This window comes from Vigna unguiculata, chromosome 5, assembly GCF_037176805.1.
Source record: "Vigna unguiculata cultivar grain cowpea cultivar isolate G323 ecotype 2 chromosome 5, ASM3717680v1, whole genome shotgun sequence".
Taxonomy (NCBI): Eukaryota; Viridiplantae; Streptophyta; class Magnoliopsida; order Fabales; family Fabaceae; genus Vigna; species Vigna unguiculata.
This window is the reverse complement of record NC_140796.1, coordinates 16,911,190-16,983,278: the sequence shown is the minus strand read 5'-3', so window position 1 is coordinate 16,983,278 and position 72,089 is coordinate 16,911,190. Positions and strand designations below refer to the sequence as shown.

Sequence of the window (72,089 nt, the reverse complement as noted above, 5' to 3'; positions counted from 1 at the left end):
GCTTCAATGCTATTCGCACTATTCCCAACAGCTACCCTTGAATTATTGGATTTGAACCCAGGAGGAAACCCGTGTTTCCTGTAACAATTATCCACAGTATGACCTGTTCTTCCACAATGCACACACATCTTCTTGCCCTTATTTTTGTTTTCTTGACCAGGAAACCCATGTTTTCTATAGCATACAGCCTCTGCGTGTCCTGGACGCCCACAAAAATGACAAGCATTGGAATTGACAGAATTTATGGAGCTAACATTGTTAACTTTGGACTCATTCTGGACAGCGTCTCCATTGAGTTGCCTCTCCTGCTGCAACACGTAAGAGAAAATCTTGGCTATGGTAGGTATGGGCTCCATTAACAGAACATGAGACTTCACATTAGAGTATTGATCATTCAACCCGTTCAGAAACTGCATAGCCTGGTCCTCTCTCTTTCGTTGACAAATTAGGGAAAGAACTCCACATGGACACTTCTCCTTGCAGGAACACACAGGGTCGGGGCGAAAATTGTCCAACTCGTCCCACATGATACGTAGCTTGGTAAAGTACTCTGTGATAGTAAGGTCGCCCTGTTTAAGGGCAGCAGCGTTAGCCTTCAATTCAGAGATGCGAAACAAATTTCCTTGGAAGTATCTGGACCTTAAATCATTCCAGATGTCCTCCGCATTTTCCATCCACAACACACTTTGACGAATTTGTTCAGAAACCGAGTGAATAATCCAAGAAACCACCATCTTGTTGCATCTTCTCCAAGAAGCATAATCTTTATCTTCCCTTTTTGGTTCAGACAATGTCCCGTCCACAAACTCTAGCTTATTCTTTGCGCTTAACGCAGTCTCCATCGCTCTGCTCCAAGAATGGTAATTGTTACCATCAAGAACTGGAGAAACGAGACAAGTGGCTGGATTTTCGCTAGGGTGAATGTACAAGCAACTATCCACAGATGTGGCTTGAATCTTTTCTTCTGCCATCGATGAAAGAAGATAAAGGAGAAGCAAAGCTCTTCGACAAGAATCTAGGGCAAGAATCGAAGAAAAAGACGAAGAATCCAGAAGAGAAAGAATCAATCAGAGATGGCGCAGCAGAGCTCTTCCTACGAAGAGCTCTGATACCATATCAGAATTTCATCTTCATGGTAATGATCAACAATTGATGTCTCGGGAGAGGAAATGTGTGAATACAGAAGCAAAACAGAGAATAGGGAAAAAAAGGCAATGAGAAGCTGCGAGAAGAAAAACTTTACTAATTGTGTTACTGTTGCACAAAAGTAAAAAGAAAGTATTTATACATGGATAAAATACTTATAACTGACAGTAATCAAAACTTATTAAAGCTAAGACCTCTGACATTATTTGCTCATTCAGTGGTCGAATATTTTTCCAACAATACTTTGAACTTCATAATCTTCTTTTCAATAGAAGAGAGAAATAGAAGAAACAACAAAGTTTACATGAGTTTCACATAGACATAATCCACTTAAGATAAGTTGCAGATGAACAAAATTACATGAAGAAAAACATGAAATCAAAAAATTAAAAAATTTTCATCCTTAGAAGAATTTTGATTTAATTTGTCAACCCACACATTTTTATTAGTTTCCTCCTTTTTATCATTTTCCTCCTTTGGGGTTTCCTCTTCATTATTTTTTGCTTCCCCTTTTTTTGTTTTATCTTCCTCCTCTTTACTCTTGGGAAAAAATATTCCATGAACAAACGATTCAACATCCTTCTGTGAAAACCCTAATGAATCCTTTATCTCATTCTGAGGAATATACGGTGGACGTGAGATTTCCAAGATCGTATCCCACTGCACCCCTTTGAAGAAATCGTGCCTCTTGATCTCGTTCACCTGGATCCTACGGTTAGGATCCTTGTGAAGCAACTTTTTAATCAAGTCCCTCAAAGGCGTTGTTGCACCTGATAAATCGGGTTCCTTCGTTATGATACGATGAAACGTTTCTTTCCTATTGGCGCCCTTAAACGGCGTCGCTCCGTAGATCAACTCGTACAGAACAATGCCCAATGACCACCAATCAACGGCGAAGTCGTGTCCTTCTCCGGAGATGACTTCCGGTGCCACGTAATCTTCCGTTCCGACAAAGGAGTTCGACTTTTCCACTGAGTCCGACATGCTGCGACCCGTTGGGATGACGTTGAGTTGACTCGGGATATCTGAGTCGTATAGGGATATCCCTGAATGGCAGTAACAGCTGAATCGTGATAGTCGTCGCTTCCTCCGATCCTTCTCCTTCTCCGGTGGCGAGTCAGAACCCGGCGATGAGTTGCTACTCGACGGCGAAGTTAAGCGCAGGTATAACTTCTTGGAAAGGTCAAAATCCACTAACATTATGTGACCTGATTCTTGGATCATGATATTCTCTGGCTTTAAATCTCTATACACTACTCCAAAGCTGTGCAAATACTCCAACGCTAGAACCAATTCTACTGCATAAAACCTTTGCACAAGAACGTGTACCATCATGATATTTATAATTTTCATTGTAAAGAGGTAATAAAATATACTAAATGTGGATTTTTTTTAAATGGCTGTTTCTGCATCTAAAAATGATTAAAATAATTGGATTTTGTTTCAATGGCTGAGCGGTGGAAGAGGATTGAAGATGAAATTTAGAAATGGGAAAAAAAAAGATGTGGATTGTTTGTACCTTACGGTTTCTTCGGAGAAGGTCTTCTCCGGTTGCTTCTTCCGAAGCAAATGGAGGGTTCCGCCGTGGCAATAATCGATTGCGAAGCCGGTGAGTTGGTCGGTGTCGAGGGAGCCTCGGAACCTGGGCAATAGCGGGTGATCAAAACGACGTAGTATGTGCCTCTCGAACGACACCCTCTTGCACCTTCCCTCGTTCCTGTTCTTCTTCCTTAGCAGCTCCTTCGACACCACCTTCAGCGCCAACCAGTCTCCGCTTCCCCCCGCCTCCACCCGCGCCAGGAACACCACGCCCTTGGCACCGCGTCCCACCGCCGACACCACCTTCAGGTTCTGGAAGTCCAGCATCTCCCAGCGCCGGCTACGCTCTCCGCCGTCGCTGCTGCTGTCGCTGTCACCGCCGTACATGGTTGTCCGGGCACCGAGAGAACCCCCGCACGGACTCTCGGGTGAGATTTGGCTCTGGTTTGTGCTTAGGGAAGCCTTTTATAGTCTTCCTTTTTTGCGCGATGATGTGGGTGGTTTTTATTGGTGAATTTGGGTGTTAAACGGAGTTATTTTATAGGATGGACCCTACATCGGTCTAGAAGGGTCAATACGCGTGAATAATCTAAAAGCGAGGTTCCAAGCTCATGACACCATAAGACACCGTAGGAGGTTATTTTAAGAAAATCGATTACCCAAACAAGGAAAATGCAAAATGGAACACGCGTCATATTGCTTAAAATACATTTTTCAAATTCAATCTATTTTTTATTTTTATTCTTCTGCTTCAATTCAGCTGTCATTATTTAGAGAAACTAATAAAATTTTAATGATTTTTCATTATGTTTCAAGTATATAAATTTAAATATTTTTAATTCAATTTTTATTAAATTTTCTTAATCTTCTTACTATTTGAAAAGTTTTAACATAAGTCTGTTGTTTAATTTTCGTGTTAATCAAATAATATAGCTGATATTTTATTCTGATATCTTGTTTATTTATTTTTATACGTTAGATCATATGTTTAATATGAAGTGATATTGCAATTAAATGAATGTTACATGTCATTACATTAATAATATTTTCTTTTATTCAATATGTTTTTAACTAGAATAATAGTCATTCGTATTTTTATATTAACAATCAGATCATTTCAATCACAAAAATTTTATTAACAAAACAGAGATACATAGTAAAAAATAACACTCGTGTGTGACAAGTAAAAACTAAATGACAAAAATTCAATTAAAAAATATAAAAATTTTAAATGTTCAACATAAAAAATCTTTTAGTAAATTAAATAAACAAAACATACTCAAATTTATTAAGAATTTAAACTTAATTAAATCATTAACGAGCGACAAACATCATGTATGGTTGACGTAAATGTTGTAATTTTATTAACTTTTTAGAGTTTTTATATCGCAGTATATGTCTCAATTCCTGTGCACCCACTACATATAAACACGCGGTGACATTTTTGTAATTAAAGTCATCTTTTATGTCTCGGTTGTTATACTAACCGAGGCATATAGCTTAAAAAATTCTACAAATTCGCGATGTTCCTAGAATTTGAAAATTTTTACCTACTTTTATGCGTCGGTTCTTTTATAACCGAGGTAGTAGGGACCTTATGCTTCGGTTCTTCTGTCAACCGAGGTATATAAGAAGACAATATGCCTCGGTTTCGAATTAACTGAGGCAATATGGTTTCGTAGGGTTAAAAACAAAAACCAAATCTTTTCACAACAATGCAAACCTTCTGCGATTTTCTTCTTCTTCGAGCATCCCCCACACAACATCGCAAATATTTTCTTCTTCTTCTTCTTCCACTACACCCCAGTCGTTCGTTCTGGCTTCACCACCGTTGCATCGCCCTACACCATGGAGGAGGTTGTTCCGTGGCCGCCGTTGCATCTTCTTCTTCTTCGAGCAACTCCACTACGTTGCTGCATTTTTGTTCTGCTTGCACCGCTGCTGCACCGTCGTTGCACTGCCAATTCACCGTCGACGAGATTGTTTCGGCGTCGCTGCTTCTTCATCTTCTCCGAGCAACCATCACGAAGGTTCCACTGCACGTAGGGTCTTTTGGTAGAAGAGAAAATGGGTTTCTAGTGCAGATTTGGTGCAATCAGTTTTGGAAGTTTGGATTTGGTTTTTGATCTTGTTTCAAATCTGGAGTTTTGGATCTGGTTTTCGATCTCAGTTTGGACCTATGTGGCTGGTTCTGCTTATGCATTACTACAGTGTTGTGTTCGTAAGGGAGAAAAAGAAAACCAAAAGACCCCAAAAAACCCTTGAGGAATGCTGATAAAGGTGATATGTTCAAGAATGGTGGTGATGAACTTGTTCTCTCCCAAAGGGGTTTGAAGAGAGAGTGGGAAAAGGAGTTTAGGCCTCGGTTGGTGGAGACCAAGGCAGTAACTATTTTTTATGCCTCGGGTTGATAACCGAGGCATAAAAGAGTGTCTTTTTACCTTGGCAGTATATGCCTCGGGTGCGAACTCGAAGCCAAAAGTGGAAAATAACCGTTATCGTTTCCCTTTTCTACACTGGTGTTAGTTTACTATAAAAAAATTAATTATTTGGTAAACTATCTAAAAGGTATGATCTAAACGCCTCCGTGATTTAAACTTAGTTTATTATATATATATATATATATATATATATATATATATATATATATATATATATATATATATATATATATATATATATATATATATATATATATATATATATATATATATATATATCACTTAAAGGATTCCGAGGCTTTTAAAGTTTTTATTGAAGTTACGATTTTCTTGCAGTAATATATTTGTTGTTGCATTAATATATTTCTTGTTGCTAAATACAGGTAATACAAACACACTTTGATGGAGCTCAAATGTGTGGTGGCTAGTAGAAACTCCATATGTAACAAAAAATGGCATGGAGACAAGTGTTTAAGGCTCTTGAAGCAATGAGGTTTGGAGTGGTGAAAGGAGAACTAGATTAGAAACTAGGCTAGTGGAAGGTGGCTAGAGAAAATGTTGTAAACCTCTGGCTTAGGTGCTCTCAAAATAATAGAAGAGTGGAGTGATCTCAACACAAACATTCTATTAGAAATTTCAAGAGTAAGCTCTACAAAGTGCAATAAGACTCTCTTTTATAGAAGAGAAGGTCACTAATGCACATGCACATGAAATGTGTTTGGAAATGAAATGCAAGTCTTGCAGAAGAAGTCTCCCTCTCGACCCTTGGATGCTCATGATGGGTTGGATGTGTGACAAGTGGCATGACACTCCTTTGCAAGCTAGAAGCCGCACCTCCCTTGTGGTGAATGGGGTGTCTCGGCCAAAGCTCCTTATTGGGCTTGGATTAGTCCAATTAAAATCCAATGAACAAGTTTATTTAGCTTACTATTTATGAAAGCAAGGCCTAAACAATGGGTCCAATTTTAAAGGCTACTCTAATGCTCAATCATGCAATCTCTTCATATCTTTACATCTTCTTTGACTCATGAAAAGAGTAATTGAAGCTCATGAGAAGTGTGACCATTTTGAGGAAAGCCCATTTGGATCTCCTTTAGAATGCTCCTTGTTATTGGGCCTCTTGGTGGACTTTGGGCTTGAGATGCATGTGACCATGAGAACTGGGCCTAGGCGTTGACCCAAGCTATAAGCCTTGGGGTGGATGCATCACACTTACTCTCTATTCTTAGTAGAAATTAAATTTATATTAGGGTATATGAATGTAAGTTAACAAGGAGGATTAAGATAACTCTTCGATTGGATATATCATTTTAGAACTCCACGAAACACGACAAACGCTCCTAGTTTCCAATTTCAAATATGCTCGTCCTTTCCAAAGATGCTCATCCTTTCCTAGTTGAGTGGAGGTTGTGTCTACAGAAGCCACTCTAACATCCAAGTTAGTCAAGTGCATCAACAAGCAGTAAATATGATAATTAATGAAGACGTAATTGTAATTTCGTAAACTGTGCTATTTATACTTAGTGAAGTTGTCTATGCCGATTAGCAAGAACTTAACTTGACCTTTGCGGTTGTAAAAGGTCCAATGATGTCCATTTCTCATTTCACCAAAGGCCATGGGGAGAAGATATGATGCAACTTTTGCTTTTTATGATAATGTTGTCATGCTTTTGGCAAAGAATACATTTCTTAACATACTCGACACAATTTGCTTCTTTGGTCGACTAAAAGTAACCGACTCTTAGGACCCATGTTGTCATGGTTCTCGCCCTAGAGTGGTATCCATAGATACTTTCATGTATTTTGCGTATTATGTATTCGACTTGGTCTAAGGTAACACATTTAAGTAGAGGTTGACTATAACCTCTTTTAAACAACTCATCATTCAACAAATTAGTGATCTTTCCTGACCTATCTTCACCCTCAGGGATATCTTTGATCTTGAGATATCTGATGAAATGAGTCATTTAGGTTGCTTCCCCATTGCCAACTTGCATGCATTCGCCTATTCTATTTATGAATGGTGACGACAACACCCGTTGGAGCAACAACTTATATCTCCCACTCCTCTCTGTACTTGCTAGCTTAGAAAGCACATCGAATCTCATATTATCTCCTCTCAAGATGTGTTTGAGCTTAACATCAACAAAACTGTCGATCTTGTTCCAGACCAAATGGTAATACTGAAGTAGTAAGACATCTTGTACTTGGTAATATCCCGTTAGATGGCCTACTATGAGCCGGGAAACGATCTGACAAATTATCTTGTTTGCTCTGACTTCTTTGGCCAGGGTAAGGCCGACTATGATGGCCTAAAACTCGTCCTGATTGTTGGATATCTTGAAATTTAAGTGCAATGATTTGTCTATTAATACGTCATTTGGTCCTTCAAGGACTACACTAGCTCCTGCTCCTTTAGGGTTAGAAGAATATTATACGTATAAGATCTACCATTCTTCTTCCAAAATATGGTCACCTTGTAGCTCATTAGCAAAATCCGCTAAGCATACCCCTTGCCTTCTCGACCAGAGGACTCTCTCGATTTGGAACCTTCAATAGTAGACATATTTTTTTAGATGATCGATGTTCAAACTCTTTTCGCTTTCGGTCTCCAACCATGATTAAGGCTTGGGGGTTATGAACTTATGTACCAACTGGTACAACCGGACAAAGTTGGATATAATTGACTGACCGGTTGAGGAGAAAAGTGATTGGTCATCACTAAAGTTAGTTAAACACATAATTAGCCTATGCAAGCAACAGTAAACAAGCTTAAAGGAAATTGGGCCACAATTAGCCTATCCCCAATCAAAATACAGGGCAAAGGTATGGTTGTTGGCACATTCATTATATATTTACTACATCATTTCGATCAAACTTGAATTGACTTTAGTATCAGAGTACCTTTAGCAGGTACTTACCGATCGGTTGACGAATAGATCGCCAGAATGCATAAAGGAAAATATTGTAATTAACACACTTAAAAATTATTTAAGTGAATGTTCAACTCTACACCCGAAACAATAAATTTTCCTTCCCATACACAATAGTATTAAAATTCTAGGAATTTACTTTTACAATTATTCTTTCATCATAAATTTGTTAGAATTTAATTAATAAATATTTCAAATATCAACAAATCAGATCATACTCTGGATAACTCACATTAAACAAACATGGAATAGAATTATGTAAGAACCAAACAATAAATGTGGGACTTCACAATGGAAATTAAGAACTATATATCAGACACAACATTAACAACCTAATCAGAACAGAAACAGATTGCATTTACCCAAACTTTAATAATGATAGAGCTTAGAAGTGCGTTGGAAGTCATTGCTCCCGATAAGTATGGTTTCCAGTGCCACAAGCTTTTGTTTTTTAGCTCATACTCTTACCTCAGAAGAAAGCAATAATGTCATAAATAGATTAATCAGCATCTCATAAATCACATCTCAGCAGAAAAGATTAATTTACAGTATGGAAAAGGATTCTCTAAATAGTAAGGACTAAGACTACAACTATGTAAATACTTAAGACTAAATATTAGGGGCTGCGCGGACGCAAGCCCCCTCTGCAACAAATTGTGATGTAGGTTCCACCACTAAGGTAGACCTCAGAACAACACCCCTTCTTTGTGCAATGAAGGTCACTGCTCTAGGCCATGAGCCTTCTTGATCACTCATAAAACCCCATCCAGGTAAGTATGTTTTCCAATGCCACAAGTATTTCTTTTATAGTTCATACTCTTTAACACTCTACTGTATATATCGATGTGGAACTTCAAATATGTTTACATTGGCCTCATTATGCTACTGCAGGTTCTTTTAGAAGATGTTTTATTGTGAAACTAATTCAAATGTCTAGTAAGATGTTTGGAATACAAAAACTGCATCTTTCATAAAATCTGCATCAAACAGGTCAAAATATGTGAAGCTATAATGATTTGTATGGTCCAAAGTATGATCAAAATAAACATGCAGCTAATATAAACACTCTTTAAGTGAATTATGAAATGGAAATATAGTGATATCCATTTGTTGTTATTATATTTTGTATTCTTCCATGGTAAAACAGATATGCATAGACTTTGAAGAACAAAAAACTATCACAAATATGAATTTCAATAGAGATTAGTCTGTCTGCACATTGTAATATTTGCTATAAGATTTCTTGAAAGATGAGGGAAGTCAAGCCAAATTATCATAAGGGCTGCAACAATGTTTAACAAAATAGTATTTTATTCATACTTCACTAAGAACCTGATAAAGTATTGGAGGAGATCTTATGTTCATAAAATTGTTAAGCTAAACAAAACATCAAAATACTTCAAAAATATTGATACTCAGCAACATATAAAACTGCAAACTTTCATAATTCCCTGTTTGGACATTTTAATTGTTGTTCACTATTAGTTTTGTTCACTATTAGTTCACAATTAACCAATTTTAAAATTTACAGAACATATTATCTTTTGCATTAAACTCTAAAAAATTCTCAAAAGTGGATTCCATGACAAAAACACCCAACGTTAACTTAGTGAAATAATGTTTATATGTTTTGTTGGCAACCATGTGAGCAGTCACAGATAATTAACACGACCTGGTCTAATGACCTCTGAAAAATCTCGAAAGAAGTGCACATGCATGCATGTTATTTATAATTCTCACCGTTTACTTGTCATCAAAACTTATTTCATTCCTTCCGAAACTTCTTCATTCTCGTCCCAATACTTGTTTTTGTCATTCTTATTTATTCTCATTTTAAATTATTAAAGCATTCATGCTTTATTATGGAATCTCATAGATGAGACCTTATTAAATTATTAAGTACCGCGAATTAAACTTGGAGTTAAAATAAAAATTTAATATTTGTGTGTAATTTTTTTTTTTATCTTATCGGGTTTTGTAAATGTTTTTTTATTTGTTTATATTATATCTTGTATATGTTTTTATTTTTCTTGTAATCAAATACTTTATAGATTCTAATTTTCAGAGGCTTGTTGGATGACCCTTCATAGTTTTTGGGTCCATGAGTACAATGTCCTGTATGTCTTTTTGTAAACTCTTGTATTCAAAATTTGCATATTTTGGAATTTGAATCACTTTTTTAAGTGAGAATTTTATCTAAGTTCTTCATTAGAACTTTTGGTCTTTATTTGATTTCCATTTCAAAATGAGAAATCTTTCTTTACTCATCAATTTCTCTTTATTTTCATATCAATCAAGATTGATAGGAAATTCTTCATTTATGATCCCGTTTATGTTTTTTGCTTTTTTTAATTCTTTAGTTCTAAAATGTCTCAACATTCCTACACGAGGTTAATTTTTCATCACTTGATTTTTGTAATCTTTCTTTTTTCTTTTGCTACAACTTTTTTTTTTTTATTTTCTCTCAATTGCTAGATTTGTTTAAAATTCACTAAATTCTTTCAGATTTGCTAGGCACTTTTCTCTTTATCCCGATGTTGATTACACATTTTTTTTCTTTTGTATGGTTTCTTTCAAATTATATATTTTTATTTAGTTAAGAGTGATAACATTCCAAACAATGTTCTACCACAAGTCACATCAATTATATTGTGATGGAGGTAGGTCAAGTCAAAATTTCATGATGTTTGGTTTGCTACTCTTTTTATAAAGAGTTGAATCTTGATTGTCAAATATAATTTTTTGCTTAGAAATAAGTGTTGGATCCAACATAATAAGTCTAATTATGAGTTGTCGCACTTCAAATAATATTTCGGTCATGTAACCTAGAGTGATTGTTAGCACGAAACGCTAGATGCATCGGTCATAATGTAGCAAGTGAGAAATATTGTTCTCTACTGAGGAACTTATGTAACATCTCTTGTAATCTAGAACTTAAAATGAAAGAGAATGGAGAGAAGTCCTTTAACCCTCGCAAAAAACATGTTTAAATACCCAATTTCGCATACTAGGCCCGCCATTCTTGCCCAACAAGTGATTAATGCCTCGTTTCGAATTAGGATTTGAATTTAGGTCTTGGAACGAAATGGGAGAGAACGCTGGAATGAAAATCGAATGAAAGAAAGCTACGTCACTAAGAGAAGATTCCAAGATAAGTAAGAAAGATCTGTTACTTTGAATCATGAAATTCAATAATAATGATGAATGGTTTGAAAAAGAAACTCAAGAATTGAGACAAAACCTCAATTTTTCATTTACTACAAAAGAGTCTCAGTTTCAAATATGTTTATTCAAATATTACTAAAGGCATGATAAAAGCTTAAACAGAAATTACAAAATTTCTTATTCTATAATCCAAAACTAATCTAAAACACTTACAAAGGTTCTAACAATGCTTTTATCGACTGCTTCGTGACTCCTATGGGAGTCCTAGCCATGTTTCCATCATTGCCTCCGACTTGAACAAAACATTTTATTACCTGCAAACAAACACGTAAACATAAGTGTTGAAAGCACCTTAGACCAGAATAGTCTAAAAACAAAAACTACTCCACCGCACGATTTATAACTCATAATCACGTGCTATGCTTCCAAATAACCAGCCCAAAACAAACGCAGCACAAAATTAGAGAAAACTCTCCATGCCAATGAGTCCAAATAGCACATGCACGTACAAATTTCATTGCACCACAATTCCAGCCCTGCATTCTGCAATGTTGGTCTCGTAGGCACCGTTTAAACCAATTGAATGAACCAGAGCTTTGGATAAGGAGAAGTGGAATGATCAATTTATTGGCCAATCACCGAACCAAACGTCCACGTTCACCACTCCACAAGGACCTCCACTGCCACAAAAATTAGATTAGCTACTGGGATGTAAAATTGTTGCTCATATAAAACACAGAAAGATTAGTTTACGGGACTATAAGCAGTTAATAAATGTACGGAACGAAACAATTTTGTATATTGAAGCACATACAATGAAATAAGACTACAACTAATTCAGATGGATCTAAATCAAAACTCCTATAACAAAGACTAAAACTACGTAAATTAAAACTAAATAATAGGGGCTGCGCGAACGCAAGCCCCTCTACCACAAATTATGATGTAGGCTCCACCACTAGGGTAGACCTTAGAACAACACCCCTTCTTTGTGCAATAAAGGTCACTGCCCTAGGCCATGAGCCTTCATGATCGCTCATTGACCCCATCCAGGTAAGTATGATCTTCAATGCCACAACTATTTCTTTTATAGCTCATACTCTTTAATACTCTGCTGGATATATCCATGTGGGACTTCAAATATGTTTACATTGGCCTATTTATGCCACTGCAGGTTCTTTTACGAATATGTTTTATTGTGAAACTAATTCAAATGATTAGCTTACAAAAACTGCATCTTTCATCAAATCTGCACCAAACAGTTCAAAATATGTGAAGCTATGATAAAAAAAAAAATGCAGCTAATACAACCACTCTTAAGTGAATTATGAAATGAAAAAATAGAGTGGTATCCATTTGTTGTTAATTATCATATTGTGTGTGTTCTTCCATTGTAAAACAGATATTTTTCCCAAATCAGTTACAAAATAAGAATGGTTTAATCAATTAGGGTAACTCATTACTGACGTAACTAGGTGTAAGACGGCTAGCTTTTCACCTTAATGAATTAGTGATGCTAACAAAACAATATCATAAAAATCTATATGCCTATACTTTGAAGAACAAAAAGCTATCATAAATGTGAATTTGAATAGAGATTAATCTGCATGCACATTGTGATATATTACTACAATATTTCTTGAAAGATGAGAGAACTTCAGCCAAATTATCATAATATCTAGGAGTCAATCTTGGTTAACATGCTACAACAATTTTTAACAAAATAGTATTCTATTCATACTTCACTATTTGTTGAACCTACTTCAGGAATATTGATACTCTGCAACATATAAAAACTGGGTTTTAAGCAAGTAAGGTAGGTCACAACTGACACTCACCTAAGTTGGTGTTGCTAACGTTATATCTTTATGTTGGCAATGCTTACAGAAGAATCTCACAAATATTTTAGTCTTTGGCACTGGTTTTCATTATAAAAGTGGTAACAGTGCTTGTATACTCATTTTAAATTACTAAAAATGGTAACAGTGCTAGTATACTAACACTTGTTCTTGTCTTTCGTACTTATATACTCATTTTAAATTACTAAAACACTCTGGTTTATTATAGAACCTGAACACTTATATTTGTTTTCTTTGGTTCTTAGTGATAGCATTATAGATATGACCTTATTAAGTACCGCGGAGTAGACTTCGAGTTAAAATAAAAATTTTATATTTGTGTGCAATTTTTTGTTTTGGATCTTTGTTGGGTTTTGTAGTTGTTTTTTTTTTGTCTATTTGTTTCTATTAGGTCTTGAATTTGTCTTAATTTTTCTTGTAATCAAATACTTTATAGATTTCAATTTTTAAGAGGCTTGTTGGATAACCCTTTATAGTGTTTGGGCTCATGAGGAGAAGGTCTTGTATGTCTTTTTGTAGACTCTTGCATTCAAAATTTGCTCATTTTGGAATTTGAATATTATTTTTAATAAATCACAATGAGAATAAAAAATTAACAAAGAAATTCATTTTATCTAATCTTTGAATCCAATTAAAAAAATACAACAGAATCAAATCTAAAGGCTTAATATTCCATTGAATATAAAAAATATAGAAATAACATAAAAATAGGAGAATAAAGGGCGAAAAATGTAAAAGATGAGAGAGGACCCTCTAGAAGGTCCATAAACTCTCTTTACTACTTTTCCTAGGTCTATTTATATAGAATATGAATTGAGTTTTTCTGTTGTTGAAATCTTTGAAATCTTTTATCTGGTAATGTAATATCTGTAAAATAATAAAAAATATCTGATCAGTTTTAAAAATATTTGTAAATATTCTTTTTTGATATTTTCTTATATAATTAAATTAATTATTTAAAATAGTTAATAAATTATCAACAACCGAATTTTGTCCAATTCTCCAATTCAATTCTTGCAATCATACAATCCAAATTTGTAGAGAAATCCAAAGATATCAATATTTGCATTCTAATCCCTCTTGCTTTGTCCATTTGACCAAACTTGGAATATTTGATTAATTGATTGTCCAATAAAAGATTGTCACGTGACGGTTCCCCTCATCCTTTCAAATGAGACTTTTCATCCTCTGGTAGGGATGTTGCTGCGTGATGGGTGATGGCATTTTTTCGACGAGGTAGGTGGATCTGCAATGGCTGCCTGAGTTGTTGGTGCATCAACAAACAATAGAATATTGAAAAATATTTTATACAACTAAAAAATAATTTTTAATTCATTTTCATTACAGGAGCTCAAAATATCTAATTATAAAAATCCCAATTAAATTTCAAAATATCTAATTATAAAAATCCCAATTAAATTAATATTTTAAGCATAAAAAATCAATTAAGAAGTTAAGATTAGAATGTAAATGAGAACATAAATATGATTCATCACTTAGTTTTATACTAAACCTAATACTTCATTTAGAGTTAGAGTCATGGGAAGATATCAAAATAATTTTGGTATTGGACCATTGGAAAACTGTGAAAAAGGTAAGAACATGGCTTCAAGGAACAAATAATTTCATCCATCCTCCTACACAAATAGATTGATAATTTGGAATAGATAATATGCTACTCTGATTTAGAATTCAATTATTACACTGATACAACAATAAGGATTACATGATACACAACAATAACCAGTTAATAAATGCCCAGTATAAAAAAAAATTATCTATTAATAGAACAATGAAGTAAGGCTCTACATTATTTAGAAGCAGCTAATTCATCACTTCTATAAACAAGACTACAACCATATAAATACTTGAAACTAAATAGTAGGGGCTGCGCGGACGCATGCCCCTCTGCCACAAATTATGATGTAGGCTCCACTGCTAGAGTAGACCTTAGAACAGCACCCCTTCTTTGTGCAATGAAGGTCCCTGTTCTAGGCTATGAGCCTTCTTGATAGCTCATTAACCCCATCCAGGTAAGTATGTTCTCCAATGCTACATGTATTTCTTTTATAGCTCATACTCTTTAATATTCTGGCAGGATATATTGATGTGGAACTTCAAACATAGCTTTAGGGTTTACTCTTTAATGCATGTATACTCTTTCATGCAAGTTCTCTTACGAAGAACTGTATTTTTGGTTAAGGAAAAACTGAATATAATAACGACTTGAATTGTCATAGAAAGGCTGTTGTTCATTTAAAAAAAATCAGCACACAAGTTCAACTTGTGGATTATAAACTCAGTTATTTTGAGGAGAAAAAAGACGTTATCTTATTGTGAAACTAATTCAAATGTTTAGCAAGATGTTTGGATTGGGGTACGTAAACTACATCTTTCATCAAATCTGCATCAAACAGTACAAAATATTTGTACCTATAATGACTTGTTTGGTTTAAAATATGATCAAAATAAACATTCAACTAATACATTAAGAGAACTATGAAAGAAAATATAGAGCGGTATCATAAAAATATATGTACGTACACTTCTATATGCGTACACTTTGAAGAACAAAAAACTATAAAAAATATGAATTTGAATAGAGATTAGTCTGCATGCACATTGTGATATATTACTACAAGCTTTCTTGAAAGATGAGGGAAGTCAAGCCAAATTATCTTGGTTAACATGTTACAATAATATTTAACAAAATAGCGTTCTATTCATGCTTCACTATGAGACTGGTAAAGTATTGGAGGACATCTTTATGTTAATAAAATTGTTGAGCAGAAGATCAACCTATTTCTAGAATATTGATTCTCAGCAACATATAAAACTGAGTTTTGACTTCCATAATTCCCTGTTTGGACATACTTTAATTATTGTTCACCATTTATTCACACTTACCAATTTTATAACTTAGAAAATATATTAGCTTTTGTCTTCAACAATATAAAATTCACAACAATTAAGTTACGCATATTTTGAAAGAAAGTACACTACCAAAAGTCCTTAAAATTTTTTTCTCAAGAATGTGAAAATCAAACTTAAAAATTTTCAGTTGGAAATTTAATCAATTAACAATAATCAATCAAATTGTATCAATTAAAAAGTTTGTCAAGTTTTTAATCCCAAAATGACGCTCTATAAACTTTATCTAACAAAGTTAGCAATTTGCTTGATCTGTTCCTTACAGATTACTAATATAACCAATCGAATTAACAATTCCATTAGGGCAGATGCATACGATTTATAGTTCATACCATTTACTCTTTCAGCTAAAGTTGTCAATGTGGGCCTCTTAACAAGTCTTTAACGATAATGCTTTAAACAAGTAAGGTAGGTCACTACTGATAGTCACCTAAGTTGGTGTTGCTAACGTTAAATCTTTAACGAATTGGCAATAGAATATCACAAATATTTTATATTTTAGCCTTTAGCATTGTTTTTTTTTTAAAAGTGGTGCTAAGAGTTCACTCAAAGTCATTGAGCACTACAAGAATGTAGGCCGTTTGCGTCCGTCGGTCATAAATGGACGCTACTAGTCCAAAACCCACGATAAAATGAAGATTGTGTCGATCCAGCGACAGTCAAGTGTACCACATATATTTCTTCGATACAAAGCTCGTTTGCGTCGGCTAAATGGAAACGGAGATTTGGTGCTTATTTATCGTCGACTAAGCCGACGCAAAAAAAAATAAAAAATATAATAATAATTTTCTATGTGTGGGCCAAGCCCACGAACTACTTAAATAATAAAAAAAATATGAAACAACTTTCGAGTGGGTTTTGAAATTCAATAGTTAGCGTCGGCTTAGCGTGGATTTGGCCGACACAAATACTAGCGATTTTTGGTATGAAAAATTTATGCTCAGGCATATCCCGAACCTGCATCCAATCCAAGAACCTGTATCCTTACACATTTCCAACAATCCAGGATATCATTTCATTCATTTAGAATTGAAATTTCAAACATAACATTAATGTGGAAGAATGTGTTTGGAGAAAAATAGACCACAACATTGAAGTAGAAGAATTTAAAAGGAAGAACAAAATTTCAAGCAGCTGACCAATCCCAACCTCCCCTATTCATGTGGAAATTTATGTTCATCCCCAACATCTCCCGAAGATTCCTAAGAAAAAGGATAGTTGAACCTTCCTTTAATATTAGCCTCTTTCCCTAACTTTGGTAAAAAAAGATCAACTTAAGAATTCCTTCACTTTTAACATTGTATTCATACATAATACAGTTACCTATCAGACTCTTTAAAATAACTCCACTTAAGGAAATGTAGTGTCCAAACCTACACCACTGATTTCTTTTCTTTTTATTTTCCTATCTTGAGAAGAACTAATTAGGCTTTGAGTACATCCTTAAGTAAGAGCAAAGAAGTAGCAGAAGTTGGTGACTTTAGAATGCATATTTCACAATCCAAAAGCTAAACAAATTTTTACACATGCCAACAACAAACAAAAAAATTATACCATTCATCTATCTTATTTGATTATACCAATCTAAACATAAAAACTTACCTTTAGTGTACTTCTAACACAAGTTTCTCCTCCACACCAAATGCCTTTGCTTCACCCTAACATCCACTGATTCCACTCCAAAAGTGACAAAACTAACCTTTATGCTCAAGGTTTCAACTCCACAACACCACCAAACATGCCTACTCACAGAGACCTCCCACATTGGGTACCCATTAACAAAATAATAATCTTTCATTAGGGTTTATAAGTTCACATTAATCAACAATGCAATATAGCTTACTAGCTCACTTCACATATACAGTTTGATTGCCACAAACCGTGCACGAAATGGCCACGCCTCGTAATGTCCCAACCCTTGCCTTCCACTAAGCTTCTCAATTGCATCTAAATCCTTTCAAATGGGTTGTCAATCTTCCACGAAAAATGCAAAAACAAATTGGGGATTCTCACCCTCTTAGGGTTCCAACAAGAAAGGGGGAAATGGCCTTCACAATATTTTCAATCTCGCATCCCAATCGATTGCAGTAAGCTTTGCAATGTGTCCCATGGCTTACAACTCACAGAATGCACAAAGTCCACTCAAGATGCACAAGCTCGAGAAAGAGAAAGAGAAAGGGGAAAAGTTAGCCTTGTGGCGCTCGATGAGAGGAGAAAGGGGGAAGTTAGCCCTGTGGCACCTGATGAGAAGAGAAAGAGGCAAAGTGAAATATTTAGTTTTCCCACCTTAACTTAAATTAACTAATTTCTTTTTTTCTAAATTCAGTTCCTTAGCGTGGTGGTGTAGAAGAGAAACTATTATTTTTTATTTTATTTTCTTTCTCTATCGTCGATGTAGAGTCGTTCACAACTGACGTAGATTAAATATTATTTAATAAATCATTATTTAAAAAGTATGAAAGTGGTATTTTTTCATTTCTATTTGATTTCTTTCTTGGCGTCATTTTAGTATCGACGAAAGAGCGACGCAAATGCCACATTTTCTTTTCTTCTTTTTTTCTGCTTTAGTGTCCTATTTTAAGTTGCATAAGCCAACGCATTCAGCGTCGGAAGACAGTCTGACGCTTCTCTTTCGACGCTAATATATGACATTCTTATAGTGGACACATTGCATAATTATATAAAGCCTTTTCATGTATGATAATGACTAAATACATATAGAGCTGTAAAAATACTTTAAAATTCGTGAATCAATTCGGCTCATGTAAGACCCGTGAAAATTAATTAATTAAATAATTAATTAACTAATAAATGTGGGTAGAAAGAGCCTTTATGGCATTAAATGTTAATTGTGTGATGTGGAAAAGTGCTAGCTCAAATGGTTGAGAGTACTTTATTGTGTGAGAGGACTTTGGTTTGAGTCCTATGTATGCCATTTGTGTGTTGTTTGAATTATTCTTGTTTTATTTTGGGTAATATAATTGTGACTAGTGAGTGATATTATAGTCATAAGATTATAATGGTTATCACAAAATTTGAATTGGCATAATGGTTATGCTTTGACCTTATGGTTGAAGGATCACGGGTTCAAACCTTGAGGGACATAAAGTTGACTTTATTTTTTTTGTTAAAACTAGGGTTGACTTGACTGTGAAAGGGTAGTGGGAACTCTAGCAGAAGGGGCACCCAAGGGGGGGGGGGCTGAAAAACCATAGTTAAAATTGAATAGGAATTTAAAACCATAATTAAGCCCATTTTCGTTTCAATTTTTAAACCCATTATTAAGGCACCTATAAAAGCCAAATTTTAGGAGAGAAGGAGGGTTTCTGGAGTTGTTGATTTGGCTTTTGGAGAGGAGCACGATTTGAGAGAGGGAGAGGAGAGTTTGGGTGCGCAAAGGGTTGAAGCAAAGCATTGGTGAATAAGGAACCTTCTTTTTCCCAATTTCATTATAGAATTACAAGTTAAGGGTGCTGGATTTATGTGTATTTCAATATTGTTTGTGTGCTGTGTTTTGCCCTCAATTGGTTTCTGTTTAATTGGGAAATTCGTGTGGTATGTGCTGTGGTCTAGAATTTGGTTGATTGAGATTATGTGCAAAGTCATGCTATGCAGTTTTATAATTAGAGTGAGGGTTTTGGGTATTCAATGGGTATAATTGATTAAATGTTGGGTTTTAGTAGTTCCATTGGATGTAAACATATACTGATAGGTTGATTGTTGAGATGGAATGCTTGGTATTGTATCTATTACGTTTTGGGTATGGTTTTGGTCTTTTCGTGATTGCACAGTGGCGAAACACTACAAGTTTCGCCCAAGCGACTCCTTCTCGCCTAGGCAAGAGTTGCAGGAGTTGATTCAGGGTTTAGACTCGAGCAATTCGCTCGGGTGATTAAGGTTGAGGTTGAGCGAAACGTTGTCTCGCTCAAGCGAGAAGGGCTCGCCTAAGCGAGTCGCGATGAAACCTGAACTCATTTTGAGCGCGACTTGTTGACCAGGCGAGTAGTCTTGAGTTCTGAGCGATGGGTACTCTCACTTAGGCGAGAGTGGCTCGCCTAAGCGAGTGCACAAGGTGATTGATGCAAACTTTAATTCGAATTCTCGTTCAGGCGAGGTCTGTGTGTTTTTGGGCGCAAGTATGTCTCGCCCAGGCGAGAAGAGCTCGCCTGAGCGAGATGAAGTGGTGAAGCCACTGTTTCACGCTTGCTCAAGCGAGATGGGGTGGCTTAAGCGAGGTTGACTGGCTAGCCTAGGCGAAGAGCTCTAGCTTAAGCGAGTGTACTGCGAGTCTAGTGGTTGTGTGCGACATAAGACTGTTTGATTGTGAGATTTTAAAGTATAGGAATTATATGCTTGTGTTTGTGGTGTTTGGGCTTGAAGGACTAAGTCCAATAGGGGTCTGGGATGTGCTTGATGGTTGGACGCATGATGGACATGAAACTGTGTAGTTCTCGTCGGCTGCTAAGTGGCGATGAGTCCTTAGTATGGTGATTACATGCGTCGGACGCACGATGAGCAAGGAACTGTTATGTTCCCGTCAGTTGCTATTGGGCGAGAAGTCCATAGTATGGTGATTGCGTGCGTGCCATGGTCCGAGCGAGGGAGGCTTGGATGGTTTACTACTGACGAGGAGTCTGTAGGGTAGGACTATGAGCAGGATAGGCTCGTAGGGTTGGACCACGAATGGGTTAGTTTTATGGGAGCACAGTGAAGTCCCAAGACCTAGTACATGCATATGACTCATGAAGGACTATGAGATCAGGGATGGGTAATTTGAAAATAATGAAATACTTTAGTGAGGTTAGCTTCTTTAGGATGGATGACATATTTATTTTATGTATTTATATATTTGTGCATAGCTCACCCTATTTGTGTGTTTGTGGCGATGATCAGATAACTTGTTATCTAGGAGCAGATGATTTGACAGGTGAGCCAAGAGATGCTTAGAGGCAGAGAGCAGGGGCTACTTGGGGCTTTTGAAAGAATTTACATTTTTTTAGACTTTTGATGTAATTTTAATTATGTTGAACGTTGGTGGAATTGTAATAATGCAATTGCGAATTTTTGAATTATGTTACCGTTAAAGTTTTTAAATTTCCCGCGTTTTTGGGAATATGCGAATATAAATGAGGTTTTATTAATATTATCGTGTTTTAATTTATTGTATTTATTCATTTATAAATACTTAAAAGTAATATTCCTTAGGGATGTTACAGCTCACCACGGTTTCAAGTTAGATTAAGTTAAAAAAAATACAAATTTCAATACAAGTTAAAATTGGACTCGGCTCACTCAAATTGAACTCGTGATGAGTCAGGTTGGCTCACTGACCCAAACATAAAAAAAAATAAAAATCACCTCACTCTTAACTTAACCGTACATGTACAACCCAAAACACAAACAAACTTTTTTTTTTTTGAAATTTTGGGGAGAGAGACTCACGCCTAAGACACTTCATTCATTCTCTACCTTTGTCTGTCATTAGTAATTTTCTTTTCCTAAGATAGTAAGGTATAATATAGGGTTTGATATTATTTAGATTTTACTTAGAATTATGATTTAGTTTTTGGAATGAATTATTTATTTATTGTCTAAAATGAGAAAAAGTAAATTGTTAAAATAGGTTTGGACTTTTTGACTTTTGATTACATATTAAAAAAATGTTAGATTGAACACTACAAGAAAATTCTCAATTAGAAACTAATTTTAGTAACCAAAAATAGTTAATCACTATAGTGATCAATTTAGATACTAATTTACAAAATTAAAAATTATTAGTTACTAAAATAGTCACTATTATGAATAAAAAATTATAATTGGTCACAAAATTGGCCACTAAATAATTAGAGACCAATTTAGAAACTAAGTCATTTTGGTAGCAAAACCTAGGTAGCTAATTTAATGACCAATTTCCTTTGGTAGCCAAAATCATGGTAGCTAATTTTCAAGACCAATTTAATGACAAATTATAATTTTTTATTCATAATAGTGAATATTTTAGTAACCAATAATTTTTAATTTTGTAAATTAGTATCTAAATTGATTACTATAGTTATTAATCATTATTGGTCACTAAAATTGGTCATTATTTAGAAGTTTTTTTTTTGTAATGAAAGAAATAAAAAAGTTATAATTTTTTTCAAAAAGTGACCCAACCAGTTTAACCCATCAACTTGTGTTGGGTCAGGTCGGGCTCAAATTTCTTGAACTCACTAATAAGTGTGCCGGGTTGGGTTGACTCACTAATTGACCAACCCGTGATGTGTCGAATCGGGTGACCCGTTTTGACACTTTAAATACATACTTATTTTCTTAGAAATAGGAACCAAGTGGAAAAAATGGAAAATACTTTTTACTATAAGTGGTCGTTGAAATATTTATACTAAACCATACTTTAAAATGATAACCAACATTGTAAACTGACTTTCTAGAGTTCTTATAAAATATTAGAAATGAACTAAATTGAATTGTATAAGGTAAATTAAATGTTATCTTTTGATATTCAAATGAAATATGTCTATCAATAATACACTTTAAATTAGGGGTGACAATGCGGGTTGGCCCGGCCCGTTTAGGCCCGGCCTGCATAAGGCCCGCACATCGCGAGCTGGTTCTCCCCGCCCCGCACTTGGCCCGCGGGTTGACCTTTTTTTTTTAATTTTTTTTAATCTTTTTAATTTTTTTTTTAAAAATTTGTATGATAAAACTTTCAATGTTTAAAAATTAGGAAACTTTAAGAAGTTCATAAAATTAAGTAAAGACTTTGGGAGTTGGATGATAAATTGATAATTCAACATTTTCATCATATTCATACTATGACATACACAATGTATTCTTTAAATTTTAGCACATTAAAAAATATATAATACTTGTCTTTTTCAATTATACAAGAATTTGAAATGTTAATGCAAGAGTCCATAAAAAAAGTAATTAATATACACAAGTGCAAGTTTTTTTTTTAAATTTTATGTGGGCTTGCGGGCCAGGCCACAGGCTTATACGGGTCGGGTCACTGTAGGCCTACGAGCCGGCCCTACGGGCCAGGCCCTAATTGCCACCCCTACTTTCAATAATAATAGAAAAAAAGCTTTTAAAGGTCATACAACCAGAAAATCCAAAATTACTACTAACTAAAAGAAGAAATTTAAACAGACTCCACACATCAATATATGGCTCTCTCATTGTGCAAAACATGGCTTCCTATAAAATTGACATGTCGCCCACAAGGGTTAGTAAAAAATCAACACAACAAATGCACTGATAACACATAGCAAGTAATAAGTATTTTATCTTTCTCCTCAAGGGACTTGTGCAAAAGATGACAACTCTCATATTCAATAATTCAATTAGACCACTAAGTTCACAAAAACACTAAGAATTTTTTTTTTGTATTTTATCAAACAGTTGGTGTGCAACAAAAAATTAACATATTGTATTTACAATTTGTCAAGATTAGACTTCAACCACTTCATTCTCATGCATTCTAAATTATCTCAATTTCATATTCATGTTAAAATTAACTCACAAGAATACTTAAATCATATTCCTAGAGTCTTTGAGCCTATGATCACTCATCAAGTTTCAATCCCTTGAATCCTCAACAAGTAAACTCATACATTAGTTTCAAGAGTCAAAGATTACAAATGAACCAAGTTCTATTTCCAGATACAAGTGTTCATTAGGTATTCAATTTCAAGTGTAGATTCTAAAGATATTTTCCAACATCTCAAGAATCATAAATCAAACATGGGAACAATCCACATATCAAGCATGAAACATGGAAATCAAACACTAACTTGAATTTTTGAAGATTATATATATATATATATATATATATATATATATATATGTGTGTGTGTGTGTGTGTGTGTGTGTGTATTTTACACAAGAATTCAGTGTTTTACATATAATCTCAATAATAAAAATTGCTCTCCATGGTGGAGAACCTAGGGTTTTACAAAATTGAAGAATAGAGAAAAAATTGGAACCATAAAGTAAAAGCAATCCTTTTCCTAAGGTTCTTAACAACTAATTCATGCTCCAATTGTGCATCTCATTCGCAACTCTACCTTCAATTTCGTAGCCTATCATCCTTTCCAACCCAAAAGGGGTAAAACCTCCATGGATGAAGAATGAGACCCAAGAAGAAGAAGGGAGAGTTTCCTAACATCCCTAGCAGCCTCCAAGAGCCTCTACCAAGCACCCAAGGTATTTCTATTCGTGCAAAATGAGGAATCCTCCCAAAAATGTCGTAGAAACATGATTAAATAACCATATTCGCGTATCAAGGTCGAAATTCTCGCTAAACGACTTCATTCTCTCCTAACGAAGCCTAAAATCGACGCTCTCTGACTTGTAACTTGCTAGGCGAGTGATATTTTAACCCAACGACTCAGATACTACAATTTTGTGTTGTCATTTTCTCCTAGAGAGCCACCAGCTTGCCCAGTGAGTCTAATGGTGTTTTTTAGCCTTCCGGGGGGTGGTCCAAAGCAGTATATACTTATAGGTGAGTCTTTTCTCCATGTTTGCAATGTTGGGCACGATTCCAGTGCTCATCGACATGGGTATTTTTCTAAAAATCAATCTTTCTTATCCAATCATGCTTCCTTAAGTTCCAACTTATTTTATTCTACCATAATTGCTTCCTATTGACTTATTTTACACACTCAAAATATATATTAGAGGTAAACAAGCATAAAATAGTTAAAATACAAAACAATACAGAAACAACAGAAACTTGAGGATTAAACAAGATAAAAGCTATAGGGAGGTTGACTTTATTCATGAAATTTAACACAAATAAAAGGTAGAAAACAATGTTATCAACAAGAAGAATCATAAAAGCTTTTTTGTTTTCTTTTTCTCAAACATTGTAAGACCCGTGAAAATTAATTAATTAAGTAATAAATGCGGGTAGTGGGAGCCTTTATGACATTAAATTTTGATTTATATAATGTGAAAAAGTACTAGCTCAAGTGGTTGAGAGTACTTTGACTGTGAGAGAGGACTTGGATTTGAGTCTTATGTATGCCATTTTTGTGTTTGATATTATTAATTTTGATAATACGCACGATTATGTTGAGTGAAAACATAATTATACAATTATGTGAATTATCATGAAACATGAATTGCTTGAGTGGTTATGCAATGATTTGATGATAAGCATGGTCATGGGTTCAAACCTTGGTGAGCCAAATTTAACTCTTTTTTGTTAAAAATTAGTTGTGACATTTCTAAAAGCTGTGAGGTGCACGAATCCAAGGTAAAATAGAGAGTTGTGAGTGAATTAGAGAGGGGAAATTGTAGTGGTGATAAGGAAAGCCATTGGCGATCAAAGGAACCTCCCAAATTCAAGTTTTAAGTAAGGAAATTTCAGGTTAGGGTAGTTGAACCCGTAATTGTATTCTTTTGATCATATTGCATGATTGTGATGATTATATGCTATGGATTTCGTATTGCACCTGAGGTGAATTTGGGGTTTGGGTGTTTGGGACTGTTTTATAGGAATTCTTACCTAATTGTATGATTATAATGAGATTATGCAATGTATAAGTTGTAATTGTGCAAACGTAGGTTGTTGGAGCCTATATTATGTCAAAATTGTGTTCATATGTGCGTGCACTGTTTTCCAAATGAATGGTATGAATTGGTATGAGTTTTTGGCATGTCTGCTGGTGTGTGCGTGCGTAAACAGGTCGAAGTCAGCAACTCTCGCTCAAGCGAGCCAGGCTCGCCTAAGCGAGATTAGAAGAGAATTGGGTCTGTTTCTACTCGTGCGTCTCGCTCGAGCGGAGGGTTTTCGTCTTGGGCGACAGACTATCTCGCTTAGGCGAGTGTGTCTCGCCTAAGCGAGAACTCGTGAGTGTTGGGGGTTTGTTTTGAGCATCTCGCTCAGGCGGTAAACGCTGTTTTGGACGAAAGGGCGTCTCGCTCAAGCGAGAGCTTCTCGCCTAAGCGAGTTTTCGAGGACTGATGTGGTACGTTGTGTGGCTCGCCGCCTAGGCGAGGTACCTTAGCTCTGAGCGAAGGATGGTCTCGCCCAAGCGAGAAGGAGCTCGCTTAAGCGAGACTTCGTGGGTTGCAGCTGTACTAGTGGCTCGCTCAGGCTAGTGGGTCTAGCTCAAGCAAGATACGCTGGCCGTTTGGACAAAGGCTTTTAGCCTAAGCAACATATAGTGCTATTGTGCGTTCAAGGCAAGTGTTACTATTGTGTCAAATCAAATGTGTTGGAATTGTGATACGTGGTCTACTAGGCTTCTAAGATATCTCAATGGTGGGCTTGATGATGTTCCTTGAGTTGTGGCTCGGAACATATCCCTTGAGTGGTGGCTCAAGATAGGGATTAAGCATGTGGCATTCTCTGGGTTGTGGCCCGAAATGACGTCCATGGAGTTGTGGCTCGGGATAGCGGATGAACACGAGGAACTCTTGAGTTGTGGCTCAGGTTTGCGAGTGTTGCCGGTGTGAGTGTGCTTATTGAGGCCAGTACGGATGGGTTTAGATGGATTGCCCTCCTCAGTGATTAACTGACGATTTTGGTAGTCCTGGGACGTTACGGACTATGTTCGTATTTGGGAACTCCACTTGGCGTTATGGTATGTGATTCGTAGCATGGTTTCCCGCACGTGCTCTATCTGTCGTGGTCGATAGGTGTGGCAGCAAGACCTCTTGAGGTACTCACTATAAGATATAGAACACTGTTAACATGGTTGTGGCCATGAGGAAGGAAAGGAATGAGTTTTCTTTGACGTGAATGGATATCACATGGTTGTGGCCATGTGGAAGGAAATGATGTATGCTTTTGATGTTTTAGGTATACTTGATTTATATATATGTATATGTTTATTATATTAGCTCACCCTATCTGCTTGTGTTTGGTGATGATCGTGTACGCGGTACATGTGAGCAGATAATATGGATGCAGGTGGTTCTGGTGGAGCTTAGCCACAGAGAGGAGATAGCTCGGGATTTTTATGCTTATTTATTATTGGTTTTGGGAAATAAATTGTAAACAAATTTGTAGGATATTTTTATATTATTTCCAGATATTATAATTTATGGATTTTAGCTTTATTATTGAACGATAATAAAAGTTTTAAATTTTCCGTGATTTGGGAAATAAAATATTATTAATTGCAGCGTGTTTAATTATATTTTTTTATTTATTAAAAATCCATAATATCCGGTAGGATGCTACAAACATTCACAAAGACATTTTGTCTTCTTTCTCATTAACCCACACTTTGTTTTCTCTCTCTTTCATTGCATCTTTCCCTGAAGTGACACACCTTCTTCTCCTTCTTTCATTCCTCTCAAGCAAGCAGTTCTTCACTTATTATCCAAAACAACGGTTAAGGATTTCTGTTACGATTTTGATGGGGACATGACCATAAGTAAAGGTAAGATCCACTTAAAGGATTTCGAGAGCTTATGACAAAGACTATAGCATGAAAAACAAAGAAAGACCATTGAAGTAAACACAACAACATTAAATATCTATCCGGCAGCTAAGCCTGCCCCACATGGTTATCCACATGTTTCCATATTATGCGGATACACTTCAACAATAAGATGGACATTGTGTATATGTTTTATGGAAAATTTTAACTTTTCCCTTCCCATGCACAATAATATTCAGATACTAAGAATTTACTTTCATAATTATTCTCTGGTCATAAATTTGTTAGAATTTACTTAATAAATATTTCAAATATCAATGAATAAGATCATATTCAAGCTAACTTATAGTAAACTAACTAACTTGAAGGAAGAACTATGTAAGGAACCAAACAATAAGTGTGGGACTTCACATTGGAAATTCAGAACTATATATCAGACACAAAATTAACCACTTAATTAAAAAGAAACAGATTGCATTACCTAATTTAATAATAAAATAGACCTTAGAAGTGCAGTGAAGGTCACTGCTCTCGTCCAGGGAAGTATGGTTTTCGGTGTCACAAGCTTCTATTTTATAGCTCATACTCTTTACTACAATGAAGGAAACACTAATGTCATCAAAATAACACATCAGCAGAGAAGATTAATTTACAGGATTATAAACAGCTAATAAATGCCCAACAAGGGAAAGGATTCTCTTCCGGAAAATTATGGAATATACTATAAAGTAAGTACCTAACACAGAAGCATCTAGGTCAAATTCAAAAATTGAAAGGAGCAACTTGTAAATGCTTAACTAAATAGTAGGGGCTGCGCGGACGCAAGCCCCCTCTGCCACAAATTATGATGTAAGTTCCACCACAAAGGTAGACCTTAGAACAACACCCCTTCTTTGTGCAATCAAGGTCACTGCTCTAGGCCATGAGCCTTCATGATCGCTCATTCACCCCATCCAGGTAAGTATGTTTTTCAATGTCACAACTATTTCTTTTATAATTCATACTCTTTAATACTCTGCTGCATACATACATGTGGGACTTCAAATATGATTACTCTTTAATGCAAGTTCTTTTTCGAAGAAGTGTATTTTTGGTCAAGGAAAAAATAGAATACAATAACGAGGGACCCAAAAAAGGCAAAAATCATTTTTAGTCCAAAAGATTTCGACTTGTATTTCCATAGAATGGTTGTTGTTCATTTAAAACAAATTAGCAGACATTTTCAATTTGTGGGATTATAAACTCAGTTAAATGTTTTGAGGGAAAAAAACACATTATTTTATTGTGAAACTAAATCAAATATCCTGTAAGATGTTTGGATTGGCGTACAAAAATTGCATGTTTCATAAAATCTACATAAAACAATCCAAAAAATGTTAAGCTATAATGACTTGTTTGGCTTAATATATGATCAAAATAAATATATAATCTTTAAATTGTATTAGCTGACGGTCACCTAAGTTGGTGTTGCTAACGTTATATCTTTAAATTGGCAATGCTTACTGAACAATCTCACAAATATTTTAGCCTTTGGCATTGGTTTTCCTTTATAAAGTGGTACCAGTGCACTCAGCTTACACATTGCAAAGTAGAGTTTGTTCATGCTTCTGTCGATCTTAACTAATAATTTTAGGATATTTGAATAATATATTTAATCATTGTCACTTAATTTAAAAGAAATCAAATTCTTAAACTTATCAATAATTGAATCAAAACTGAAATCTTTTGTTGTTTTTCCTCATATATTTTTCCTTAGAATAAGGATTGTCTTTGATATAGACTCCATTTAAATAAGCTCTTTTAATTTAATCTTTTTGACTCATTGAATATTTCATATGATATTGTTGGCACTCCATTTTTCATTTTTTCTCTCTTTAAAAGTTTAGTTTTAGTTTAAATAAATATTTGTTTGTCTTGAATTAACTAGTTTTTGTTGGTAGCTTAGAAAAATAGAGTTTTTATAAAAATGTGAGAAAAAGGTTGTTTTTAAGAGTATTTTGTTGCATTTAGTTTTGTTCTTTTTAAGACTCCATCACGAAAAGAGGCACGAGCCCTCGATGTTGCAACATGCAAATGGAGAGATGAGTTTGATGCGTGATCAAAGTAGGATGATGTGTGATCAAGAGGGAGAGAGATTAGAGCATATTCGTGGTAGATTCGTGAACGAGTGGAAGGATCAAAACGAGATCGAGGGCATCGAAATGGGGTAGCAATATCACGATTCTGGTTTCGAGCAAAGAGGATAGGGGTTAGGTTAATTTTTTGTTTCTTTTCTCTGTTTTCTTTTTCTTTGGAGAAGGGTTTAAAAGGGGAAAATTAAGTTTGTGAGAGGCGAGCCCTGGCAGAGCGAGACAGACAGAAATGTTTGGAGGGGTTCGAGAGTTCATGTTCATCGAATGTTCTTGTGTGAGAGGGAGAAAGTGTAATGTAAGAGGGTCTTCTCCATATCTTATGAGCTTAAAGTAGCCTTCATAGATTGAGATTTTCCTTGTGTTAGGTAGTTGTACTTAGTTCACCCATGAGATAAATAGACACCAAGATTGGGCTCAAAAAGTTTCCTTTCACCATTTAAAATTCTAGCACTTTCTTTATCTCTTGTATACTTTTGACTTTGTTGATTTCAATGAAATACACTGGTTTAAATTTTTGTTTTGATTTCCAGCTTTCAATTTGGTTGTTCAAGCTTTTATTGCGTTTTAAGTTTTCTTGTCTTTAATTTTTATAATTTTAAATTCCATTTTACGTTCTCTACTTTTAAATTTTGCATCATTTTAAATTTCCTTTATTGCTTTCTATTATCATTTTGTTTGTCTTTAAGTTTCTGCACCAATTTCAATTCTCTTGTTTCATATTTAAATTTCCTATAGTTTTTAGTTTATAGGATCATGGTTTCTATTAGTAGTAGTGGTGGTAGGGACTTTCATCTTCATGCATATTTTGTTTATGCACCAACATTTGCATCTTTTAGTTGTACATGATAGAGCATCCAATCCTCCATATTCTCATGTTGTGAATTGAATCCATGAATCTATCCATGCTTACTAAGTTGCATTGAAGCTCTGCCTCACATCTGCATTCAAAGCATTTCATGCATTATGATGTCATGTTTCAATAGTTGATATAGGTTCTGGTTGTAAGATCCGGGAAAATTAAATAAATAAATAAAGATTTATTTAATAAATGTGAGGGTGGGAATCCCTAAGTTAATTAATGTGGAGAGAGAAGACAAGGAATAGAGTACTAGCTCAAGTGGTTGAGAGCATTTGGCTATTAAGAGAGGATTTGTGTTCAAGTCATGCAGATGCCAATTGTGTGTTAATTTAATTATTTTATTGTTTTGCATGTATGCTTGATCATGGAGCATGATGATATAATCATAGATAAGTAAGAATTACCATGAAACATGAATTCGTTGGTTGATTGTGCATTAGTTTTGTAATTGCTTGGTTGTGTGTTCAAATCTTGATTGACGTAAAATAGTTTCCTTTGTGCCCAAATTCTTTTTGCTATGATTGGGAAGGTTCAGAAACCCTAGCTATCGTAGGGGGTAGCTAGAAGGGGCTGTAAAAGCCATTAGTTAATGACATTTGATGATGATTTTCGTTTTTATTTTTTTTATTAAAATTTTAAGCTACAAAAGAGGGGAGAATAAAGTGAGTGAGGAAGAAGAATAAGCATTGTGATATAGACCATCCACTTGCACTGAAAAGTAAGTCTGAGAGAGAGAATCAGATGGCCAATCAGAGTGGAAAGTAGTAGGAGCCAAAAGAGGGGAACACATTGGAATCAAGGGAGGGTCAAGGATATCAACTTCAGCAAAGAAACCGAGTTAAAGGGGTTTCCTTTCGTGTTTAATTTTAAATATATATGATTCTGGGATGTATGTAATCTATGTGTACCTCTGCATTCTCCAAAATTCTGAAGTGTGCGCATTTTTGGAATTTTTCCCGAAACTGCCTAGCGGTCTCGAAGACTCGCCAAGCGACACATGCGTCTGAACCCAATTTTCTGGGTTTTGTGATGAACCGCCTAACGGTTGTGTTCTGTTTGCTATGCGACACGAACTAGAATGCCAATTTTATGTATTCTTGTGGTTTCCGTGATGATTGGGAAGCCTGAATTGGACCTCTGTGTGTGATTGTATGAATTGCTTTTTGATAGAATGTATGAAGGGGCTTCAATGGAGGGAATTGTATGAACCCTTGCATAATCGGGGGTAATGTGTTATGATTAGGAATCAGGAAGGTTGGGACTCACAAGTTTATGTGATAAATTGTGATAATGATGTGTTGTTGGAGTGGATTGGAATTCGTATAAAAGGGATGGAACCATAATTGTATAATTTTATGAGAAATTGCATGATAGGAACGAATAATTGGGAATTAGGGCTTGTACAGGTGTAGGAAAATCTGGGAAGTGCCCATAATTGTATTCACCGCCGAGCGATACTTTAACTACTGCCAAGTGACATATATGGACAGATGTGCACTTTGTTCTACTTCGCTTTTGGATGTCTGAGGGTTATTTGGAATTTTGGTTTAATCATATAGATTATTTGAGCAAAGGGTGTTGGGAAGGGAATATATGTATGCAATGGGAGTACCTATGATGAGCATGTGATAATTGGATTTAAAGGAAGGGAAAAGGGATGTTTTATTTTGACATTGGTGTCGTAACAATGTCTGTCTGGAGAACTTTCTGTTATATGCAGAGTGTACTGTTGGTTGGAAAATCAGTATGGCATGTTTTACTTGGTAAAAGAATATGTGTGTAGTGAATTCTATTAACATTTAAGTAATGTCATGATCTCAAATCATGAACTCATTATGTATATGAGTGTGTTGAATTATGATTCAGTCATGCTAATGTGACTGGATATACGTGATTGATGTTATGGATTGCCTATGGATTGTTTGGGTTCATTGGAACTTGTCCAAAGTGCCAAAAATAAGTAACACTAACGCTACTGCAATGGCGCTTGGCGACAAGGGGCGAGCTGTCAGGCGATAGCGGCCAAAACAGTGACCACTTAAACGGGTGGCGCTTGGCGGAAAGGGTGGTCCCGCCAGGCGATTACTGTCAGATAGGGACTCTCGAAAGGGCATGGCGCCTGGCGGTGTTTGGTGGCCGCCAAGCAGTCTGAAGCGTTGTTTCGCCTGGTGACGTGGGTGTTGCACTAAGCGATTTCACGTGCAGAGTTGGGTTGCGACAAAGGATTCTACATAACTTTGGATGGAGGCCTTGAGGAGATGACTTGTTGGGGGCCCTTTACGAGTTGTAGCTTGTAATGGGAAGTTAAACATGTGGCCATTCTAGGTTGGAGTCTAATGGTATTGGAATTTTGATGTAAGTGTGCTAGTTGTGGCTAGTATGGATGGTTCACTCGATTACCCTTCACGGTCGGAGTCGATGAGGCTGGTAGTCTTGTGATAAATATGGAGTGTGGTCCGTATTGGGGAGCTCCACTCGGTGTTACGGATTGTAGTTCGTGACTTGATAATTTCCGTGTGTGATCTACAAGTGGTGACCGATAGATGGAGGGACCATTACTTGGAGCTTGTGGTGGCAAGAGTCATCTTAAGGATATCATCAAAGGATGTAGAATCAAAAGGCGCACAATGGGAGTTGTGATTGCTTGGGTCTGAGGATTGTAGTTCTCAGAAGGCACTAGTACAAAAAGAACATTCTACAACAGAGTATTAGATCAGTTATGTGAGAATCAATCTAAAAAAAATGTGGTGGCAAAGTTGTAAATACTGGGAAGCATATAAGATCGGTTGAATTTTTAATCGATCTATTATATGAATTTTAAATCGGTTCTCTCTATAACCGATCTAATATTCACATATTAGATTAGTTAAAAATTCAACTGATCTAATACATTTCCTAGTTTTAACAAAAACGTGAAAATCCTTTTCATTGTTGTGATGAACTTCTTTTCTTTCTCTTCTTCTCCGTTGACCACTACTCATCACCAGACCTCATAACTGATGCCCACCACCATTGTGGCCGCCAACGAGCCCTAATGTCGTCGCTTTGTTCACAGAAAATAGAAGCTTATTTCCCTTCTCTATCGCGCCTTTGTTGCTCACCATTGGTCCAAACCTTTGCTCACTAACGTTGTCGCCGCCATCGCCGCGCAAGCTCTAAGCTTTCGGCCGCCACCCACGAGCATTAACCCTAACACTTCGTTTCGTTCACCAAATGCATAGGTTTCTTTTCTTCTCTCCCGCGCCTCCACTCTCGCCTCACTACTCGAACCCTCCTCCCCTCTTTTTATCTGTTTTGTTTTTTCTTGATTTAGGTTTATTCCAAGGATGATTAGGGTTGATTGGGGATATTCTAAGGGCCTGTTGAAACCATATAGAGATGTTGAGATTATTGTGTAATTTTCTGGAATGATTTTGATTTTAGTGTTCATTTTGATTTGGGAATGCAAAACTGAAATTTTGTGGAGTTGTTTTCATTTTTTTTGTAATTTGTATTAGTCATTTGTCTTTAATTGTTGTATATGTTCTGTATGCCTATTGAAATTAAGACATTCAAGTTTAGACAAGGAGTGTGAGTGCACGTCTATTTTTCCTTTCCAGTTTAAATTATTAGATCGGTTGTTTCAAAATCGATTTACTATGTTTTAGAGATATTACATCGTTGTATATTAGATCGGTTACGGAACCGATTTAATATGTGCTCTAGAACCGATCTAATATGTATATTTTACACTAGTGAGGGTCGTGGGTTTAAGTTTCAATTTATTGTCGCTATTTATTTTATTTTATTTGAACTCACCCTTTCTGTTTGTACCTGACGATGATCGTGTAACTTGTTACACATGAGCAGATGATGTTTCAGGTGGTATTGGTGATGCTTAGTACTGGAGCGGGGCTAGTATGGGGATCTCATAGAGACTATTTTATCATTTTTTTCTTTGTATTTCCGCTACTATACTTTATGAATTGGAGATTTGGATCCTTGGTGGATTTAATGTATTTTGAACATTGTGACATTAATGAAATTTGAAAACTTCACGCACTTTGGGAAAGAGATTTATTTATAAATTGTCGATTTATGTTAATTATAATTTAAATTTTATTTAAATTAGTAATATCCGGTGAGGATGTTACACTGATTTTGGTGTTTTACTTTTCTGCTGCATGCTTTATGAGATCTTCCTTGATATGACAAGTGAGGGCTGTCTGTTTGCTGGTTTATTGTTGCGATATAGATTCTGCCATTATTGGAACATCTACATTTGCATTTGCATTCATCATTAATTCTGAATGAACAACCACAATTAACATCAGTTTGCATCCTTGCACGTGATTTATGGTTGTGATAAAGCATAGTCATATTTGTTGCAGCCCACATCATTCGAGTATTTTGGATGTGTTCACATCATGAAAGAAAAAAATTTGCATCAGTTTTTCATCTCATGAATTATTTCATTCATGGATTTTAGTTGAGTTTTAATTGAACAAAATTTTTCACACGCATGCTTCATTCATGTAGACACTTTCTCATTCCATTTAAATATAGTTTCTCATATCAATTACGTTTGCACGCATCTGCATCCTTGCATCTCATGCATAACATTAATTAGTTCCATCTTGCATTTAGATTAGTTTTAATTTAGACATTTAATTCTGCATGTTAGTTTCTTTATTTCATTATATTTTCCCCTTTGTTTTCTTTTATTTTCATATTTAGCAAGATTAAATTACGGAAGCTATATTCGATATGCATCATTTCCTTAGATTTGATACCCAGGGTTTCCCTATACTTCATTAGGGGAATTTTGGTTTTGTTTAGTCTAAGTGCGTCTGAAAACTTGAGTTAACAAATATTTTTCTAAATCAACTTTCAAATAATTAATATGAAAACCCTCATTTATAATTGTTGAATATTAAGAAGGGATTCCTGTAATTGAACCGTTAGATCCTTAGTATCATGTTTTATAATAGGAGAAAAATGTAAGTATTTGTTGCTTACCTTTAACTTTTAGAAATAATCTATTATTTTATTTTTCATCATTATATAAAAAAATAAGTAAGACTAAAAAATTAACTATCAGATTCTAATTAAATATTAACAAACATAATTACTATAAACATTCGCTTAAGCTATATTTTGATCTTGAGAGTTTGATGCAAACTTAATTGGGACACATACTTATAAAATCTTAAGAGTCATATCACAATATACAATATTCAGAGTTATATAGTTACAATATGAAATATTATGAGTTTTGAGAATTTTTAGGAATTGTGAAAATATGAGAGATATAAAATATATGATAGATATAAGAGATATGTTACAGGTGAATTATTGATTCGAAAATTTTCCATTTTCAAATGCGGATTTAAGTGGGATGTAGACTTAAATGAGTGTGGATTTAAGCGAATGTTTATTGTACTAAAAGTAAAGTTTATGAGAATTATCTTTTCTTTTTTGTATTATTTATTGTATTTAATTTTATATTTTACTATTTATTAATATTAAATGGGTTAAATATGTTTTTAGTCTCGTAACTTTTAGTGAATTTTGGAATTAGTCCATTTCGAAACTTTGGACCAATTTAGTTCTTCATCTTTCGAAATACGTGAATTTAATCCTTTTAATCAAAATTTGTTAAGTTTATTTGTCATTTCAAGTGCGTTTCATAATAATATTTGACTTAACATTAAAGTAAAAATGTGTCAAACAATATAAATAACTCAAATACAATCCTAAAATGCATACGAAACATCAAATAAACCTAACAAAATTTTATTAAAAGGACTAAATCCACGTATGTTGAAAGATGAAGGACTAAATTGGTCCAAAGTTTCAAAATGGACTAATTCCAAAATCACTGAAAGTTAATGGACCAAAAACATATTTAACCCATATTAAATTATTCACTTTATTAATGTATCAAATTTAATTATCATAAAATTCTATCTTACTACAAAATTCTAGGTTAAAATACTTTTTTGGTCCCAATTTTCGTCAATTTTTTTCAAATAAGTCCTAATTTTGGTTTTGTGTTCAAATAAGTCCTAATTTTCGTCAATTTTGCTCAATTGGGTCCTTTTTTACTAACACCATTTAAATCATTAATGGTCATGAACAGTGATTGCCACGTGTCACTTCGTGATTTTTTTGATTTTTGATTTTATTTTTTTTGAATTATTTTTGAATTTTTTTAAATTTTTTAAATGTCCACATGTCAACCAGTAGTGTGCCACATGTAAAAGTCAATGTTCTATATTCAACTTGGTCCCTATATTTGTTATTTTTGTTAAATTTAGTTCCAATTTTGTCTCTATCAAAGATGTGACCAAATTTAATTTTTATATCAAAGTTATAATGATGTGAATTTTAATATAAAAATTAAATTTGGTTTCAATTTGGAGAGGGACCAAATTGGTTAATGTTAACAAAAATTGTGACTAAATTGAACAAAAATAACAAATATAGGGACCAAATTGAATATAGAACATTGACTTTAACACGTGGCATGCTACTGGGTTGACACGTGGACATTTAAAAAAATTAAAAAAAATTAAAAAAAATTAAAAAAAATTAAAAAAAATTAAATAAAATAATAAATAAAATTAAAAAACTAAAATTAGGACTTATTTGACAAAACTTGACGAAAATTGGGACCAAAAATGTATTTTAACCAAAATGCTATTATACATAGATAAAATTTAAAAATTTACTTGTGGGGGAGGAGGCCATGGCTCCCTTGGATCCTAATGAAAATACGCCCCTATTGCAACGCATAACTCCCATCACAAACCTTGTTCATTCTATTTTAGGTCACATCCATTGTCTTGTGACAAAGATCAGGTAAGTCAAGTCACCATTTCATGACAATTGCTCTACTACACTTTATAGTAATAGTTGAATCTTGACCACCAAATAAAATTTTTTGATTAGTGATAAGTGTTCAATCCAACGTACTAGACCTAATTATGAGCGGTCACACTTGAAATAATATTTCGATTATTTAACCAAGAATGACTGAGGTCTAAAATATAATCATCTTGTATGGTATGGTGATAATAATCGATAGTTGTCTTGGTTATAAAAACATCAAAAATTCTTATTACATACTATTGAAGTGTCATTTGATTTTTTACAGAGTAAGAAAGTCTTTTGAACCAGATTTATAATGTGCTCACTTTAAATTGCATATAATAGTGTTAATTTGATCTTATGGAAATTTAAAAAAAAAAATAATAGACAACATAAGTATGTCCTCTTCCTTGTGTATTTCATCGGGTATTTCATAAAAAGGGAATGTACTTAAATAATTTTAAAATTGAAAATTATAAAAATATATAATTTATTTATGCTTAATTACTAACATATTTTCAGTCTATGGGGTGGTTAGTAATAGTTTTTTTCTTTTATATAAGCAACAACATAAACATAGGAGATAGAAGCAGGAAAAATGGTTTCACTAACGATGATTGAGCCTCCACACCACATGATCGTCCCCTCCTTTGGATGAGCCACAACAACTCAAACAAAACTCCAAAACTCAAACCTCATCATATTGCCTTCTTTCTATTATCTTCTCTGCACTTTCAAACACCATTCTCATATACACAGTCACCCAATTTTATCATTCACAAGCCAACCATACCATGTTCGTTCAGGCACAATAGTTTGCCATTTTCTGTGCCAATATTAACCAAACATGATTACCTCCAGATCCTCTGATAATTGGCATTATCATTATTTTTATTGTGTTTATTTTTATTTTTTATTGGTATTTTTATTATTATCTTTATGGTTTTATTAAAAAAATTTGGAAAGATAAGAATTTGACTTTTATTTGTGAAATATTTTATAGATAAGTAGAAATTTAAAAAGATTGAAGAATATATCAAGGATTATAATTTAATAAATATATTCAAGTACATTTTTCAAGCTAGGTTGATTCGATCCAATTAGCCTAGCGAGCAAGACTACGTCGCTAAGAGATTACATCACCCGTTGACATGTGAGTTACAGAAATCACTAAATAGAATGTATCACAGGTTTAAAAATGATCTTTTGGGAAATGGAGAACTACTGTAAGATTCAGAAAAATTAAATAAATAAATAAATATTTATTTAATATTAATGCGGGTAGTGGGATCTTTATAGTAATAAATGTGAGGGAGGGAATCCTTAAGTTAATTAATGCGGAGAGAAAAGACAAGGAATAATATTAGCTAAAGTGATCGAGAGTACTTGAATGTGTTGTGAGGAAATAGGTTCGATCCTTGTTTATGTTGTTGTAATGTTACTTAATTATTTAATTTGTTTTTTGTGGGGATGTGAATACATGACTTAATGTATAAGCACATGTATGCATAAAATATCAAGAATCATGAATTGGCTTGATGGTTGTACAATTGCTTAATAATTAAGTTATTGTGTTTATGTTATTATTTTGCTAAGCTAAGGAAACTCTAAGAAAACCCCAATTGCTTGATAATTAGGTGGTTATGTGTTCGAACCTTCTCTTTTTATGTCTGCATTGAAAATTGAACTAGAGAAAGTGAATTGGAGCGCCAATTAGAATGGGAAATAGCTGGAGCCAAAGGAGTAGAAACGTTTGGGATCAAGAAAGGATAAAGGGTTCAACTTGAGCAAGGAATTTAGGTTAGGGGAGTTTCCAACTATTCTTTAATTTTCTCTGCATGATTGCGTGATGTGATAGACGCTTGAGGTGCCTTTTTGCTACCATTTTCGTTCTGGATTTCCTTCACGTTTCTAGAATTTTCCAAAAACCGCCTAGCGGCATTGAAGATTCGTCAGGCTGCTCATGAGCTTCGTGCCTATTTTCTAGGTTTTTCCCAAAAACCACCTGGTGGCTAGAAAGGCCGGCCAGGAAATGTTGCTTGAATTCGTTGTTTTCTTTATTTTCGTGGATTGCGTGATTTTTCTTAGGGTACTCGCCAAGTTCCATATGTATATTAGAATGTGTGATGATGTAGAATTGTTGACGAATGTTACTGTGATAACAAATTGGACAATTGAATATGTGCATAAATATGAGTGGTTCATGATCGAGTTGGAAAGGGGGCAAGCATGAGGTGCGAATTCTATCATGTGTTTTAGCCATTGGTTGGTTATGTTTGCTGGACTTGCGAATTCTATCATGTGTTTTAGCCATTGTTTTACTATAAGTGCAATTATGTGTGATTGGTAAAATGGATTGAGAATTGAAAAAAAAAAGAGTAAAGTTAGGTTTCGCAGGTGTGGGAAAACTGAGCTTTGCTTAGTTTGTATGCACCGCCAAGCGGGACGCATATTGCCGTTAGGCGATCGACTAGTGAAATGGTGCAATTCGCATTTTTGGATGCATCGAGTGGAATTTGGGTGTTTTAGGGGTTTATCTGGATTTTTGTGTATGTGATTGATTATTTAAGTAAAGGGTATTGGGAAGAGAACATTTATATGTAATGTGATTACTTATGGTTGAACATGTGATAATTGGGGTAAAAGAGGGTAATAGGGGATGTTTTTATTTTGGCAGTATTAGTGTACATATCCTGGTTTGGGAATCTCATTCATGTGCAAATTGTAATTTGGTTTTAACCCAATATGATGCATTAACTTCGTAAAAAAATGTGGAATGGAGTCTTGGAGTGTGACTGAGTCATGCCATTATAATTTTATAGACATGTTTTGGTGTTCTGGATTGCATGTGGGGTGACAAGGTTCTCTAGTGGCCATTGGAATGTGTGGTGCTTGGCGGTGAGGATGGACTCGCCAGACGATGTCTATGAAACAGGGATCTCTGGAAAGTATGTGGCGCCTAGCTGCGTGTGGTGGACGCCAAGCAGTCTGGAGCGATGTTTCGCCTAGTGACACTAAAGTTGCGTGGGGGCCTATTTACGAGTTATAGCTTATAATAGAGAGTTAAACACGTGGCCATCATAGGTTGGAGACTAATGGTAATTGGTATTCCGATGTGAGCATGCTAGTTGTGGCTAGTACGAAGTGTTTCACTTGATTGACCTTCACAGTCAAAGCCGGTAAGGCTGATACTCTTGTGATAAATACGGATTGTAGTTCGTATTGGAGAACTCCATTTGGTGTTACAGATTGTAGTCCGTAACTGGATAATTCCTGCTTGTGATCTATAAGTGGTGGCATGTAGATAGTGGAACCACGAGTTGGAGGTTGTGGCAACAAGAGTAATCTTAAGGATATCATCATAGTGCATAGAATCGAGATATGCACGGTAGTGGTTGGGATTGCTTGTGTTTGAGGATGTTCGTCCTCAGAATGGTCGTTGTTTAAAAAATTAATAACCGGGATTTGGGTTAAATTGTATTGTTATTTATTTCTCTTAATTTGAGTTCATCCTATTTGCTTGTGTTTAGCGATGATCGTGTGACTTGTTACATGAGAGCAGATGGTGTTGCAGGTGAGGATGTGGATGGTTAGAGCTAGAGAGAGGGCTAGCAGGGATTTGATTAAAGACTTGTATTTCTTTTATTTTCGATTTCAGTATGATTATGGGATTTGGAGTTGTAATATTTTAACTAGATTATGGTTTTATATTTAAATGCTCAAAATAAAGTTTTAAAATTTTCTCGCGTTTTGAAAAAAGAAAGAGTTATTAAATGATAAGTATTTATTAATTTCTATCTTTATTTATTTAAATTTGTACTACTCGATTAGGATGTTAAAACTACCCTGAGGGAGAGACGATAAAGGCTCGTCCTAGAAGCTAGAAACATTGATCATCATCATTTTTTTCATCATTTATCCCTTTTTTAATGCTCATAATGTCTAGCAATAACTAACTCCCTTATTATTGGGGTTGGATGTAATGTGCATTCACTCTTTGTGATTTCTATTATTCAATATACTTCTTTTCCATTACTCTTGTGTTACATTCTTGTTCCTAATTGCATGATATTTGATTGCTTATTTGATGGTATCTGATTATTGGGAAATAATTTATAACCTTGATTAGGATAGAACAATTAATAGATTTTGCCTCTAGACATAGAGTTTTATCAATTCATCCTTTTAAACATCTGAATTCAAGGCAAACTTTTGACAAAACATCTAAGGGATTAGGATTCTTATTATTAATGTCTAGACTTGTCTCTAAGGAATTAGGCTTGTTATCTTGCGGTGTAAATGTTAGAGTAAAAATTAGAAGTGTATTGTTTAGTGATTTCACATTGAATTGGAAGATAAAATCCAACCCTAGTGAAGTCTCTACCAACATTGTTAATTTCATAAATTTAATTGCTTTCTAGAATTTAAAATTATCTTATTAAAAATTATTTCAAAGTTCTTAAGCCTTAATCAATAAACAATCATAGTTTCATTGACCAAACGTGAGTTTCTTAGGGAATTGATATATGAAATTTCCACTTTATTACTTCTGTAATTTGGTACACTTGCCAATATTTTAACAAGTTTTGGAATTGTTATTGGGGACTGGCATTTTGTTTAGCCAATTGTATTTTATTAACCAATTTTTGCTTAATTTGTTCATAATTTGTTTATATGCTTTTTTTATTTCTATTTTTGTGTATAGTTTAAATTTTTGTATATAAATTAACCTTTAACTATTAACTTGTCTTTTCTAATGTTTCCTCATTTTGTGTAAGACCCGTGAAAATTAATTAATTAATAAATGCGGGTAGTGGGAACCTTTATGGAATTTAATTCTTACATGTATGATGTGGAAAAGTACTAGCTCAAATGATTGAGAGTACTTGGTTGTGTTGAGAAGACTTGGGTTTAAGTCTTATGTATGTCATTTATGTGCTATTTAATTTATTATTATTTTTAATAATATGCTTGTCTATGATGAGTGATAATTTAATCCTATAGGAATTATCATGAAACATGAATTGGTTTAATGGTTGTGCTTTGATTTGACATTGGTATGGTATGGGTTCCAACCTTGGTGAACCTAAACTAAATTATCTTTTTGCCAAAATTAGTTTTGGCATGAATGTGAAAGGGCAAAGAAACAACGTGATTTCATTATATTTCTGACCAGGAACAGGGCCTACTACAAGAATATTTTTTTTTGTAGGGCGATAGTTTTGAAAAGACAGATTGCCTATCTTCTCTTTAATCTCAGGCGAAATACGATCGGGGGGTGCCAATTCAAAACCTTCCGGTAAAATAAGAACAGCCCCCACATTCAAAGTTCCCTTTTTACCATTAGCTAGAACTTGTTTCACTTGCATATCATAAGGAATTCGAACAACTGCTTCAAATACAGTATCAGGAAGTACCGCTTGTGGAACCTCAATATCCACAGGCTTATTAGCTAAATGGCAATTGGCACAGACAATACGACCGGTTGCTTCTCGAGGATTTTCATAACCCTGTTGTGCAAAAATTGGATATGCATTTGAAAAGGGTGCTCGAATTATTATATATATCATGACCGATATAGAAATGGATCGGGTAATCCCTTCCTTTATACAAGAAAAAGCATTTCTAGTTTGCATGGTCTAATCATTGATCCAGAAAATTTCTACAATAAGATTAGGTAGGTCACTCGCATAGTTCCCTATCCAAGGTGGGAACCCCTTTTTTATTTAACTTTTTTTTAAAGAGGGGAAAATGAAAAATTAATTCCATTTGATTTTTTTGTTGGAATAAAAAAGATAATAGGTAACGAAGAATAATTTTTTAAGCATGGTTGTTTATTTTGATAGCTTTATCGTATGATAAAGCTATCAAAATAAACAAATTTCTAGTCTATACCTTCCTGCAGTAAATAAGGGGTTTTAAGTTTTTATGATATTATCGGCAATCATAAAAAGACAATTCTCTTTTAATATAGCAATTTGTGCAACTATTTTACGATTAAGAAGCAATTGCTTGGTGTATAGACTATTCATTAAATTATTATAAATATAAGATACTTTTTGATTCTTGCGAATTACTGCATTTAGTCGACTAATCCATAAACCACGAAAATCTTGGTAATTGGTCAATTAAGAGGAAAAAGGAAAGAAAATTAGAGGTTGTTGTTGTTAGTAAGTATTGTGAGGAGAGAGAATTCAAAGAGTGGACTACGATATTTGAGTGAGAAGGAGAGTTAAAGTGGGGGAAAGCAAGGATATCCATTTTTTATCAAAGAAGAAGCCAAGAACCTTCAAGTTTTAGCAAGGAAATCCAGGTTAGGAGAGCTAATTAACGATGTTTTGGTTGTTTAATGATTAAATGTATGATGTACAATATGTTATTGCATGATCCTTCTCTGTTATCGTTTGAATTTTGCGTTTCTAAAATTTTTCCAAAAACTGCCTGGCAGAACGATGAACTGCCGCCAAGCGACACATACTGTTATTCCTGTCTTCTCGGTTCTTTTGAGGAACCACCTAGCAGTGAGCATCGTGCCGCCGGGTGACACAAGCAGATCAACCCCAGGTTCCCGTATTTCCTTTCAGCTTTGATTTCTTCCTTACTCTGATTGTGGGCTTTATTGCATAATATTTGCTTTGTTCTTTCGTGTTTGCACGGGGTTGAACTTAATTTAGGGTGTGTGGATTGGTTGAAGTATTCCATGAAAATGACTGTTAAAATTTAAGATTAATAATATTGGGCTTTGGAAACTTATGGGGTCTATTATGTTTAAGTGGATGATGAAGATTCATGTTTATTTAGATGAGAAACCTTCATTTGGAGGAATTTTGTTTAAACCTGTTTCGTTTTTATTTGAAAGGGCGTATACAGTGGCTTAATCCGGAGTTTGTTTTTTTCTTTTGACTTGAAACGTGAAATTGGTATTAGGTGTGTGTTAACTTTTTTCTATAATAAAATTTGGTTTGTTTGTTTTTTTATTTGAAACGTGAAGTTGGAATAAATTTTATACCTATGTTAAATTTATATATATATATATATATATATATATATATATATATATATATATATATATATATATATAATTAGTTACGTCAATTTTGGTTTGTTTTGAGAATATTAATGGATTTATTGGTTTTAAGTGGTTAGGTTTGTTTTGAGAATGTTAATTAATTTATTGGTTAAGTAGGTGATTAGGCATTTTCTTACTCATTGCTGAACGCGTTATTTATTAATGGAATGGAATTGGATGGCTTTCGTGTTTGGTTTTGATTGTGGACAATAAATCCTTTGATTTCACTTGAAATATAATCAAAGTGTGTTAGAGAATGGTGTATGCATGTGCCAGAGGCTTGCTACTAATTGTATTGTTCCACGAGGCACCCCTTATATTTAATTTTCGCACCTTTTATTATTGGATTGCTTATTTATGTTTGTTTATTTCATGCACTCTCAGTACCCTTTGCATTTAGTTTTTATTTTATCTTATGTACCTGCGTTTTCACTAAACATAAACCTCACTCCTTTAATTTCTTTTTTAGGCTAGGATGTGCTTACTTTATGCACCACGTGTTTCTCTTTATGCACCTCGTTCTCACGTGTATAGTTTTTTCTGATTGCACCCACATATTCACTTATGCACCCCTATTTTCTATTTCGAATTTTATCTTTTTAATCACGTCATTTTCTAAAATAATAAAAGTATTTTAAATTGAAATAAAAATCAAAATAGTTTTCAAAAAAGATAAAAATAAGAATAAATAAAAAATAAATAAAATTATTTTCTTTATTTTTTGTGTCTAATCAACCAATCGTGTCGCACGACACTCCATTTCAAAATAAAAAATCATAGAAATTTTTTGTGTCTAATTGACCGCTAGCGTTGCACAACATTTTTTTTTAAATACGAAAAATTATAAAATAGTTTTGGTGTGTAATTGATCGCTCGTGTCGCACGTCACTCCATTTCAAAATAAAAAATATAGAAATGTTTTAGTGTCTAATCGACCGCTCGAGTCGCACGACACTCCTTTTCAAAAATACAAAGTATAAAAATATTTTTGGTGTCAACATGGCCGCATGCGTCGCATGACACTCATTTTACAAAAAAGCAACTTTCAAAAATTAAATAATTTAATCAAACTTTTTTATAAAGAACTACATAGTCCTGATTTCTCATTTTTAACGAAAACACGTAGGACCAAGGTTTTAACCCTTGTGAAGTCCCTTTCACTGAAAACATATATTTGTTCAATTTATTTTCTTATTTTTGGGAAAAATAAATATTATAAAATAAACACATTTCTTTACAAAATCAATTAAAGGTATCACCTTTGGGCGGGCGGGCGTTGTAAGGTGCTAATACATTCCCTACGCGTAACTGATTCCCGGACCCTAAATTTGGTTTTTGCAGACTTTATTTTTATTTTTATGGTTTTTCATAATAAACTATGGTGACGACTTCTAATATCTTTTTCCAAATCAATTTCTTTTTAATTCGTCGTCTTGTCATGATTTAGTTGCAACACTTGACCAGAGGCATTTTTTATCAAACAATATTTGTTTTCAAAATAAATTTTAGAGCCTTTCTCCATCAATTGACCAACACTTAGCAGATTTTGGTCCATTTCTGGAACATACAAAACATCATATATAAGCTTTGTTCCTAGAGAACTTTCAATTGCAATTGTACCTTTTCCCTTCACTGCTATATAATGTCCATTGCCAATTCTGAATTTTGAAGTTTGTGTGATCTTTAATTCCTTGAAAACCTGCTTGTTATGAGTCATGTGGTTAGCAACCACTGTCAATTAACCCATTTTCACTTGAATCAATACTTGTGAAACAAGTAGCAATAAAGAGTTGGTCTTCCTCCTCCTCTTGTTCAGCTACTTTCAGCATCAACATCTTGTTGAAATTTTCCTTTGCAAATCACAGCTTCATGACCAAGTTTGTTACATTTGCTGCATTTTGCATCAGGTATTTTCCAGCATTTAAATGGAGGGCGATCCATTTTACCACAATGGTGACAAGGTGGGTAACTTTACTTTTTACCCTTTCCTTGCTATAATTATTTTCAGTACTCTTATTACCTGAAAATATGTTCTTCTTGTAGTTTTTCTTTTTACTTGCTCCAATTCCTTGACCTTTTACTTGCAAAACCTTCAACCATGTGATCTTGCCTCATAAGTCTTCTTTGCTCCCAGGCTTGTAAACCATGTATGACTCTGCTAGGGCAACCTTGGAAAGATCTTTTGTATTTTCCAATGTGGTTATTGATGCTTCATATATATCGGGAACTATAACCAGAATTTTTTCAACTATTCTAGAATTAGAAAATTGAGTGCCAAGCAGTCTAACCTTGTTAAGAATGCTTAATAATTTGTCTGAGTAACCTTTAATCGTCTCAAACTCTTGCATTTTTTGCAATTCAAATTCCCACATCAAATTCATAACTTGCATGCCTCGAATTCTCTCATCCCCTGCATACTCTTTCTTCAAGTAATTCCAAATTGACTTTAATAACTTATAAGTCATGATCCTAGTGAATATGGAGGGATTGTCATGGAGGGATTGTCAGGCAATGAAAGTATTTCATAATCTTCTTCTACGGCTTCCCACAAATCCCAAAGCTTCTAAGTAAGACTCCATTTTTACTGCCAAAGGTCATAGTTCTCCCCATCAAAGATAGGCGGAGTAGAGAAACCTGATGCAACTTCCATTCATAGAACCCTCGAGAATAGAGCTCTGATACAAATTGATGGTATTATATGATTGTGATTGCAGTAAAATACATAATAAAATAGAGTATGTGCAAATTGTTGCAATGAAAGAATAATTAACGTTGCAATAGTGGGATACACTGTCTTTGTTTATTTCAAATAATATATAAAAAATGAAAGTAACTAACCACAAACAATGTAGGTCACGTTTAACAAATTCAATACTGGTTTGTTTAATTCCTAAGAAATAGGAAAATAACTTTTACTTATTCAAAAATATAAATAAATAATAATAAAATAAAAGAGCATTCCAAAACAACTAACAAAAACTCTTCTTCATGGATTTGATGAGCCAACACAAATCAATATCTTTTTGGAGAGATTGAGAGTGCGGAGAAAGTTGATGTTAGATATCTCAACTAGAGTTATCATAAAATCAAAAACCCCTGAAAAAGCTAAGGAGTTGATAGAGAATATGGCTTCCAATGATTTTGATGTGCAAAATGAGAGAACTCAAGTCCAAAAAAAGGGTGTATTGGAGCTTCAAACCCATGTTTGTTCAGGCACGACGACTTGTCGTTTTTTGCACCCATCTTAGCTTGACCCTGATTATCTTCATATCCTCCCGCTCCATGGATAACATGGGGTTCAATGAAGGGTGATGAAAGGGACGTCTTCTTCAAAAGTTTTAAAGTAATTTATGTCTTATTTAACATCACCACTACTTCTTTCATTCTTAGATTAGGATTGTTGTATTTTATTGGAATATTCAACATCTCTTTTGGTATAAATTGACTGTTATATGAAATGTAAATGTAAAGTTATTACTAATTTTGTATATTAAAGAATGTGTGTTAGATTAGGCTTAGGTTGGGTGAATCAATAATCATATTTAATTAAAGGTGTTATTGTTTCTTTAATGTCATGATTTTATAAAGTTTAGTATTAAGAACAATTTTTTTTTTATATAGAGGAAAGTTAATTGAAGACCTAAAGATGAGGAGAGGATAAAAAAGAATTTCCACTAAAAAGCCTCACATAGACTATCAAAGGTGTTCATGGAAGCACGTAAAACAAGAAAGAAGCCCTATTGGATATTTGATGATGTGTGAAACTTTGTATTATCCCAATGGAGTTCACCTATGTTTTATGCCAAGTTTATACAAGCCCAAAAATATCAAACTTACAAGGTAGGTGGTTGTTTACGCCCAATTGGCTCCATAACACTCATGAGCATGTCATTTGCATGGCAAGTACAAAAAACTTAAATGATCCTTTGGATTATGTTTGAAACTGATTTTGGATTATATTTGGATATGATTTTGGATTATAGTTGAAATTAATTTCTATTATATATCACTGGATAATGCTTCAATGAGATATTTAAGCAATTGGACAATATTGTATTAAATTATGCTTGAATGAGGTATTTAAGCTATTAGATATTTAGGCAAAGGAGTTCGGTCATCATGCACATATTGATGAGGTGTTTAAGCAAATCCATATACAAAAGGCTAATGGCAAATTTGTTGATGGAAGATTGAGAATTTGAAATCAATTTTGAATTGTCTTATGATTGAATAAGATCTAATTACTCAGATGGTACCCACTTGTTAAAAGTTTGTCAATATGGTCCTCGCTTTTAAACAAGTGTGAATTGCATCTCAAATTTTAAAAAAGTGTCCCGATTATATCATTTTCAAACAAAAATTACTTACGTCGTTAACAGTATGTCACATGTCAATTTGTGGTGTTTTTAATTTTTTTAATTCTTTTGCAAAAAAAAAAATTGCCACATGTCAAGTCCTTAGTGTGACACGTAGCATTATCAATACCTCGTGGTAGGGCAATGTCACGTGTCAGTATCATTATCAAATTGATTTCAATTTAGTCCTCATATACGTCTCACTAATTCAATTTAGTTCCTACTTATGTATTTCTGATTCAATTTTGACCCAATTTTTTTAATTATTAAAACATTTTTTTAATCTATTTTTTATAAGATTAAAACTAATTAAATATAAATATTTTTACAAAATTTAAGTATTGATATTTATATTAAAATTTAGCGATAAAAGTTATTTTATTAAGTCATTTTTAATAAAAAAATATAAGTATAACATTTATACGAATAATAAATTTGGTTTCAAATTAGAGATAGATAATATGGTTCTATTTTGAAAAAAAATAATAATAATTAACAAAACATGAGTTAATAGTACAATAATGTAATATGTTAAAAAGTCATTTTTAATAAAAAAATATTAGTATAATATTTATACAAATAATAAATTTGGTCTGAAATTAGAGAGAGACAATATAAATATCAGTACTTAATTTTGTAAAAACATTTATATTTAATTAGTTTTAATCTTATAAAAAATGGATTAAAAATATTTTAATTATTAAAAAAATATTGAAACAAAATTGAATCAAAGATACATCACTAGGGACAAAACTGAATCAAGAAGACATATATATGGAGATTCAATTGAGATTAAGGCAATCACATCTAACAGTGACACTGACATATGTCATTGCACTGCCATGTGACACTAGCAATGTCATGTGTCACACTAAGGACCTGACACATGACAAACAAATTGCAAAAAAATAAAATAAAAAATTTAAAAAAAACAAAAAATTGACACATGGCACGCCATTAATGACACTAGTAATTTTTGTCTGAAAGGCGCCTAATTAAGGCACTTTTAAAAAAGTTGGGATGCAATTGACATTTTTTTTAAAAACAGAGACCAGATTGACATACCCTTACCAAAGAAGGTACTATCCGAGTTATTAAACTGATTGAATAATATTGTGTTCAACATTGTTTGAATATTAAAAAGTGATTGCAACTTTTAATGCATTATAGGTATACTGATAACACTCAATATATAGGTTTATGAATAAATGTATATTATTTACCCGAGGATTTAAACTAACCACTAATTTTACCAACAGAAATTTAGTCGTTGAAAATTACCCATAGATGACAGGTTGTAGAACAATTTACACACGTGTTTTTTGTGATGGAAAATTACCCATGGATAATTGTATGTCGGCATTAACCATAAAAGTAAAGTTGTGGGAAACCATAAAACGACTTTTTTGCCAAAGGATTCACTTTGAGAGAATAAATTGACTACAAAGAGATTTTTTTTTATGTTTAAAAGGAAAGAACTTTGAGATGAAAGATATAGGATAGACGTTTTACCAGACATTAAGATCAATAAAAAAAATCTTGAGATGATTTAGGTTTATCTCAAGAGACCTACATTAACAAAGTTTTAGAGATATTCAATATGAAAGATTGTAAGTCTGACTCCCATTGTGAAGGGTTATAAACTTGAATAGGGTTAGTGTCCAAAACATGATCTTGAGCATAAACGCATGAAAAATAATTCGTGTTTTAGTCGTTGGAAATCATATGTGTAGGTTTATACTAAGGACATAACTTCAAGGAATAAATAATTCCATCCTCGTATACAAATAGAATGATAATTTGGATGTGATGTGCTAGTCTGATTAAGAATTTGTTGATTGCAATGATATAAAAAAATCTAAATTTGGTTATATTTTTATGTTAGCACGTGGAGTTGTATTTTGAAAGAACAAAACGCAGAGCTTGACAACTTTATTCACCATTGGAAGATGAGTTAAGTTTAAAGTTATGGATTCCATCGACTTACCCTCCCTGTACAAGTGATAATAAGGGTCTGACCTAACGGGCCATCCGCAGGCCCTATTTTGTGCAAGACAAGACAACCCTGCGGGCCAAGCCAAATATGATTGAAGTAATGAAAATTATAACTTTTCTCAATACGAAGAATTTACTTTTACAATTATTCTCTCTGATCATAAATTTTATTGAACTTACTTGATAAATATTTCAAAAGACATGAAGAAAATATTAATTTACTGCTTTATAAACAGTTAATAAATGTCCAGCAGCAAGCTACAAGATTTCATGCTGAAAAATTAATAGAACAAACAATGAGTAGGCTCTGCCTAATTCAGAAGTATCAAATTCAATGCTTCAATAACCAAGATGACAACTGAGTAAATGCTTTGAACAGAATAATAGGATATAACTAAGATTAAAACTAAGAAAATTATCAATAGCTGAACTAATTTCAGCTTATAGAAGAAGTTTAATTCATGTTTTTTTATCATTTTGTTTTACTATAAGTGTTTATAGAGAAAATTATCAATAGTTCAACACTAAGTAGGCTCCAACAGTTCAACATAAGAAAATTCAACATACTACAGGTACATATATGTAGAAAATTAATTACCCATGATATACCTCTTTCTCTTTTAGTATAGCTGCATAATTAACCGATAGTGCTTTAATTTCTGCCTCAGAAGCTTGAAGTCTCTTGATTCCGGGTTTATATTGTTCTATCTACAAGAAATAATATAAAATTAAAAAATGACATCTTTAACCACAAAACAAAACTGACCTATTACCATATTCTACTCCACAATTCAATGGGGAATGTATGGCACAGAACTTGAATACATAACACTTCCATAGAAACAACAGAATATTAAGTATGGTTTTCGGTGTCACAAGCTTAATGTCATCAAAATAGTTGTTTGTTCATATGAAGCACACCAGCAGAAAAGATTAATTTACAGGATTACAAAGAGTTAATAAATGCCCAGCATGACGCTCTACCTAAGTCAGAAGCATAGGTTCAAAGACTAAAGTCCAAAATACTAACTAAATAGCTTAAAACTAAATAGTAAGGGCTGCGCGAACGCAAGCCCCTCTGCCACAAATTACAATGTAGGTTCCACCACTAAGGTAGACCTTAGAACAACACCCCTTCTCTGTGCAATGAAGGTCACTGCCCTAGGCCATGAGCCTTCTTGATCGCTCATTCACCCCATCCAGGTAAGTATGATTTCCAATGCTACATGTATTTCTTTTATAGCTCATACTCTTTAATACTTTGCTGGATATATCGATGTGGAACTTCATGGGTTTAGGGTTTACTCTTTAATGCATGTATACTCTTTCATTTCATCATGTTTTTGTTTATTTTTTCGTGGAGTAATGATCACGAATGGCAGTTTCAATTTTTAAAAGATTGTTGCTAAATCCAAAACGTTTAGACTTTTGTGAGGCATACGATATTATGATGTGACCAAATGGTTGTTTTAATTGATACTAATCAAAGTTAAAATAATAAAGTAGAAGTCACGAAAGAGTTGGGTGGACAGGGCAGAGAGAGGCGAGTCAGACAAGGAAAAATAGTGACATGAATGAATTGCTTTTTCAATCCTTGCGAATCTTAAAATCTCAGCAAATAAACCGCACGAAGAAAATAAGTTCACCACCGTCAACAGACCAAAACCAAAAAAAAAAATGTAAAAGCTCCCAATGGACAACATACTGTCCAGCGGCGAAACTAGGATAGGACAGGGAAGTCACGACTCCCCCATTTTTTTTGAATTTTTTTTATATATATTTATATATTTTTTAAAACTATATTATATATTATTTATATTAAAATTATATTATGGAAAATTATAATAAAAGATAAAATAAAATAAATTAATAGAGACATTAATTTATAAAAGAGATTAGGTTTTTTTTTTCTGACTATAAGATTTTTTCACCGTGTAAATTATCATGAAAGTGTATGAAAAGAGATAAATACAAATAGATAGGTTGGAAAATAGAGGTTGGAAACACATAGATTGAGATTCATGTATACATTCTTGATCTCTCACAAATCAATGTTAGTATCTTATTATGATGTATGTATGTTAGTTTATGATTCTTTTTAGAATGTTTCTTCCCAATTAAGTTTATCACAAATTAATATAAACCCTAATTATAATTTTAGGGATTCTTTTATGAAATTGGTATGAACCCTAATTATAATTTTTCTTAAATTATTATAACCCTTAATTATGAAATTTAGGGATTTTGTATTTTTCGCTACCTATGGTAACATTTTTTTTTAAGTTTTGAATTTATACAGTATAGCTTATTTAATTAAAGTAGTATGAGTTTTGTTATGTTTTGCATTGTGATAATTGTGATTTGTGAATATAAATTTTATTTTTTTTAAATAGGTAAGAGGTGATAAATTTATATTATAAAGATTATGATAAAAAGTAAAAAAATTGATTCCTTTTTTTCAACGAGGAAGGTTTGTGATTAGAGATGGCAAATAAACTCGTGCCCGTGGGTATCACCCGAACCCGTCCCCGTTTTGACGGGGAATCCCCGCTTTGACTGGGTATGGGTATGGGTATGGGTAATACCCGAAATTTTCAACTGGGGATGGGGATGGGGATGGGGATATATATATACCCGCCCAAATACCCGTCCCCGCTTAAATTACTAAACTATTTATAATTTATTAAATAATCTAAAAAATATATATAAATAAATAATATATTTACACATAAAATATAATATAATATAATATAATATAATATAATATATATACATATAAATAAAATATACTTTTATTTATATATATATATATATATATATATATATATATATATATATTTACACATATACATGTAATATAATATAATATAATATAATATACATATAATATATATACATAATAATATAATATAATATATATAATATATACGTATAAAACAAATTAATCATTTAACTAGTGAGATCTTTTATAAACAAATTTATAACATTACAAATTTATAAAAATTTAAAAGAAATATATATATATATATATATATATATATATATATATATATATATATAAAAGCATAAAATATCTATGCATATACATATAATATATATACATAATAATATAATATATATTATTATATTTATATTATTATATAATATAATATAATATATACTTAAAATAAATATATATATATATATATATATATATATATATAAACATAAGATATCCACACATATAATATATATATACATAGTAATATAATATATAATATAATATAATATAATATATATATATATATATATATATATATATAACATATTTCTCATTCTCTTTGTTTTTTGTTATACACTTTGTTTACTCTCTCAATTGTCTGGTTTGTTTTTCAAGATTTAATTTTGAAGGTAATTTTTCTTCTTCTTATTACATAATTTTTACTCTCTGTACATGGTTATGTTCAAATAGGTGTTCCTCAATTTCATTCTATGAAATAATTTTTAGGTTACACATTTGATTATCTTTATTTATTTATTTATTTATTTTCATGAAAATGTTTGACTCTTATTTTGTAGCTCTTCTTTTTGTTACTTTGGTTATACACTTTTTTACTCTCTTTAAATTGTTTGGCTTGTTCTTTAAGGTTTAAGCAGATCTTCAAGGTACTTTTCCTTTTATCATAATCTTAATTATACATTTTTTTTTCCGTTATGTTATGTTCAAATGGATATTCTCAAATTTGGGTCACACATTTAATTATCTTTACTCCTTTATGATAATGAATCTGATGAAGAAGGTACATTATATTCTAGTAATTAAAATTTTCAATTTCAATTATTATATCATATCTAATTTTTCATTTTTTTTCTATGTGTAGGTGGATCGAATGCAAATGAAACCACTGATCATTTGTAAAATTAATAAATATTTTGGTTATTATAAAATTTTAGTAATGTGTAATTTTTTAGCTTTTATATAATTATTTGAATTTTATTTAGTTGTTATTTGATACTTTAATTTGAGATTTATACTATTATAATATTTTTCTTAATATTTGACATCATGAAAATCAAAAAGAGTATGTTATTTTAATATTGAATATTTTGATAGTATCATGATTCCGTTGGTGTGATTTTTAAATTTTTTTTATAAAAAATATTTAATTGATATATGGAACAATAAAAAAATGGGTATGGGTATGGGTATAAGAAAATACCCGTTACCCGGTGGGGATGGGGATGGGTCAAAAGTTGTATACCCGTTGGGTTTGGGGATGAGGATGGGGATGAATTTTTATTATAGGGATGGGGATGGGATCATGATACCCGTACCCGCCCCGCCCCGTTGCCATCCCTATTTGTGATGAAGATGAAAAAGAAATGCATTTAGGCTAACTAAACTTGAGAAATTTAATAAGAACCAAGAATTTAAGACAATATAAAACAAATATCTAAAGTTCTTAGAGTTACATATAATAAATTTAACAATTTATTATAACGTGATCTGGGAAAAACGACATCAAATTTGACAATACCACCAAATCAAATTGATGAGATACGAATGACTTGTCTAAAATGGTATTCATGAATTGGTATCATGATATAATAGCATGATATAATAGCGAATGATAGTAATATTTTTTTGAATTCTACTATTATGTGTGTTTGTTTTAAGAAGAAGAAATGAAGAGAAAAAAATGAATAGTTTTTCTTCTAAAGAAAAATTATATATAACAAATCTAATTTGGTCCTCTTACAATTTTAGTCCAAGTTCCGCCACTGATACTGTCTACCTAGCATAATCATAACTCCTCTGTCTCATCCACACCTTCAAATTTATATAAGATTTTTTTTTCTCATGTAACTAATGTCACACTGGTACGTAGTAATCAACGATCTACAAATACAAAGACACTATGGATGAGCCCTTTATTAAGGCATCTAAGCAGCAAGTGGTTTTGCATCACTGTGATAGATAAATGAAGAACATTGTTTGGCTTGAAGGAAGAAAGAATAATATGAAACAGTGGCAATAGTTATCAGCAAACAGGACTTATTCTGGATGTATCCCAACGACAACAAACAAACACAAATAAACAACAACGCACTTTGATTATCAAGTAACCATAAAATGCAACAAACATAAATTTACCTTATATTGATCAGTAGGCAAGATTCAGAAACATGAAGAGGACTGTACACACAAGTTCATTACCAATACTACTTATACATTAAACATTTATCAGTAATTTATATTAAAAGCAACTCACCTTCAATTTTTTTTACAGTGACAGGATTATTAGATGCACCCTTAGAACTACTCCCCTTAACTCTTTCATCTTGATCAATATCATCATCTTAAAAGAACACATGGAATTGCAAAAAACAAGTTACAATATAAAAATTATTGTTGAAAATATTTAAGTCAGAATTTGAATTACAAAAGTTACCATATTCACGAAACTTGTGATTTCAGCTGTAAGTACAAATTATTGTTTCAACATGTTTTGACAATAGACGACTTCTGTACTTATTCAAGATTCTTAAACCAATGATGAAAACAGATTCAGATGCAACCGTATTGATTGGAATGCTTAGCAAGTCCCTAACAATGATTGACAAATCTGAGAAATGTTGACTATTATTCTTCCATTATTCAAGAGCATCCATACATTCAGTAATATTAACATCCAATGTTGGTTCATCCAAACATATATCAAGTTGGTTCCTTTCCATATTAACAAAAGCTAGAAGCTTACGTTGTTTTAATTCCTAACATAAAAACCAAAAATCATAGTTTAATTAATATGTATATGCATAATAATTAATTTAGTAGAAGGTAATATGACTTACATAAAGAGTGTTTGACTTGATAAAATTAATTGAGGATGATGTTGTTAACATATTAGTATGCTTATGATGTATGAGAGGGGAAATGTCATTTTTGGAGCAATATTCAAAGAACAACTTGTACAACTTTTCTCTCATCTTCTCTCACTTTGCTTCCTAAGTAAGAGGGTCTATCTTCTCATAGCAATATCCCAATGTTTCCAACTTCATCCTTAGGTCTAAAATTGCCCCAAATGCAAGGAAAGTGTTATATTCATCCCAATATTTATCAAACTTTACCATCATCATTTTAGCCATATCTCTAATAACTTGGTCTTCATCTTATAAATTTTCCATTAAAAGTGTTTGGATGTTCAACACTTGTAAAAAATACAAGTTTGATGTAGGTAGCTTGTGGCAGAAATTATATTTGTAATCTTGTAAAAGGGTAACAAGAAAACACATTCTTTTTACTCTTTTCCATGTCTCCTCAGACAGACAATACTTATAATTCTCATCAACCAAGTGCAAACTTGCAAACACATGTTGATATTTAAGGGCACTTTAAAGCATCAAAAAAGTAAAGTTCCACCTTGTAGAAACATCTATACACAAAGAAATCTTCGCATCAATGTCTCCTAATTTTTCAATACATTGTTTAAAATCCATCATCCTACTTTCAAAACCCTTAACATACTTATACTCTCCCTAATATGATCTAAAGAATCACCAAGAGCTTTCAATCCTTCTTGCATAATCAAGTTTAAAATGTGCACAACAACAAATATGCAAAAACTCACCATCACAAACCAAATAATTTTGTAAAACAAGCTCACTTTTTAAAGTTTTGATTAGAATATTATTAGTAGATGTATTATCCAAAGTCAAAGAAAATATTCTTTTCTCAATTCTCCAGTCATTCAAACGTTTAAAAATATGAAATTATAAAATTGTGAACCTATATAATTAAAAGTAGTAAATAATTATTAAATAAATAAATAAATAAAATATTGTAAAAAAGTGTCGGTGGGTTAAGTAGGTCACCCACCCTCAACCCGGCTCAAACACGTAAATTAAGTAAACCACGGCTCAAACCAATGACGGATTGATACTCATTTTAACATCTCTACTTTTCTCTTCCAAAACATTAGTATTAAGGTACTAAGAATTTACTTTTACAATTATTCACAAATACCAGAAAAGATTAATTTACGAGATTATAGGCAGTTAAATTCCAAATATGCAATTGAATTCTTTGCTGATAAACTTAGATAACATACAATGCTTAATTCGGACACATCAAATTCAATGCTTCTATAACCACAAATACCAATATGTAAATGCTTTAAACTAAATAATAGAGACTGCGCGGACGCAAGCCCCCTCTGCTTCCACAAATTATGATGTAGGCTCCACCACTAGGGTAGACCTTAGAACAACATCCCTTCTTTGTGCAATGAAGGTCACTGCACTAGGTCATGAGCCTTCTTGATCACTCATTCACCCCATCCAGGTAAGTATGGTAATCAGTGCCTTTATAGCTTATACTCTTTAATACTTTGTTGGATATATCGATGTGGAACTTAAGATAAGTTTACATTAGCCTACCTGTGGGATTGCAAGTTCTCTTCCGAAGAACTGTTTTTTTGGTTAAGAAAAAACAGATACAAAAATGTCAAGATCATTTTTAATCCAAAATATTTCGACTTGAGCTGCTATACAAGGTTGCTCATTTAAAACAAATCAGCAGACAAGGTCAATTTGTGGGGATTATAAACTCAGTTAAATATTTGGGGAAAAAATACATTATTTTATTGTGAAACTAATTCAAATATATAGAAAGATTTTTGGATTGGCGTACAAAAATTGCATCTATCATAAAATCTGCATCGAACAGTCCAAAATATGTGAAGCTATAGTGATCTGTTTGGTCCAAAGTATGATGAAATAAAACATGCAGCTAATACAAACACTCTCAAGTGAACTATGAAATGAAAATATAGAGTGTTATTCATTTGTTTTTATTATATTGTGTGTTCTTCCATGGTGAAACAGATATTTTTCCCAAATCAGTTACAGAATAAGAATGGGTTAATCATTAGGATAACTCATTACCGACAACTATAATGTTTATATATTGTTGGCAACTATAATGTGACCAGTGCTAAATCACAGAGATGACTTGGCCTAATGACCTCTAAATAACCTCAGATATGGTGCACATGATTTCTTTTTATTAACAAAAAAATATATTAATACTAAAGCATTTAGGGGACTCTAGTCTATTTATGAGATTATTTAAAAAATATATATATAAAGAAAGACAGAACAACAAAGCATAACACTTGAAATATTCTTCTAATGAAGTTTTTACATCTTTTTATAGTTTCTCTCAATGTAAATATCATATGTATGCAACTTTTCGTTTTGGATCTTTATTAAGTTTTGTAATTGTTTTTTTTTTATCTGTTTGTATTAGGTCTTGTATTTGTTTTTATTTTTCTTGTAATTAAATACTTTATATATATTCTAATTTTAAGAAGCTTGTTGGATGACCTTTCATAGTCTTCGGGCTCATGAGTAGAAGGCCTTGTTTGCCCTTTCGTAGACTCTTGTATTTAAAATTTGCTTATTTTGGAATTTGAATCATTTTTTTAAGTGAGAATTTTATCTAAGTTTTTCATTAGAATTTTTGGTCATTTTTGAGTTTCTAGTTCTAAGTGAGAAATCGTTTTCTATTCATCAATTTCTCTTGATTTTGATATCAATCAAGATAGATATGGGATTCTTTAGTTGGCTAGTGCTAGAATGATCCTACACGAGGTTAATTTTTCATCACTTGATTTTGTGATCTTTCTTTTTTCTTTTGCTACAATATTTTCTATTTTCTCTCAATTGTTCGATTTATTTAAAATTCACAAAATTCCTTAAGATCTTTAAGGTACTTTTTTCTTTATCCCAATATTAATTATGCATTTTTTCTTTGTGTAGTTTCACTAAAATGATATATACATTTTTAGTTAGGGGTGTTTGCATTCTAAAGAATGCTCTATTGTAGGTCACATCAATTATTTTTTGTAATGAAGATTAGATAGGTGAAGTCAAAATTTCATGATATTTGGTCTAGTACACTTTTTAGAAACAGATGAATCTTAATTACTAAATAAAATTTTTTGTTTAGGATAAGTGCTCGATTCAACATTGAATCTAATTATTAATTGTCGCACTTTAAATAATATTTTGATTTTTTAACCAAGAGTGACTGACGTATGATATTTAATCATCTTGAATGATAATAATTGAAAATTTTAAAAATATTGTTTATTTATGCTTAATTACTTGACATAATTTCATAGCCTAGTGGTGGATTATTAATAGCTTTTTTCTTTTTGTTATTTATATTCAATATCTATCCACCAGCTTACCCTGCCTTACGTGGTTATCCACATGCTATGCCTCCACACTCTCCAGGTACACTTCAACAATACATACTATGGAGATTATGAGATCATGTGTATATGATTGAAGCATGGAAAATTATAACTTTTCCCTTCCCATACAAAATGGTATTAAGATACTTAGAATTTACTCCTACAATTATCTCTGATCATAAATTTGTTGGAAATTATGAATATATATCATCAGACACGAGAATAATTTTACAAGATTATAAATAAAGAGTTAATAAATGTCCAGTATGACATGATCATCTATAAGAAAACTTACTTAAGTAATTTGTTCCTGCAGAGAACAAATAAGATGAGTTAAGTACAAGCGTCACCTTACCATGTAGTCCGTTATCTCCTTAACATGTAGTCCCTTGAACCTGGGAGGGGTTACCTGCAGAAGAGTCTCTGAAGCTCAATTAAGTCAAAGTTCTCAGAAGGTCAAATTAATGATGTCCTGGACTTTAATCTTACCGAGTCTTATATGAGATGTTCCTCTAGATGTATAGGTTAGAACCAATACAAGTTAATCTGACTCATTGTTTACTTGTTTGGTCAAGTTTGACTAGATGTGATACATAACTTATAATAAAGACTCTAACTAATGAACAGCAAATAAGTAAACAAACAATTGAAACTAAATAGTAGGAGCTGCGCGGACGCAAGCCCCCTCTACCACAAATTATGATATAGGCTCCACCACTAGGGTAGACCTTAGAACAACACCCCTTCTTTGTGCAATGAAGGTCACTGCCCTAGGCCATAAGCCTTCTTGATCGCTCATAAAACCCCATCCAGGTAAGTATGTTTTCCAATGCCACAAGTATTTCTTTTATAGTTCATACTCTTTAACACTCTACTGTATATATCGATGTGGAACTTCAAATATGTTTACATTGGCCTCATTATGCTACTGCAGGTTCTTTTAGAAGATGTTTTATTGTGAAACTAATTCAAATGTCTAGTAAGATGTTTGGAATACAAAAACTGCATCTTTCATAAAATCTGCATCAAACAGTTCAAAATATGTGAAGCTATAATGATTTGTATGGTCCAAAGTATGATCAAAATAAACATGCAGCTAATATAAACACTCTTTAAGTGAATTATGAAATGGAAATATAGTGATATCCATTTGTTGTTATTATATTTTGTATTCTTCCATGGTAAAACAGATATGCATAGACTTTGAAGAATAAAAAACTATCGCAAATATGAATTTCAATAGAGATTAGTCTGTCTGCACATTGTAATATTTGCTATAAGATTTCTTGAAAGATGAGGGAAGTCAAGCCAAATTATCATAAGGGCTGCAACAATGTTTAACAAAATAGTATTTTATTCATACTTCACTAAGAGACTGATCAAGTATTGGAGGAGGAGAAGATCTTTTGTTAATAAAATTGTTTAGCAAAAGATCAAAATACTTCAAAAATATTGATACTCAGCAACATATAAAACTGCAAACTTTCATAATTCCCTGTTTGGACATATTTTAATTGTTGTTCACTGTTTATTCACAGTTGACAAATTTTACAACTTAGAAAACATATTAGCTTCTGTCTTTGACTCTATAAAATTCTCAACAGTTGACCCCAAGTAAATGAAGATAAATTCACCATTTTGCCAAGTTAAACATCTCTTTGCCAGAAAGTAAACTACCAGAGGCTCTTCTAAGTTCTTTGGTCCTTAGTCGTTATTACATTATGGATTAGGTCTTATTAAGTACCACGTTCTAGTTAAAATAAAAATTTTATATTTGTGTGTAATTTTTTGTTTTGGACATTTATTGAACTTTCTAATTTTTTTTCTCTATTTGTTTGTATTAAGTTTGTATATGTTTTTATTTTTCTTGTAATCAAATATTTTAAAGATTCTAATTTTAAGATAAGAGGTTGTTGAATGATCCTTCATAGTGTTTGGGCCATGAGTACAAGGTCCGTAATATGTATGTATTTTAGTAGACTCTTGTATTTAAAATATGCTCATTCTGGAATTTGAATGATTTTTTAATGAGAATTTTATCGAAGTTCTTAATTAGAACTTTATGTTTTTATCGCTAATCTACTTATCTTGATTTTGACATCAAGATAGATTGGATTTTCTTCAATTCTGATCTTTTTATGTTTTCTGTTTTGTTAATTCTTTAGTTGGAAATTGTCCCAACAATCTTACATGGGGTTAACTTTTCAACACTTAGTTTTATAATATTTATTTTTTTCTTTTGCTACAATTCTTTTTAATTTGTTCAAATTTCACAAAGTTCCTCTGGCTTTACAAAGTATTTTTCCTCTTTATCACTATGCTGATTACAAATTGTTCAAAATATGCTCTAACTCAACTCGATCAGACCCAAACTGATTAGACTTAACTTGATCGGACTCAGACCAACTCATCTCAAATGAACCCACCAAGCTCCCTCTCAGTTTCCTGAATATAAGGAAACTAGAAAATTAAGATTGCATTATTCACAGAACTATGTATTACAGGTAGATGTCTATAGAAATATATAGGTAAAGGAAAAACTAAAAGAGAGTCAAGAGAAAACATAACCCATACAAAATAGACTCAAGGTAGTTATGTAATACTACTGACATTCCCTCTTAAACTTATGGTAGGATTATGAACTATCTTAAGTTAACGTCTTATATTATGAAAGATGATCTAGAGATAGGCTTTGTTAGCAATAGGGGTGAACAAAAATCCACATTTCTTAATTCGATACGCTTTTGGTCTAATCCAATTTATTTAAAATTCATTTTATTCAATCTAAATTTCAATCTGATCTATATTTTAAATATTTTTTGGATTGAATATTTATTCTTTGAAGATGTTTGGAATACAAAAACTGCATCTTTCATAAAATCTGCATCGAACCGTTCAAAATATGTGAAGCGACAATGACTTATTTTGTTTAAAATATGATAAAAATAAACATGCTGCTAATACAGACACTCTTAAGTGAATTATGAAATGAAAATATAGAGTGACATACCTAGGTAAGACAGCTGGCATTACACCTTAACAAATCAGTGATGCTTACAAAACATTACCACAAAAACTTATATGCATACACTTTGAAGAATAAAAAATTATCACAAATATGAACTTCAATAGAGATTAGTGTGCCTGCACATCGTGATATTTGTTACAAGCTTTCTCGAAAGATGAGAGAAGTCAAGTCAATCTTGGTTAAAATGGTGAAACAACGTTTAACAAAATAGTACCCTATTCATACTTCACTAAGAGACTGATAAAGTACTGGATATCTTAAGTTCATAAAATTGTTATAAACCTAGTTCCCTGGTTGGACGTATTTTACTTGTTACTCATCTTTCGCAAGTAAACTACCAAACCCTTCTAACTCTTCAAAAATTTATCAGTTAGCTCTATTTGGTCCACAAAAATAAATATACTTATATAATTCTAAAATTGAAAAAAAAAATCATTTATCTATACTTAATTATCACTTGACGTACCTTGAGAGGCTAGTGGGTGAATTAATAATAATTTGTTTTGTTGTCCGTTATAAGCAACAACAGCAGCGAGAATGGTTTGACCAATGATGATTGAGCCTCCACACCACATGTATCGTCCTCTCCTGTGGATAAGCCACACCAACTCAAACAAAACTCCAAAACTCAAACCCCATCATGTTCTCTTCCTTCCATTCTCCTCTCTCCACTCTCAAACACCACTCATAGATTCACAAACCCACCACCATACCATGTCCGTTCAGGCACGACGCCTTGCCGTTTTCTGCGCCCATCTTAACCCCACCCGATTACCCCTGGATCCTCCCGCTCCATTTCTTTCGCCTTCCCTCTGTGCTCCTCATTCCGACACCCAAAACGACTGCGTTTTCTGCAACATTATTCGTGGCCAATCACCGGCTTTGAAGGTACGCACTGTTTTTATTTTTGAAAACTCTGGTCAACGACCAAACCCTCGTTCAAAAATTTTCAGAATCTGCACAGTTAATGGCATCATTTTCGTTCCGAATGATAATGTTACTGATTGATTTTAGTTCGTGACATGAATATTTTTTTACGGAGCAATCTGTTGTTGTGAATCGTGAAAAGCTGGAGCACGGGCTGTATGATTCATGTACAATGAGTTTTCCAACTTCATCGGTGTGGTGGTTTTTTTTTTTTTTTTTGCGACGTGTTATAATTGATTCTGCATTTTTCTAAAGCTGCTAAGCCAATTGCCTCAGTGAATCACTCTGTGTTGGTTAAACATACATGAACACTACTCAATGTGTTTACTGGCTTATTTTGTTGCCAAAACATGCATAAATGGAGTTTGATAAGCTCTATGTTTCTGGAAAAATATTAATAATAATAATAATAATAATAGCTAAGCCTTATGGTGCAAGCTTTATATGTGCTAAGGAATCATAAATGCCTTGGTTGATGGAGTGAAATATTATTGTGTTTATGAATTGGACACATGAAATGAAACATTTTGTGTTTATTTAGTAGGGGCAATGGTTATGTTTCATATTTTATTGATTGGAGTTTGATACCGAACCTGTGATAATCAGAGACAGAGATGGGGAGAGGGGAGAGTTTTGTTAATAATTGAAACCTTGCTTCAAGAACTTGGAGATTTTACCACTGTTGAAAAGTATTGATAGATGGAATTTCTTAGTTTAAATTTATGAATAATTGAAATACAGATATTTATTCTAGCAAAAGTTTGTGAACGCTCCACCCAATCGAATAGAGTTTTCCATTGTTGGTGTTGATGCTTAGGGCCTTAAACTAAAGGGAGCCTCGTTATCACGTGACCACCTAGAGGTTAGGACTTAACCTCTGGGTTAACCTCTTGCAAACCTAATCGAGGTTCAAATTCTGGAAGTGACCTCTTGCAAATGCAAGGTAAGGTTGCAAACTACAGGCGTGGACAATGGTTTAACCGTTCCTTGGATCTTTTGCATAGTGGTAGCATTATTGGACAAGGCTACGTTAGCTTTTAATGCTTAGACATCAGGAAGTATTTAAAATTGTGAATTTTCTCTTTGTAGTTCTTCCAAACATGTTTACTTTTACATTTTCAACCCAAGTACTTATTTGTTGTCATTGCTCTTTTGTTATAATTAATATACTCTTCAACCATGTTTTCTCATAACTTTGACCTTACTTTTCTTAATATTTTGTCAAACCAACAGCTTTATGAAGATGACATGTGCCTATGCATACTGGATACAAGTCCGCTGAGTCATGGGTAAGGTGTCATATGTCTCAAGGTGCAATTCCATATAGGTATATCATAAGGCATTGTACTTTTGTTATTTCACTATTTTATGGACATATATATACACATCACAGCTTGAGTAAATAAGAGTCATGTCTTTTCAGATTTATATTTGTGTTGTGACATTGAATGTCAAAATTGCTTCTTTTAGTCAATATTTAATGTCTTCAATCCTTTTCCATTGCACTTCCTTTATGTCAATGCAATTTTGAAGTCATTCTGGTGCACAATCTAAGTTAACACGAAAACTGCTTGTCCTGGTAAGCCAATCTATCATAATACATTAAGCAAAATAATATCCCAAAACAAATTGTGTTTTAGATTTGCTGAAAATTTCAATAGTTTCCCCTCTAATATTACCATTCATAAATGATAGCACTTGGTAAAATACACACTCACAACATGTCAACAACCACCAACGAACAACAAGCAGAAACAACAAAAATATAACGTTTGTAGTATTAAAAGATCAAGTATAATCCAAGATAATTTCCAAAAAAGTAATCTCCTACAGACGCAGTGTCAGCTTTTCACGAAAACAGGAGACCTACCCAAAGTTAACGGAGAGAACTACAGGTCCCACTAACATTGAAATTTGTAATCTGATTAAAAACAATAGAAGAGGTCTGTCATTCAGACTCACGGAGGGAATCATACTAACCAATGTGAAGTTAATTGGAAAAGGAAACACCAGCAAGGTACTAGTGGTTCCTTTTATGAATCGAGTAAGACACATCTAGTGCAACGAAGGTGGATAATATAAACAAAATAAATAAAATGTGCACATGTATAAGAAGTTAGGAATTTATAACTTAATAATTGTAAAGATGATTTTGTTTACTGAGCAAGCATAAAATAATGTGTAAATGTGATGATGAAATATAACCATTTCCAAAAAAGAAAGTTGTAGGTTTTTTTAATATTACACTGTTCACAATTGTGACAACCAAACTTGGAAGTTTTCATCTCATTGATGGCCATACCCTCCGATGTTGATACATCCCTAGGGCGATATAATCTAATGGATAATTCTTTACTCAATCACAATATATGATCTCATGCCATGGGGCAGGGCTTCATCTCATTGATAACCCTTTCTGTATACAGGATGATCCATCACACAAATAGCTTTTTTCTCTTGGAAATTGGAATAAAATATACTTATGCATAACTAGATGTACTTAGACTGTTATCTTCAGTAATGGCTATGGGATTCTAACACGGGCTCCCCATAAATATTTAAATATTAATGCCTACTTGTTTTATACCAAAGGAATAACATGAGATCAAGTTAGCCACTAATAGATACATCTAGTATGCCCAATTCTCTGTTTCCAACCTCAAGTCTACAAAAAAAAAAAAACAGTTTGGTTGCAATGACTACTTGGGTTGTTTTCTGTGAGGATAAAATGAGCGTAAGAAGAATTAAAGGAAGAGAAACAAGGATTTAAAGCATTACGTTAAGTGGGTATGTCATACAAGTATAGAATCTGTGGACAAAAATTTGAAGAACATAGTAGGGATGAAGTATTTGGCTGAGGAGAAAGAAATAATAGAAAATATGGGTAATTGCATAACAAGTGGAGGTTTTTATTTCAAGTTAATTACAGAACTGTCATGCAGCCTTTTTCTTCTACTGGTGATGTATTTCAAAACAAAATATTCTTAACTGTGCAATTCAATTTGGAAGAAAAGTGATGTAAAATTTGTTTTTAATTCTGAAACAATATTTAAATACCATGGTTAAATTTGCGATTGTTGGATAATTTCTTTGTTTGTCAATGCCATAGTGTTTGATTTGGTAATCATCTTTGCCTAAAAGTTTACAATCCAAGTCCTTTTACTTTTTCAGCCATACTGCATGGTGTTTTTTATTTATCTACTTCTCAGTTCTACGTTGTGTTTTCTAGGCACTCCCTCATTATCCCAAAATCTCATTTTCCTTCACTGGATGCTACTCCTCCATCAGTAAGTAATTTTCAATAGGTACACAAGAAGATTTGCTTTATTATTTTGTAACTTCTGTACTGACTTTACTCTATAATTTTAATTCAATAATGAATTCTTTCTTCTCGACGAAAGTCCTTCTGTGAAGGTGATTAGGATGGATGTTAGTGGTGTTATCAATAATGAAATTAAATATATTCTTATTGTTTAAAGTTAAGATATGCATGCGTAGTGATATCTCTACTTAATCGGTGAAATGACTTGTTTGAGAGTCTTAATCCTAAACCCTAGGGTAAGTGAAGGGATTTATTTTTCTTTTGAGATGATTGTCAACCTTGTCGTATCCTAGTTGACACAGAAAAGGGATATAATAGTGCATGATGGCGAGAGAGAACAAATAAACCAAATAATGGAGATTTTGAGTGTTTCAGCATTTTTCTTTTCAATTTCCTCAAGCTTGAAAACTCTGCTAAATTTGTTGCTCTGTAAAGTGCAATAGAGACAAAAGGCTCCTGTTTATTTACCCAAAATGCTCCACATTACTAATATTTGTGCCATCCCTATCTTGAAACTTAGTTGGTTGTTATGTTTTGATAGGTTATCTCTCTCTTGTTATTAAGTGAAAGGTGTCAGTTCTGATTGATTATTTATTTTTGTCAAACGTGTTGCAAAGCTCTTATTTACCTAGCCTGATTGGCTATTATACAGGTGGTAGCTGCAATGTTTTCAAAAGTTCCCTTCATTAGCAATGCAATCATGAAGGCTACTGGCTGCAGTATGTACTTCAATACTTGTACATTTATCTGAATTCTACTATGTGTTAGTTCTCTTATATGGCATAGATTTAAAAAAATTCAATTGAAACTCTGCTGGTAGATATTGAATGAGTTTGTCTAAGCTTAAAAATAAATTGCTTTCAAAAAAAGTGACGAAAAGTAAGTGATTCTTACAAAAACAGAAATTGCTTATGTCTGGATATAATTATAAAAAATCTTTTTCTATCATTAAACATGTCTCTCGGTGTTTTTGAAAATAGATTCTGCACTAGCTTATTCTTGACTTCTGCTTTTTTAACTAAGTTTAAACAAATATCTAAAATCTCATGCCATGTAGTTTCATAGAATGTTTTGAATTCCTGCAGGTTCATTCAACCTGTTGGTCAACAATGGAGCAGCTGCTGGCCAAGTAATATATCATGTAAGATTTTAGATCTTCTATAATGTCACTTGCACTTTTATGGAATCAGGGTCTCCAAACTATACAAGTTTTGGAATGTGTCTAATTTTGCTGTAAAACGTGCTTTTCAGACACATATTCACATAATTCCCCGTAAAGCATACGATTGTTTATGGGCTTCTGAGGTAAAATTCCATTTCCTTTCCGAAGTTTGATACATCTGGATATATGGTATTATAAGGATGTTAATTTAGATGATGAGTACTAATCAATAACACAATACTTTAACTTTAGAGTTTGCTAAGGCGACGCGTTAATTTAGATGATGAGAAAGTTTCTCAGCTTGCAGCGCGTATTCAGAAGCAGTTATTGCCATCTGACATGAGCCAGGAAAGCAAGAATGAAAATTTTTGTTCAAGTAAAAGTTAGTTCGATTATTCATCTGTGGTAACTTAGAAGTTTATATTTTCATTCAGAAGAATGATGCATGCGCATAACAATTGTCTAATGTAACACTCAACTTCAAAATTTGGGTAGTTGGGATTTTTGAACCATTGTTTTAAACCCAACCCAAAAATTCTCAACTACTCATCTATCGATTACGAGGGTTATGTCAGATGTTTTTTTGTACATGTATTATTTTCCTTTTATTTATGTTCCTATATGTACAGTCAAATTTTTAACTTATCTGCTGTATATTTTTAAGAAGGATTTACTATAAGAGGACGTTTATATAATTTTGATGCTAGTATTCTTAAGCTTTTGATATCAAAGACTCCATGCTTTTCTCTGCATAAACCCAGGTATCAAGTATCTTCACTCCCTTAAAGCATCTCTAATGAAGTTGATCTGCTGATATGTGTATTTTATTAATAAAAGTAATATTTTAATTTTATGAATATTTTAACATGATTTCTGGATTTATATATTTGAAGAACTTTTCAATACTTGAGGAATTATGTAGCATTATTCTAATGATTTTTGTTTTAATTATATGTTTAAGAACTATTTAAAGAAATTGACACATCAAGTATCAATTTCATGGTTTTTTGCCCTACTTTTTGGGAAAGCCATGTTGACTTATCTCATGTTGCAGCTACAGATGCAAAGAAAAAAAATTCAAGAAAACCGTTGAAGGAGTATTAAAATATGTCTTAATTACTTTTTTATTTCATTCATTTTGATCTTCTGTTGATAATTTTTTTAATAAAATCTCAAATTTTAAAAACTACTACAATGTGATAATTTCCTGTACAATTATTAGTAAAACCGTTAACGATAACGTATTTACCATTATAATTTACATGTTATATAATTTATAATAAGCATGTTGTTAAATTTTATATAACTAATTATATCAATTTCAAACATATACAATCATTACATTGTTACATTTTTTAAAGTTGAAAGACTTGATTTAACCTTAAGATAGTCATATTGCTACTGATTTAAAATTGGGAAGTTTAATGGAGTATTTTATTAATAGAGACTTCATTAAACTTTTACTAATAGTCAGATTGAATTAAACTAAATAAATAAATATTGGGATAAAAAGGTGACTAAATGCAACATCCTAACCACTTTCTATCCAATTAGCAGTAAAATCGTTAACAGTTTTAATTTACATATAATATGATTTATAATTAACTTAAAGAAGATTATAAAACTAACCATGGTCATTTCAACTGACAAAAGAAATTAGCATATTCAAAAATTGAAAGACTTCATTAAACCTTGAAATGGCATATTTTGCAATTTTGAGATTGACAAACTTGATTAAACAGTTTATTAATGGAAAAAACAAATTGAACAAAATAAATACATAATAAAATAAAAAGGGTAACTAAACCTTGAAAAACCATCTTGGTTAGATTTGTTTAGATTTGAAGGGGAGTGAAAAAAAAAGATAGAATTGAAGACAAATAAAGTGGATAGAGGGTAAAGAATGAAGAGAAAGTTTATGAACATCTATTATTAATGTGATGGTGTGATAGATAAAAAAATATTCTAATTAATAAAATTGTAAATTTTATCCTTATGATTAAAATTAATTTAAAATAAAATTTAATTAGATTAAATTAATTTAAAATAAAATAGGAGATATTATTTAAGATAAAAAAGTTTTAATTGATTAAATCAATTTAGAATAAAGTGGAATTAGATAAAATTAAATGAAAATAAAATAAGAGTGATTAGTTTAAATAAAAATATTTTAATTGTTGAAATTAATTTAAAATAAAGTGTAATTGGTTAACGTTAAATTAAAATCGAATATGAATTACTAGTTTAAACAGAAAATAATTTTAATTGATAAAATTATTTTAAATTAATTTTATTTAATTGTTAAATTATAGTTTTATTATTAATATTAATAATATTATTATTAGTTTTATTATTAATTTTTATAATTATTTTTTAATGTTTTTATTAATATTTAATTTTTACATCATTGTTTTTATTTTTGCTATTTAGTTATTATCATTTTATTATATTATAATATTTATATTATATTTTATATGTAAAGATGATTCATCTCGTTGTTGTCCAAATTTTTTTCTAACTTTATCTTTTTAAGAGATTTTTTTAAATTTAACTGTTTTTTTATTTGATATGCTTTTAAAACTTAACTATTTTTTTAAGTTAAATAAATAAAAATTATTTACAATGAAAAATTATTTATATTTACTTTTATAATTATAATTTTATTATTTTCTTTATCATAAAAAATAATATATATATATATATATATATATATATAATTGATTTTGTTATACATACAACATAATCATAAAAGTTTTCCTTTTATTTTTAACTTTGATTTTAATCATGTTTTATAAGGATGTTGTACGAGCGGTAAGACAAATGACAGAAAAAAAAAAGGGAATATTCAGAGAAGAAGAGAGAAATACTTTTGTATTTTTTTCCCTTTACCGTATTCTAATATTGTACTATATATGAACTTGGCCACGTGCCTTGCAGTTAGGGGTGACAATACAGGTTGAGTCCAACAGCCAACTCGTTAAGAAAGGAACGAATTGGGTTAGGATCTTCAGCCCATGGCCGGTTCTAACCTAGCCAGCTTGGCCCGTCAGTAGGTTGGGTTGCATGACGAGTTAGTTGCAGGCTGACCCGTAATCCGTGAGTGAAAAAAAATGATGAAAGCCTGGCCCATGAATGGAATGAGTTCACATCATGTTTTCTTTGGCAGAGTTTCCTCTTTTCCCCAAATCACTTTTCTCGTTCCACCAAAGGAGAGGGCAGACGCACACCACGCACCACACACAGGTGACTGGCTACGGCGACGGCGTGACCCACGAAGGAAGATGGTGACGGTGTTCAATGACCCATGAAACACAAACAACGATCAACAATCAACGCTTCTCTTTGATCTCTCCCACTTCGCATCTAATCTCCCACTGTAACATCCAGGTCGGATATTACTAATTTAAATAATTAAAATAGGAAATAGGCATAAAATTGCATTTATGACAATTCCTTTTCCCAAAATGCGGGAAAATTTAAAACATTTATTATACCGCAATAAACCAAAATTCACAAACTATAATTGTCAATTACAAATTCTGAGTCTGGTAAGATAAAGGTTTACAAAATGTTTAAAATCCATAAAACAAGAAAACATCATAAAGGTTTTTCCCCAAGCTAGCCCCTCTCTGAATTTATGTTTCACCAGTAACACTTGCAACATCATTTGTTCTCGTGTAACGCATTACACGATTATCGTCAAACACAAGCAGATATGATGAACATAATA

The 72,089-nt window shown here is 32.8% G+C and overlaps 2 protein-coding genes, 7 non-coding genes and 1 pseudogene across 9 annotated transcripts; 1 reads left to right on the top strand and 9 right to left on the bottom strand.

Moving 5' to 3' along the window:
- Nucleotides 1–1,223: 1,223 nt before the first annotated feature.
- On the bottom strand, nucleotides 1,224–3,243 carry LOC114184144 (serine/threonine-protein kinase OXI1-like). The gene is made up of 2 exons (XM_028071401.2): nucleotides 2,666–3,243; nucleotides 1,224–2,455 (listed from the first exon to the last, which is right to left on the bottom strand). Exons 1-2 carry the CDS (start codon nucleotides 3,070–3,072, stop codon nucleotides 1,525–1,527), a joined length of 1,338 nt encoding a protein of 445 aa, XP_027927202.1. The 5' UTR covers nucleotides 3,073–3,243; the 3' UTR covers nucleotides 1,224–1,524.
- Nucleotides 3,244–8,676: 5,433 nt separating this feature from the next.
- Nucleotides 8,677–8,837, bottom strand: LOC114186393 (U1 spliceosomal RNA). The gene has a single exon (XR_003605052.2). It is a non-coding gene; the product is annotated as a U1 spliceosomal RNA (small nuclear RNA).
- A 3,288-nt stretch (nucleotides 8,838–12,125) lies between these two features.
- Nucleotides 12,126–12,285, bottom strand: LOC114186422 (U1 spliceosomal RNA). The gene has a single exon (XR_003605079.1). It is a non-coding gene; the product is annotated as a U1 spliceosomal RNA (small nuclear RNA).
- Nucleotides 12,286–14,964: 2,679 nt separating this feature from the next.
- Nucleotides 14,965–15,124, bottom strand: LOC114186433 (U1 spliceosomal RNA). The gene has a single exon (XR_003605091.1). It is a non-coding gene; the product is annotated as a U1 spliceosomal RNA (small nuclear RNA).
- Nucleotides 15,125–28,220: 13,096 nt separating this feature from the next.
- Nucleotides 28,221–28,381, bottom strand: LOC114186395 (U1 spliceosomal RNA). The gene has a single exon (XR_003605054.1). It is a non-coding gene; the product is annotated as a U1 spliceosomal RNA (small nuclear RNA).
- Nucleotides 28,382–45,748: 17,367 nt separating this feature from the next.
- Nucleotides 45,749–46,793, bottom strand: LOC146886155 (uncharacterized; annotated as a pseudogene).
- A 4,937-nt stretch (nucleotides 46,794–51,730) lies between these two features.
- On the bottom strand, nucleotides 51,731–51,889 carry LOC114186372 (U1 spliceosomal RNA). Its single transcript, XR_003605032.1, has one exon. It is a non-coding gene; the product is annotated as a U1 spliceosomal RNA (small nuclear RNA).
- A 5,958-nt stretch (nucleotides 51,890–57,847) lies between these two features.
- Nucleotides 57,848–58,010, bottom strand: LOC114186394 (U1 spliceosomal RNA). Its single transcript, XR_003605053.2, has one exon. It is a non-coding gene; the product is annotated as a U1 spliceosomal RNA (small nuclear RNA).
- A 2,569-nt stretch (nucleotides 58,011–60,579) lies between these two features.
- LOC114186383 (U1 spliceosomal RNA) lies at nucleotides 60,580–60,741 on the bottom strand. Its single transcript, XR_003605043.1, has one exon. It is a non-coding gene; the product is annotated as a U1 spliceosomal RNA (small nuclear RNA).
- A 2,747-nt stretch (nucleotides 60,742–63,488) lies between these two features.
- LOC114183259 (adenylylsulfatase HINT3-like) lies at nucleotides 63,489–69,054 on the top strand. Its single transcript, XM_028070200.2, has 7 exons — nucleotides 63,489–63,836; nucleotides 65,109–65,164; nucleotides 67,105–67,162; nucleotides 67,850–67,916; nucleotides 68,283–68,338; nucleotides 68,449–68,502; nucleotides 68,612–69,054. The coding sequence occupies exons 1-7, from the start codon at nucleotides 63,498–63,500 to the stop codon at nucleotides 68,744–68,746; spliced, it is 765 nt and encodes a 254-aa protein (XP_027926001.1). The 5' UTR covers nucleotides 63,489–63,497; the 3' UTR covers nucleotides 68,747–69,054.
- Nucleotides 69,055–72,089: the final 3,035 nt, after the last annotated feature.

Excerpts from the sequence above, each read along its gene's own strand:
- LOC114183259 (XM_028070200.2), top strand. The coding sequence starts at position 63,498 with ATGATGATTGAGCCTCCACACCACATGTATCGTCCTCTCCTGTGGATA. Across the intron at positions 63,837-65,108 it reads GCCAATCACCGGCTTTGAAG|CTTTATGAAGATGACATGTG; the intron begins GTACGCACTGTT and ends TCAAACCAACAG. Across the intron at positions 67,917-68,282 it reads CATGAAGGCTACTGGCTGCA|GTTCATTCAACCTGTTGGTC; the intron begins GTATGTACTTCA and ends GAATTCCTGCAG.
- LOC114184144 (XM_028071401.2), bottom strand. The coding sequence starts at position 3,072 with ATGTACGGCGGTGACAGCGACAGCAGCAGCGACGGCGGAGAGCGTAGC. Across the intron at positions 2,456-2,665 it reads TTCTCCGAAGAAACCGTAAG|GTTTTATGCAGTAGAATTGG; the intron begins GTACAAACAATC and ends TCTTGTGCAAAG.